Source organism: Larimichthys crocea, chromosome II (assembly GCF_000972845.2).
Source record: "Larimichthys crocea isolate SSNF chromosome II, L_crocea_2.0, whole genome shotgun sequence".
Taxonomy (NCBI): Eukaryota; Metazoa; Chordata; class Actinopteri; family Sciaenidae; genus Larimichthys; species Larimichthys crocea.
Genome location: NC_040012.1, coordinates 13,788,257 through 13,857,198, shown reverse-complemented (window position 1 = coordinate 13,857,198; position 68,942 = coordinate 13,788,257). Strand labels below are relative to the sequence as shown.

At 39.5% G+C, this 68,942-nt stretch overlaps 8 protein-coding genes and 1 pseudogene across 9 annotated transcripts in view; 6 read left to right on the top strand and 3 right to left on the bottom strand.

Annotated features, from left to right (window-relative positions):
- The window catches only part of LOC104929184 (bcl-2-related ovarian killer protein homolog B), an 8,755-nt gene extending 7,784 nt beyond the window's left edge, over window positions 1–971 (bottom strand). The window contains exons 1-2 of the mRNA XM_010743642.3: window positions 505–971; window positions 1–29 (exon numbers count right to left, since the gene is read on the bottom strand). The exon at window positions 1–29 is cut by the window's left edge and continues 312 nt beyond it. The gene's annotated coding sequence lies outside the window, so the exon portion shown is untranslated. The remainder of the gene's footprint in view (window positions 30–504) is intronic.
- Window positions 972–5,053: 4,082 nt separating this feature from the next.
- On the top strand, window positions 5,054–8,196 carry LOC109139250 (elongation of very long chain fatty acids protein 1). The gene is made up of 8 exons (XM_019262046.2): window positions 5,054–5,423; window positions 6,130–6,222; window positions 6,392–6,582; window positions 6,686–6,766; window positions 6,890–6,946; window positions 7,063–7,168; window positions 7,296–7,435; window positions 7,545–8,196. The coding sequence occupies exons 2-8, from the start codon at window positions 6,162–6,164 to the stop codon at window positions 7,851–7,853; spliced, it is 945 nt and encodes a 314-aa protein (XP_019117591.2). The 5' UTR covers window positions 5,054–5,423; window positions 6,130–6,161; the 3' UTR covers window positions 7,854–8,196.
- A 5,378-nt stretch (window positions 8,197–13,574) lies between these two features.
- On the top strand, window positions 13,575–17,990 carry LOC109139251 (elongation of very long chain fatty acids protein 1). The gene is made up of 8 exons (XM_027290933.1): window positions 13,575–13,892; window positions 15,604–15,696; window positions 15,868–16,058; window positions 16,175–16,255; window positions 16,379–16,435; window positions 16,564–16,669; window positions 16,776–16,915; window positions 17,027–17,990. Exons 2-8 carry the CDS (start codon window positions 15,636–15,638, stop codon window positions 17,270–17,272), a joined length of 882 nt encoding a protein of 293 aa, XP_027146734.1. The 5' UTR covers window positions 13,575–13,892; window positions 15,604–15,635; the 3' UTR covers window positions 17,273–17,990.
- An 879-nt stretch (window positions 17,991–18,869) lies between these two features.
- LOC104940183 (elongation of very long chain fatty acids protein 1-like) lies at window positions 18,870–23,664 on the top strand (annotated as a pseudogene).
- On the top strand, window positions 18,914–30,480 carry LOC113748143 (elongation of very long chain fatty acids protein 1-like). 2 transcript variants are annotated; one of them, XM_027290929.1, is made up of 8 exons: window positions 18,914–19,001; window positions 28,235–28,327; window positions 28,499–28,689; window positions 28,792–28,872; window positions 28,996–29,052; window positions 29,164–29,269; window positions 29,365–29,504; window positions 29,614–30,480. In XM_027290929.1, exons 2-8 carry the CDS (start codon window positions 28,267–28,269, stop codon window positions 29,857–29,859), a joined length of 882 nt encoding a protein of 293 aa, XP_027146730.1. In that variant the 5' UTR covers window positions 18,914–19,001; window positions 28,235–28,266; the 3' UTR covers window positions 29,860–30,480. The 2 variants fall into 2 exon arrangements, with proteins under 2 accessions (XP_027146730.1, XP_027146733.1); XM_027290932.1 differs by lacking the exon at window positions 18,914–19,001 and adding an exon at window positions 26,388–26,972.
- A 1,232-nt stretch (window positions 30,481–31,712) lies between these two features.
- On the bottom strand, window positions 31,713–34,979 carry cdc20 (cell division cycle 20 homolog). The gene is made up of 11 exons (XM_010743641.3): window positions 34,844–34,979; window positions 34,316–34,527; window positions 34,060–34,202; window positions 33,873–33,969; window positions 33,663–33,788; window positions 33,305–33,501; window positions 33,123–33,217; window positions 32,800–33,037; window positions 32,556–32,681; window positions 32,348–32,465; window positions 31,713–32,217 (listed from the first exon to the last, which is right to left on the bottom strand). Exons 2-11 carry the CDS (start codon window positions 34,503–34,505, stop codon window positions 32,042–32,044), a joined length of 1,506 nt encoding a protein of 501 aa, XP_010741943.1. The 5' UTR covers window positions 34,506–34,527; window positions 34,844–34,979; the 3' UTR covers window positions 31,713–32,041.
- A 1,594-nt stretch (window positions 34,980–36,573) lies between these two features.
- On the bottom strand, window positions 36,574–40,461 carry si:dkeyp-13a3.10 (uncharacterized). Its single transcript, XM_010743640.3, has 6 exons — window positions 40,069–40,461; window positions 39,128–39,310; window positions 38,786–39,043; window positions 38,102–38,200; window positions 37,741–37,758; window positions 36,574–37,355 (listed from the first exon to the last, which is right to left on the bottom strand). The coding sequence occupies exons 1-6, from the start codon at window positions 40,130–40,132 to the stop codon at window positions 37,270–37,272; spliced, it is 708 nt and encodes a 235-aa protein (XP_010741942.2). The 5' UTR covers window positions 40,133–40,461; the 3' UTR covers window positions 36,574–37,269.
- Window positions 40,462–44,610: 4,149 nt separating this feature from the next.
- On the top strand, window positions 44,611–50,757 carry ppp1r7 (protein phosphatase 1, regulatory (inhibitor) subunit 7). The gene is made up of 10 exons (XM_019262299.2): window positions 44,611–44,762; window positions 45,448–45,543; window positions 45,709–45,764; window positions 46,198–46,263; window positions 46,457–46,587; window positions 46,693–46,855; window positions 46,959–47,075; window positions 47,170–47,274; window positions 47,370–47,456; window positions 48,466–50,757. The coding sequence occupies exons 1-10, from the start codon at window positions 44,723–44,725 to the stop codon at window positions 48,640–48,642; spliced, it is 1,038 nt and encodes a 345-aa protein (XP_019117844.1). The 5' UTR covers window positions 44,611–44,722; the 3' UTR covers window positions 48,643–50,757.
- Window positions 50,758–52,571: 1,814 nt separating this feature from the next.
- On the top strand, window positions 52,572–60,624 carry ubxn7 (UBX domain protein 7). Its single transcript, XM_010743638.3, has 11 exons — window positions 52,572–52,699; window positions 54,536–54,689; window positions 54,913–54,977; window positions 55,098–55,163; window positions 55,303–55,415; window positions 55,826–55,972; window positions 56,328–56,418; window positions 56,831–56,961; window positions 57,284–57,788; window positions 58,546–58,625; window positions 59,533–60,624. Exons 1-11 carry the CDS (start codon window positions 52,594–52,596, stop codon window positions 59,692–59,694), a joined length of 1,620 nt encoding a protein of 539 aa, XP_010741940.3. The 5' UTR covers window positions 52,572–52,593; the 3' UTR covers window positions 59,695–60,624.
- Window positions 60,625–68,942: the final 8,318 nt, after the last annotated feature.

Sequence of the window (68,942 nt, the reverse complement as noted above, 5' to 3'; positions counted from 1 at the left end):
AGAGTTCAACAGTGATGACACGATGGGAGCTGTGGGGAAAGAAAACCCTTATTTAGAGGCAGCTAGAGGTAATTGGATAGTTCTAAAAAGCATTAATAATCTGGAATTGTTAATCAACACAACTCACTGCCAGAAAGTAACACTATCAAATGATTATATCATCACATATTTCTTCTTTTATTCATACTTTTTACAGACATTCATGGTCTAAAACAGACCAGAAACTTACATAAGAATATGATGGAGGCGTTATTGTTATGAGTCACATGGTGGATAGTCAAGATATTGCTACACTTCTTAGATTATGCAACACCAAGCTGATACCACAAGATGTCAAGGGAAGTGTTTTTTTTTTTTTTTTTTTTTTCTAGGGCAGCACAACAGCACTATCTTGATTTGTGATAAGAATTTAAAAAAAAATGCATGAAGCATCCGTTTTTCAGTTTACGTGACCTGGCAGAGATAGTAATAAAGATTACCAGGCAATGAACAAGCCACGCTTACCCTTCAGCAGTGTGTCCACATTGAGATGTCTCCTTTAATTAATTAATCAGACAACCTTTCGGTGTGCGTCTGTGGAGTTTCCCAGCCAAAGGAGCCCGAAAGTCACACACACAAAAAAAAAAATACCTCGAAAGAAGCAGTTTGAGAGCATTAAGAAAGATCTGTCTCAGGTCTCATTTCCAACAGAGCCCATGGTCTGCTCGGTCCACTTGTTTCCCAATAAAGCACCAACTGAGACGAGGGACGCAGCAGCTCCAAGACGCCTACCTGTTGTTCCACCTTCTCATTGGCGCTCAATGGACGCGCTGGTTTTACAGAGAGGAAAAGCCCGGAGGAGGAGTTTAACGCCTGCTTCCGAGCCACTTTTACGAGACAAACCTCACTACGGCGGACAGAGGGAGACAAATCAACTGCATCTATGTATTCATTCACAAATATGGGCGGTTAACCTGATATAAGAGCTGGTTTTCTTGTCTTATTTTGCGTTATTATGTGGATAGAAGCTGATATTTAAAGGGCTCGAGTCAAAGATGTCATCCAGTCACACATGTGACTAATTAAAATGGGGTTTCCCGGTACAGGTGTTCAGGTGTATCACTGATCTCTTGCCAGGTTTATGTAAGTGTTCCTTACTGGGCCAAAGTGTCACACCTTTAATCCCGTTCAGAGCAGATAAATATAGGTGTCCTACTCTGCACTTACTAGCACCGGGACTGAGGTTACTGTGCTTTCTGTTGCTCTTTGCATAAAGCAGTTTAATTGTTTTGTTATTTAAAAAATAATCAAAAAATGAATGAGACTGTTTTAAACAGTGGCGGACTCTGGCTGTCTGAGGAACAGGGGCGAAAAAATGAAAAGGGCACCAGGTGCAGAAAGTTGTGATGCATTTCTAGTGAAACACTTCAAAACTCTGGCTAAAGTTCCCATGAAACAGGAATCCCGGGTGCTACTTGGTTCCACATGTTGACTTGTTGCAGATTTTTACTGTACAACATGGACATTGTATCTGTGATGCCTCTGAAGAGTTGTTGTAAAGCTCAGAGTGTCTGTCGCCCTGTTGGCAGTTCTTCCTCTGGCTAATCTAAAAATGGACAAAGATGTGGAGCATGGGTGGAGCTGAGGCGGGCTGAATGAAGCCTGGTTAGTCAAACAAGCCACATGTACCAGCACCTGAATGTCAATCAAAGCGGCCATGCTGTTAATTATGCACAACTTTAAGCATTAATATAATTTAAGGGTGAAAATCAGTTGTTGTGAATGAGGACATACAGTAAGTGTTTATTTTCTGCTGTGAAGCTGAGCATTTTAATATGGGGGCTTATGGAGATTGTTTCATACACTGGCTGCTGCCTGACCTTAGATCCATATAGCAGCCCTCAGACTTACTCATAGATTGTATAAAAGAGGAATTACTCAGCTCTGGTGGTGTCATAATCAGGAAAGCATTTCATTGGATGTAAAATTAGTATATGATATAAATATGAACACAATACCTGAAAATACCTCAAAGATGACTTTTTTGTCATTGTTGGTTCAGATACTGAAGGGACTGGTGACAAGACATACAATGAAAACACTTGAACTCCAATTTTGATGTGTCTCAGATTCAGGGTATAATTACTACACATCTGTATTAACTAATTAGCCATTTTGAGATATGAGGCCAAAATCATTTCCAGAATGAGGGGAAGCTTACGTGGTGGTCATCACATTTCCATGCACACTGAAACACTGCAGAGGGCACCATAGAGGCATCCAAGACGGCACAAGATGTGAGATTTGTACACCTTTTAACAGGACAAAGTGGGGTTAGAAATAATATACATGGATGATTCAAGTCATGTTTAATGTAATTTAGTTGCACATTGATTGGTATGAAGGCTGCATACACAGGAACACTAAATTTGATAGGAGACAGGTTGTAAATAATATACCTGTTTGAGGACTCTTTCCAGATAGTTTATCAGCTGACATCTATCTCACATATGTGTGAGCAAAACCTCACGTATATTTGATTACAACAGCCTTCCGACCTTTTATCCAAATACAACAAAGCAATGGCAAACTGATCATAGTTTTCACGGTTGTTTATTATAGGCACTTAGTTTTAATTACTTCACTCTATTGTTACATACACCCTCAATTAGGCTAACTGTTCTCTGTTGTAGCAGTTTGGCCTCCCAGTGTCGCTGTTACTCACTTTCTGTTCAGGTCAACAGTGTTTTTAACTTTTCTGAGTTGATGTGATATTTCTTCAAAACCGGGCGCATATTCATCCTAATACAGCGAAATATAAATACAATAACATTTACAAACAGTGTTGATGATTAATACATTTCAGTGTTCACCATAGTCTGATCCCTGTTATTATTATTACAATAATAGGGTTGCCACAGATGTTGGGTTAACAAAACATTTGCCTTCTCATGATTACTATCATTATTAATATCTTCAGTTTGCCTCAAACTCAGACAAATTATCACATCTTATGCTCACATCACTTAGACTAAATCTCAAATATCTATAAATTAACAAGTTGGCCTTTAGGCCAAACTCTCCTTTTTCATTTTGTTTTCGCCTCCGAGACGCTGGTGTTTCAGTAATTAGCATGTTAGTGGGTGAGTTTCTAAAGAACAGTGTGGCTGTAAAAGAAAACCTTGCACCTCTTTTGAGTCAGTATTCATGAGTTCAACTGAGAAAGTGAACTTTCAAAGATGAACACAGATAGACTGATTCTCTTTCTATACTGTCAGATCCAGGCTGTGTGTAACTTTAGCAAACTACAGTGCTTTACGTGTTTTTGGTCAGAAAATGTCATGAAATAAAATGAAACGTAGCTAGGTTGCAAACTCTGCTATATTATGAAACAGATTACTCATCTAATCTGATTAGACTGCATAGCTGGCCGCACAGGAATCTAGTCTTGTCTCGTTACAAGGAGTGATGCAGTGCTACAATCTGATACAAATTCCAAAAATGTCAGCGTCAGTGAGGAAACTGACGTTATGAGTTAAGGTGACCATGTAACTCTTGTATTTGGCAATCCTACACTGAGAAATACATGTTCACGTTTATGTTCATTCATTCATTTTTCAGCAGCATTTCACATCCAGGGCCATCTGTTCATCTAATTCTTCACAATTGGCTAATTGAGGACGACCGGTGTGTCTCGAGGCTAACGTCTATTCTCTGGTTATTCTATCGGGCGGAGAACTACCGTCCACAAACACTGTTGTGTTGTTTCGTTGTTTGTTAGTTTCTATGTGATGAATTATGCTATTGGGCGAAACCTAGACTTAAGTCCATGTTTACTGTCACAAGACCAAGAAGAACAAGGAGTGTGTTGTAGTGTGTAATAATATGGCCGATATGAAAAACAGCTGACTGTGTGGTGAGAGAGACAATGACACCAACTTACATTCAGCCACAAACATGTCAGTGTGCAAAACACTCACACCTTTTAATAACTCTTTGTTCTTTTCTGCACATGATTAGTGGAAACAGTAGCAACATTTAATTTAATTTTAGGCTTTACTTATGGATGGGCTAACCCAGACAATGCAGCTCCTCCTTTACAGAAACACTTGTGTAAGCAGCTGCATCCCTTTCATTAGAGATTAATGAGTGAAACTTAACTGTTGAATATTTTAATGAGCTCAGTTTCTACTCCATTTAAAATTTTGGTGGCCTAAAGCAAGTGAAACTGAGAGCTACGCCTTCAAGTGGACATTTAGTAGCCAGGTTTTAATGAAACAAACCAGAACTTGTGACAAAATATTCTAATGCAAGGATTGTATTTAAGTCTAAATATTTGAAGTGTCACTTCTTCCTTCCTTTAGCTTTTTCAGTGAAAATACACAAGAACTTTGTGCATTAATCAGACCCTTGAAGGATTTTATGTCCATGATTTTCATGCCTGCACTTCTTCAAATAGCCACCATGTGCTAAACTGTCAAATGATATGTAAACAGACCGTAACAATCCCCCCCCGCCCTCTCTTTCTCTTTCTCTCGTGCACAGATTTCTGTCATTCCAGCCAAACCTTTCAGCTTAACCAACATGTGTTGGTGAGTAGAGTTCAAGCTTAGATCCAAGCCTCACGCCCATTGTTGGCAGTGCTAGGGGAACAGGTAAAACCAGAGACACAGGAGAACTCGTCATAGCTGCAAGGGTTGGACATGGACCCAGCCAGGAAGGGATGGGCGACACAAAATGTGACGTTGAGTTCTTGAATTGATGATATCTGATCTCACCTTTAGCCTACATCATGTTTCAAGACCATTTCTTGAACAAGTGACATTTTAGTCAGTAATTGTTTCCTATTAGTCTCATCTTTCACATGAATCAAATTAGTTTTTTTTATCCCCATGCGCTGATGAATTGCTTTTTATTGCAATTAGCCAGTCACTGCTGGGTTTCTTTAATCAGAGCCTGTAACTCTCTAACCCCATCCTTCCTTTCCCTAACACTGATGAGACAGTCCAATCACAAACAGGCTAAGTGAGGCTAGGAAGGTGGGGCTTAGCATTGAAACAGGGTGTGGTTCTGAAACCAGCAAGGTCTGTAGTGCCTTGGGGTTTAAATTGAGTTGAATGATTCCAGTCCCATACTTATCACAGCTGGCCTCACGCTTTTACTCATCTCCTTCTTGCTTGCTCTCTCAGTCTGTCTACATTTGTTACCTGTAGGACTTTCAGCTCTTGTTGGACTCTTAGTAAAACTCATAGACACTTGAGGACAGCTGGAGACTACCACCCACGGACTAGCTTTGCATGTATCCTGTTTTCACCTGATCACCTTCACTAGTGTTTTTTTATTTTTTTATTTGTTGGATCCTCTGATTTGAAGTGCCGCCTGCCCTGGCTGTGTAGTGGCTTTCAAACAAACAAGAGTGAGTGCTGAGGACTTGTGCTCAGCAGGTGAGTCACTGACAACAGAAAAGTATTTTAGCAATTTCAAGGCTCTGAGATCATGTATCATTTGTGCGGGAATGTAAAGATAAGGTTCTTGTTAATGCATTGAGGTAGGACTGGTGTCAGGTTGTGGATTTGAGCCAAAAACATTAATTCAGCTGCTTGAAACAAAGTGTTTTACTTTTGCTTGTTCTGTAGTTTTACTCCCTGGAAACTCTTGATGAGCTCATATCTTTGAGCTCAGTTAGTTGGCTACGCTGGCTCTAAGGGCCAGGTTCTTTGCCTCACCTGTTTGACTTGCTCTGTTAGTCATTGGCAGAGTATTTCATTGTATCTAGACTGACCCTGGGACTCACATCTTTCACAATCCATCATAAAAAAGATTTTCTGTTGATACTGAAGTGCTTTCTTACTAAACTTACTAAAAATAAATAAATAAATAAGCTTGTCCTCTTTTTTTAACATCATTTTTAGCTTCCATGCTACACTTTAGATTAGGCAGTGAAAGGAGCGCCTAGTAGAGATTTCAGTGTATTTTTTTCAAAGGCTGTATACAAGGGCACTGAGGGGTGTTTGATGAGCCTGTGCAGCTGTCTCCTGTTTGTTTAGTCAGTGGGAAAAGCAGGTGGAGAGCTCGCTTTGTCGCTCACCTGCCTAACCAACCTCACTTTCAGCTCGGCTTCTCACTCTTTTGTCTCTTCTTAATTTTCAGGCGTTTATTAAGACAAAACACAAGCAGTCACCATGCTGCAGGACGCTGTATCAAATGTTATAAAACTCCACAATTCTCTACGGTTGAGGACTGGTAAGTGTCTTTATCTCTTTTGCAGATTTACACCTCAACTTTGTTCAAATATAAATGATGTAATGGCATAATAAAATACTGTGTGGAAAGAGAATCAGCCTCAGATATCTGTAAGCATCCATTACCGGCGTGCTGACAATGAGGAGTGTGTGTTTTTGTTTTCTGCCAGATCCTCGAATCAGAGACTTCCCACTGATGCAGAGCCCAGTACCGATGACCTCCATCCTGTTGGCCTATGTCTTCTTCTCAGTGTACGTTGGACCTCGCCTAATGGCAAACCGCAAGCCCTTCCGTCTCAACACAGCCATGATTGTCTACAACCTCAGCATGGTTTCACTGAACGCCTACTTGGTGTATGAGGTAAGCAAAATGACTTTTATTTACTGACCATGTTTCTTCATAAACCAGAGTACCTGTGAAGTTCAAATAGCAGCTGCTGATGTGTTGTTTTTTTTACACCTAGTTCTTGATGTCTGGATGGGGCACCACCTATACGTGGAGATGTGACCTTATTGATACCTCAAATTCCCCGGAGGCTTTAAGAGTAAGCCAGTAAATTTGTTTCAGAGCAGAGGAGCACTAAATACTGTTCTGATGCTTTGGAAAATAAATATTAGTGTCTGAAATTGGATATTTGACAGCGCTATTCTTACTTTCTTTCTCCCAGATGGTTAATGTGGCTTGGTGGTTTTATTTTTCGAAATACATTGAACTCCTTGACACAGTAAGTTCTTTTTTTCTTTTCTTTTTTATCTCTCCAAATATTTCTGATAATTTGACTTTTTTGTTTTTATCTTTTGGCATGTTAAATTAAGCTTGGTCTTATTTTTATTTTTTAAGGTATTCTTTGTCCTGAGGAAGAAACAAAGCCAGATCACGTTTCTCCATGTATTCCATCACTCCTTCATGCCCTGGTGTTGGTGGTGGGGCGTCACCTTGACTCCTGGTAATGTTTACATAATATTCATTCATTCATTCATTCATTCATTCATTCATTCATTCATTCATACATACATACATTGTTTAGTTGTGATGTCTGACAAAACAATCTTGTGTTATTTTCCTTTCTCAAGTTGGAGGAATGGGCTCTTTCCATGCCATGGTGAATTCAACTGTCCATGTTATTATGTACTTCTACTACGGACTCTCTGCTGCAGGACCTCGCTTCCAGAAATACCTATGGTGGAAAAAGTACTTGACTGCCATCCAGCTTGTATGTCCTTCAAAGATTTATTCATAATGAAATGACTGGCACATTTGATGTTACCATGAATCTGGGTTGTAATTCGATTTTCATCTGTCCTTTCCTTGTCATTTTACAGTCACAGTTCATTCTGGTCTCCATTCACATCAGCCAGTACTACTTCATGGAGAAGTGTGACTACCAGGTTCCCCTTTGGATCCATCTCATTTGGATGCATGGTGTCTTTTTCTTCCTCCTCTTCTCCAACTTTTGGATACAGGCCTACATAAAGGGCAAGCGACTCCCTGCCAGAGAGGACAAACCAAAATCGAACGGCTCAGCCAGTCAACATATCACTGTGGAGGCCAATGGGAAGCACCTGGAGAATGGGAATGTGCACCACCACACCAATGGTGAAATCGTCATGGGAAAAGTAAAAGAAATCTAACTTGGTGACTCTGGAACTGAAATGGAGGCTTTTTAGAGCTACCTATGAATATGTCGTTCATATCTCAAAGCATAATGGAAGGGCACAGATTTCAATATGCTGCTTCTACTCTTCATAATTTTGGTATAAGCTGAGTTTTTCTTGTGCACACTTGTTGGGATATGAATGCCATGTTGTGTTTTGCCAGTGATCTCTACTTGTCACATTGTGTTTGTTAGTTGCATTGTAAAAACTATTAACTATGATGAACACTGTATGAAGATTGGTGCTCATTTTCTCACTGATAGTATTTTTCAGCTCAGGCTTGAAAGCTTGACCTACACTACCATTTGTTTTGCTAGCATGACCCTTGTTGACCCTTGGGGAGTTTCCACTGGAGGCTTGCACATATAAATAACTGCTATAAAGTTTATGCCAAAGTTTTCACTGTAAATGTCAAATTTTTATTTTTGTTTTTTGTTTTTATTTATCTTTTGAAAATAAAACTAAAAAATTTTTAGATAAAGGTCTGTGTCATTTGGAAAGCATTTATCGTGTGCAAACATACCACATCTAATTTTTTTTAATTTTCAGAATGTCCATCCATATTAATCCATTTTGAGTTTTGCAACACTGTACAGTCGATTATTTAATCATGAAGTTATTTCTTAATGAAGTTAAGATTTAATAATAAAAGTACACTGTAGATGCCTGTTTCTGAATATCACTGCAGAATGTATATACTGATTGATAAACCTACCAGTATTTTTGCTGTATTTGTTGATTAAATATATGCACTGATGACAGGAGAGATGGTCTTGGTTGGAAGCACTGCCTTTTTAAACTTGATCTGATATTTGCCACAAAAAAGAATTTTAGGATAATTCCAGGATCTGTTTTATGTTACAACTATCCTCATAATGTTCAATAGATTCACTTGTTTCTTACTTAAACGGAAATAAAGTGTTTTGTAATTTCTTTTCCCGTTTCCAAATGATTCACCCAAAAAGCCATTAATCTTTGTTTTCTTTTCTACACCTCTGTTTACTTTTACCCGCAGCAAAACACCTTTACATAAGCTCTTGTCATTCCTGTTAAACATGAAGTTTCCAACATTTTATAGTTACAGCATGGGAGATTCCTGTTCCAACATAACAGCAAATGATTTAATTGAAAATGTGACATTAGGTTCTTGAATGGATGGTATCTGATCTCACTGTAAATGGCAGCAAATTATGTTTGTGATAAAGGAAGCAGTTCTGTCACTTTACGTTTTGTACTTTTATTTTAAAGAGCACCGCTCTGTCTTGTCGTGACGGCATGCTCACATTGCTCCAGAGTTGGTAAAACATGCAAACAAATTATTTACTTGTCATATCCTGCATGGAAACTTGTGAAAGGGTATTTTATTGTGGTTCGCGTTGTGTTTGTGTCGTTTGTATGTCACGTTTAAGAAATTCATTTTATTTAAAACAGAAGGAAACTATTTTTATTTAAATAAGAACTACAACTCATAAAAGGCCGAAAGGGTTAATTTAATGTAAAATTCATTATTTGTTTACTACAATTATTTGTCTTAAGTTTAAAAAAGTAAACAGTTTTCTGTGCATTATTCGTGGAAATAATATGGTACTGTGGCATTTGTATTTTCTGTGTCAGAAAGGTGAAAGAGGAGAGAATTAAAGTTGCACCAGTCGAAGTCTCTGCATCTTGTGTGGTTATTCCAAGTGGGCCGCTACAGTGAAAACAGACCTGCCATCCCTGCAGAGAAGCTGATGCCGTCACATCTGAGATCCATCTACCAACCTGTTCCCAGCCACCTAACTCCGCTCGCACTCACATCCATTGACAGAAAACCACTCCCAGCAAGTGAGAAGATGTTTTATCTCAAAGCTGTAGAAGGTTTCTTTTATTGAGATTCAGAGAATGCATACAATGGAGCATGAAAAGTTTTACAGGACAGATATGGGAACCCATTCATCATACGTACAGAAAGCTTTCCATGATAAGCTCATGAAATGGCCAAAGATCAGCACAAACGACCCGCTAGCACTATGAGAGTTCGCCAACTTCCTCCAAAGCTGCACTGAAGCAATCCCATACCTCAAAGGACTAGCTATCCTTAACGATTGTGAGGAAAACCACAAGTTGCTCAAATAACTGCCAGAATGGATCGTCCTAGGGTGGAGTCGAATTGTTGTGGATGAACTTGACACATCTGACAGCTATCCAGATCTTGCATGTTTCACAGGGTTCCTGAGCAAAGAAGCACAGATAGCTTGTAACCCCATTGCTTCTCCACTGTTGATAAACTTCAAACCTGTAGATCAGGGATGAGCAACTGGCGGCCCGGGGGCCGCACACAAAGTGGCCCATAGATTAATTTTTGAAAATGATAAAAATGTGTCATCTGTGGCACTTAATCAGTTGTAATTACACAGTTGGCCACTAGATGGTGCATCCAATGCAGACACCGCCTTGTGCATGCTTCTTCTAAGGAAAACGAAAACTTGACTGAGAAAATCGTGTGTTTCAGGTGAAATGGGAAGATCTGTTCAAAGAATTCAAAGAAAAACCTAAGTGTTTAGTATGCTTAGACATGCTATCTGCCATGAAAGATTTCAATTTAGGTCGCCACTGCAAAACGTTGCACAAAGCTAAATACGAGAAATACTGGAGCTGCAAGGGCTGCTATAGTAGTAAATCAAAAGTACACAAACAACAGGTACTTTTTACCAGAGCCACAACCACACAGGAGTCTGCACTCAAGGCATCTTTGAGGTATATGGTAATTTGTATTTTTTATTTCATGAGAGCCCTTTGCACTGAAAAAAAATTACAGAAATCACAGCAAGTGGTTGTTTTTTTTTCATTCAAACCTTTTGTATTTCTATTTATCAAAAAAGACTACAACTGTTATACTTTCATGAAATATGTTAAGTTACTGCACTGTATGTTGGGTCAATAAACATGTACACACACACATTTAAAATGGCAATTTTATCATATCTGGTTAAGTGTGTGGTTCTATGTGGACCTCTGGTAATGTCAACGAAAAATGTTGGCACCCTCCATCATTTAAGTTGCCCATCCCTGCTGTAGATAATAAAATTCCAAAGAGAGCCAACGCCTTCAACACAAACACAAACCAAAGAAACAAACACCAGTAAACCAAAATCACCTTGTTCTGTCTGTAAAAGTGAAGCCTATGGCATCACAGTGTCCCACTTTCACAGCAAAGAGTGTTGAAGATAAAAAGGCATTCATCCGTGAAAATTTTCTCTGCTTTGGATGCTTGAGAAAGGATTGTAAGAGGCGACACACGTGCAACATATGCAACTGTCATCACCCAACCTGCTGGCACGAAGACAGGAAGCAAAGACATGTGGAAGCAAATAGGAATAGCTCCACTTCCACAGAAGAACATGCAAGTCAGGAAACACACATGGTCGTGTCCTATACCATGTGTCCCAGTCTTTGTGTCTTCAGTACAAAAACCACAAAGAGAAATACTTACACATGCAATACTGGACATACAGAGTGATTCAACATTTGTCTTAGAAGATGTACTTAGCAAACTGAATGTGAATGTCCAGCCAGTAAAGCTGAAACTTAGTACAATGACACAATCATATTGAGCAAGAGTGTTTATGGTCTACAAGTTCAAGGACTCCATTCAGGGAACTGCATTCAACTACAGCAGGCCTACAGCTGTGACTTCATCCCGGTGGACAAGTCTTCGTTCCAACAGCATTACTGTGGCCTCATCTCAGAAACTTAGCAGATAAGTTACCACCCCTCCAAGACTGTGATGTAGGGCTCCTAATATGATATGACTGTCCAGCAGCACTGGCTGCTCTTAAAGTCATCTTAGGTGACAAAAACCAACCGTTCGCACAGAGATCAGAACTAGGATGGAGTATAATAGGCTCATCAAACCCCCACCTAGACAGACAAGGAAGTCAAAGCTTTGTGCATCGGCTAACAGTAAAATATCTGCCGGTTCCATCGGCGACAGATGTTCTAAAGGGCCCTGGAATCAGACTTCATTGAGAGAACTCATGAGGATAAATATGTGTCCCAAGATGATGTTCATTTCATACAGTTCCTCAGTAACCACATCACACAGAAAGAGGACGGGCATTATGAAATTCCTCTCCCTTTCAAAGGCAACAGTCCGCCCAACCTACCAAACAACAAGAGGCTCGCCACAGTTCGCTTACAGTGTCTTAAGAAAAAAATAAAGGCCAACAAACAATACTATGATCAATACAAAACATTCATGGAAGAAACAATCAACAAGGGTGATGCAGAGCCTGCCCCTACAACACCTGAGAGAGAGACAGAGTGGTACCTTCCGCATCACGGCATCTACCACCCCAGAAAACCGGATAAGTTGAGAGTCATTTCTGACTGTTCGGCCAAATTCCATGGTGTTTCTCTAAACAACACTCTGCTAACTGAGCCTGATCTAATCAATCCTCTGGTAGGAGTACTTAGCAGATTCAGGAAGGAAGCCGTAGCCATTATCTGTGATATCGAAAGAATGTTTTATCAATTCTCTGTCACTCCTGAATCCAGGAATTATCTGAAGTTCCTCTGGTGGAAAGGCGGAGCTTTGGAGAAGGAACCACAAGAGTTCATCTCTTTGGAGCCGCTTTGTCTCCTGGATGTGCCAATGGGCTTAAAGCATCTAGCGTGACAACATAAAGCTAGCTATCCTCTAGCATCAACATATGTTGATGATGGATTAGTCAGCGTCCCATCAGTTGATGAAGCCAAGCAACTGATCTCTGAGTCGCAAGAGTTGTGCAAAAGAGGAGGCCTGCGCCTTCACCAATTCAACTCGAATAAAGAAGCAGCGCTGTCTTGCTTAGACTCTTCTGAAAGAGCAGCAAACATTAAGCCTCTAGGTTTTGTTCCAACCCCATCAGAACGCGCTCTCGGCATTCAGTGGTCGATAAAAGATGACACTTTCAGCTTTAACATCAGCTTGAAAGATCAGCCATCAACTCGTCGTGGTTGTCTGTCATCGTCTCTCTCTACGATCCACTTGGATTCATCACTCCATTCAGCCTGTGGAAGTGTGGGAAACGTATCCTTCAAGACCTTTGTCACCGAGGCATCAGATGGGATGACCCACTCCCAGAAGATATGAAGCCACAGTGGGAGGAATGGATAAATGGTCTTCTCAAATTGAAAGAGGTCTCAATTCCGAGATGTTACCACCCACATGACTTTCATGACATTGTCAGAGTAGAGTTACACCATTTTTCAGATGCCAGCTGCGTGGGATATGGTGCATGTTCTTACCTTGGGTACAAAAATGACAAGGATGAAGTCCATTGCAGTCTCGTGATGGCGAAATCAAGGGTCGCACTGAATTTTGCTGGACTTACACTCACCGTTAGCCTAGATCATGTTTCAAGACCATTTCTGAAACAAGTGACATTTTTGTCAGTAATTGTTTCCTATTGGTCTCATCTTTCACATAAATCAAATTAGTTTTTTTTTTTTATCCCCATGCACTGATGAATTGCTTTTTATTGCAATTAGCCAGTCACTGCTGGGTTTCTTTAATCAGAGCCTGTAACTCTCTGACTTCCTTTCCCTAACACTGATGAGACAGTCCAATCACAAACAGGCTAAGTGAGGCTAGGAAGGTGGGGCTTAGCATTAAAACAGGGTGTGGTTCTGAAACCAGCAAGGTCTGTAGTGCCTTGGAGTTTAAATTGCGTTGAATGATTCCAGTCCCATACTTATCACAGCTGGCCTCACGCTTTTACTCATCTCCTTCTTGCTTGCTCTCTCAGTCTGTCTACATTTGTTACCTGTAGGACTTTCAGCTCTTGTTGGACTCTTAGTAAAAATCATAGACACTTGAGGACAGCTGGAGACTACCACCCACGGACTAGCTTTGCATGTATCCTGTTTTCACCTGATCACCTTCACTAGTGTTTTTTAATTTTTTTTATTTGTTGGATCCTCTGATTTGAAGTGCCGCCTGTGTAGTGGCTTTCAAACAAACAAGAGTGAGTGCTGAGGACTTGTGCTCAGCAGGTGAGTCACTGACAACAGAAAAGTATTTTAGCAATTTCAAGGCTCTGAGATCATTTATCATTTGTGCGAGAATGTAAAGATAAGGTTCTTGTTAATGCATTGAGGTAGGACTGGTGTCAGGTTGTGGATTTGAGCCAAAAACATTAATTCAGCTGCTTGAAACAAAGTTTTATACTTTTGCTTGTTCTGTGGTTTTACTCCCTGGAAATTCTTGATGAGCTCATATCTTTGAGCTCAGTTAGTTGGCTAGGCTGGCTCTAAGGGCCAGGTTCTTTGCCTCACCTGTTTGACTTGCTCTGTTAGTCATTGGCAGAGTATTTATTTATATTTTGGTATGGATTCGATAATTAATTAATTAATTAATTAATTGTTATGACCTTAAGTGTTTTTTTGTGATGGTTCCTTTTTTATTATTATTAAATAGTTAAAACTCAGGACAGAATTAGGACAAAGTTTATAATTAAATAGAAAATGCTTTATCTTCTTTTTTTTCTTCAGAAAAATCTTAAATAAACCAGTAAACAAATTAAAACAAACAAGTACTGTTGAGAAACTGTAATACAAAAATTAAATTAAAATTCTCAACAACAAAAACAACTGGTGAAAATATAAATAATATGTAAACAACTTAACAACCCCAAAGCCTTTAATTAGTCTGTGTTTTGGTTACAGGTTTTTGTTCAAAATAATCAAATTAACATTTTTGCCATTCTTTTGTTGTATTTCTTTTCTAGAAAATAGACACTGTCATTTGGAAAGCATTTATGGTGTGCAAACATACCACATCTCATTTTTTTCTGAGTTTTGAAACACTGTAAAGTCTATATTTAATTATGAAGTTCATTCTTAATTAAGTTAGGATGTTAGGTGTTTTTACTGTATTTGTTGATGAATTACATGCACTCGTGACAGGAGAGATGGTCTTGGTGGGAAGCACTGCCAGCCTTTTTAAACTTGATCTGATATTTGCTACAAAAAAAAATGAGAATACAATTTTAGGATAATTCCAGGATCTGTTTTATGTTACAACTAATCCTCATAATGTTCAATAGATTCACTTGTTTCTTACTTAAAACAGAAGTAGTGTTTTGTAATTTCTTTTCCCGTTTCCAAATGTTTCACCCAAAAAGCCATTAATCAATTTTTTAAATATAATTTCCTACACCTCTGTTTACTTTTACCCCCAGCAAAACACCTTTACATGAGCTTTTCCTGTAAAACAGGTTTCCAACAATTTACAGTCACTGTATGATAGTTTCCTGTTCCAACATAACAGTAAATGATTTAAGTGATATATCCATCCTGTTGTTTGATGGTGGACTGAGAGGCTGCAGTCAACCTCTGCATTAGGTAGAACCTTCCTCCATCTTAAATAAAATGCAAACTGTGTGCGACCTGGTTTGTTTCCTCTTTGCCGAAACCACAGCATTGCAAACAAGAGCAGAACTTAAAGTAAAGAATCGATCTCACCGGGCTAGTATCGATCCGATACAGACTTGGTATCGATACTATTAATATTTCCATCGATCTGCCCACCACTACCTAGTAGTATACAATGACACTGAGGGGTGTTTGATGAGCCTGTGCAGCTGTCTCCTGTTTGTTTAGTCAGTGGGAAAAGCAGGTGGAGAGGTCATTTTGTAGCTCACCTGCCCAACCAACCTTACCTTAAGCTCGGCTTCTCACTCTTTTGTCTCTTCTTAATTTTCAGGCGTTTATTAGGACAAAACACAAGCAGTCACCATGCTGCAGGACGCTGTATCAAACATTATAAAATACCACAATTCTCTACGGTTGAGGACTGGTAAGTGTCTTTATCTCTGTTGCAGATTTACACCTCAACTTTGTTCAAATATAAATGATGTAATGGCATAATAAAATACTGTGTGGAAAGAGAATCAGCCTCAGATATCTGTAAGCATCCATTACCGGCGTGCTGAGACAATGAGGAGTGTGTGTTTTTGTTTTCTGCCAGATCCTCGAATCAGAGACTTCCCACTGATGCAGAGCCCAGTACCGATGACCTCCATCCTGTTGGCCTATGTCTTCTTCTCAGTGTACGTTGGACCTCGCCTAATGGCAAACCGCAAGCCCTTTCGTCTCAACACAGCCATGATTGTCTACAACCTCAGCATGGTTTCACTGAACGCCTACTTGGTGTATGAGGTAAGCAAAATGACTGAGTTATTTGCTGACCATATTTCTTCATAAACCAGAGAGATTGTGAAGTTTAAATAGCAGCTGCTGATGTGTTGTTGTTTTTTTGTTTTTTTTACACCTAGTTCTTGATGTCTGGATGGGGCACCACCTATACGTGGAGATGTGACCTTATTGATACCTCAAATTCCCCGGAGGCTTTAAGAGTAAGCCAGTAAATTTGTTTCAGAGCAGAGGAGCACTAACTACTGTTCTGATGCTTTGGAAAATAAATATTAGTGTCTGAAATTGGATATTTGACAGTGCTATTCTTACTTTCTTTCTCCCAGATGGTTAATGTGGCTTGGGGTGTGTTTTTTACAAAAAACATTGAACTCCTCGACACAGTAAGTTCTTTTTTTTTTTCTTAATCTCTCCAAATATTTCTGATAATTTGACTTCTTTTTTTTCTTTTCTTTTTTTTTGTCTTTTGTGCATGTTAAATTAAGCTTGGTCTTAATTTTTTTTTTTCAAGGTATTCTTTGTCCTGAGGAAGAAACAAAGCCAGATCACGTTTCTCCATGTATTCCATCACTTCTTCACACCCTGGTGTTGGTGGTGGTCCCTCAACTTGACTCCTGGTAATGTTTACATGATATTAATGTAAAACACTCCATACATAACATACATACATTGTTCAGTTGTGATATCTGACAAAACAATCCTGTGTGATTTTCCTCTCTCAAGTTGCCGGAATGGGCTCTTTCCATGCCTTGGCGAATTCAGCTGTCCATGTTATTATGTACTTCTACTACGGACTCTCTGCTGCAGGACCTCGCTTCCAGAAATACCTGTGGTGGAAAAAATACATGACTGCCATCCAGCTTGTATGTCCTTCAAAGATTTATTCACAATGAAATGACTGGCACATTTGATGTTACCATGAATCTGGGTTGGAATTCGTCATTTTCATCTGTCCTTTCCTTGTCATTTTACAGTCACAGTTCATTCTGGTCTCCATTCACATCAGCCAGTACTACTTCATGGAAAAGTGTGACTACCAGGTTCCCCTTTGGATCCATCTCATTTGGATGAGTTGTGCCCTTTACTTCCTCCTCTTCTCCAACTTTTGGATACAGGCCTACGTAAAGGGTAAGCGACTCCCTGCCTCAGAGGACAAACCAAAACTGAACGGCTCAGCCAGTGAACATTTTACTGTGGTGGCCAATTGGAAGCACCTATAGGATGGGAATGCGCACCACCACACCAATGGGAAAAGTGACTCTGGAACTGAGATTGAGGCTCTTTAGAGCTACCTGTTAATATGTATTTCATTGTTCATATCTCAAAGCATAATGGAAGGGCACAGATTTCAATATGCTGCTTCTACTCTTCATAATTTTGGTATAAGCTGAGTTTTTCTTGTGCACACTTGTTGGGATATGAATGCCATGTTGTGTTTTGCCAGTGATCTCTACTTGACACATTGTGTTTGTTAGTTGCATTGTGAAAACTATTAACTATGATGAACACTGTATGAAGATTGGTGTTCATTTTCTCACTGATAGTATTTTTCAGCTCAGGCTTGAAAGCTTGACCTACACTACCATTTGTTTTGCTAACATGACCCTTGTTGACCCTTGAGGAGTTTCCACTGGAGGCTTTTTATTGCAATTAGCCAGTGTTATGTCAGATCTCAAGTCATTTTCAAGAGCATTTACTGGGGAATCTGCACTCCAAACCTGCAGAGTGCAACCACACAAGAGATGTTGGTGCACTCAGCAAGAACTCTTAGAGGGACCATATTTGCCTGCTGGGAAGGCATGGCACTAAATGTTTGGTTGCAGCTAGTCTTTTTCATCTGCACCTGGAAGTAAGGAAGGACCACAATTCCTGATCAATCTGAGAGACGCAACTGGTAGGAAATACAACTACTCTGTGCTCCTTTACACCTTTCTCAGCTTATGTCCTCCTCTGTAAGTCGCTTTGGATAAAAGCGTCTGCTAAATGCAATGTAATGTAATGTAATGTAAATAAACAACTTTAATGTGGATATTTAATGAGGTCATGATTCTCCACAAGTAATTATTATTTATGATTTATGTGAATTTAATTAAGAATAATGATACTTTACGTAGATGGCTTGAGATTCTAAGTTAACTTGAATTACTTTGGTTAAGAATCAAGAAACTTTGAGGGAAAATATTTACTGTTATTTATTTATTTGAGACTAATGAATGTCTTTTCTGTTTCTTGAAGGTTATCAACCTGTTCTATTCTATTCAATTCCATCATTTCTTCATGCATACTGAAATCATCAAACCCATCGTGAAGACAATAAAAATGGAAGAATAAGAAGAATTGAGTTGTCCTTTGCACCCTTCAATGGTTAATCAAGCATTTTTTCAAGTTTGGGCAGAGTTGTGGTTACAAAAACACACAGAACTTGACAGCCAGTCACTGCTGGGTTTCTTTAATCAGAGCCTGTAACTCTCTGACCCCATCCTTCCTTTCCCTAACACTGATGAGACAGTCCAATCACAAACAGGCTAAGTGAGGCTAGGAAGGTGGGGCTTAGCATTGAAACAGGGTGTGGTTCTGAAACTAGCAAGGTCTGTAGTGCCTTGGGGTTTAAATTGAGTTGAATGATTCCAGTCCCATACTTATCACAGCTGGCCTCACGCTTTTACTCATCTCCTTCTTGCTTGCTGTCTCAGTCTGTCTACATTTGTTACCTGTAGGACTTTCAGCTCTTGTTGGACTCTTAGTAAAAATCATAGACACTTGAGGACAGCTGGAGACTACCACCCACGGACTAGCTTTGCATGTATCCTATTTTCACCTGATCACCTTCACTAGTGTTTTTTAATTTTTTTTATTTGTTGGATCCTCTGATTTGAAGTGCCGCCTGCCCTGGCTGTGTAGTGGCTTTCAAACAAACGAGAGTGAGTGCTGAGGACTTGTGCTCAGCAGGTGAGTCACTGACAACAGAAAAGTATTTTAGCAATTTCAAGGCTCTGAGATCATTTATCATTTGTGCGGGAATGTAAAGATAAGGTTCTTGTTAATGCATTGAGGTAGGACTGGTGTCAGGTGCTGGATTTGAGCCAAAAACATTAATTCAGCTGCTTGAAACAAAGTGTTTTACTTTTGCTTGTTCTGTAGTTTTACACCCTGGAAATTCTTGATGAGCTCATATCTTTGAGCTCAGTTGGCTACGCTGGCTCTAAGGGCCAGGTTCTTTGCCTCACCTGTTTGACTTGCTCTGTTAGTCATTGGCAGAGTATTTATTTATTTATTTATATTTTAGTATGGATTCGATAATTAATTAATTAATTTTCATGAACTTAAGTGTTTTTTGTGATGTTTCCTTTTTTATTATTAAATAGTTAAAACCCAGGAAAGAATTAGGACAAAGTATATAATTAAATAGAAAATGCTTTATTATCTTTTTTTTTTCAAAAAAAAATCTTAAATAAAAAGTACTCGCAAACCAGTAAACAAATAAAACAAACAAGTACTGTTGAGAAACAAAGTGTGCCTGCTCTGCACTGACAAAAAAAAAATTCCATATGCTGCTTCTTCTCTTCATAATTTTATTATAAGCTGAGTTTTTCTTGTGCACACTTGTGATATGAATGCCATGTCTTAGGCTTGAAAGCTTGACCTACACTACCAATTTGTTTTGCTAGCATGACCCTTGTTGACCCTTATTAATCCATTCTGAGTTTTGCAACACTGTACCGTCTATTTTTTAATAATGAAGTTAATTCTTAATGAAGTTAGGATTTAATGATAAAAGTACACTGTAGATGCCTGCTTCTGAATATCACTGCAGAATGTACCATATTTTCCGACTACAGAGCACACCTGAATATAAGCAGCACCCAGTAAGTTTCTTAAAAAAAAAAAAAAATTACATATATAGGCCACACCGGACTATAAGCCACTGATATCCAGGTTGAGAAATAAGATATTTACCGGATATACAGAGAGATTTTGTACCGTAAATGTTTATTTATATACCTGAACTGATTGTTGCCGCTGCCATCTCCAACATCTCACCATGGATTCATTAACGCCAAGCTTACGTGCAGCAGCTCTATTTGCTTCCTGGATAGCCAGATTGATGGCCTTCAACTTAAAAGCTGCATCATACGAACTTTTTCGTGTGCTTTTCATGATGAGGGCGTGAGGGTGTGAAAATAATTTGCTGTTAATAATTTGTCGTGCATGTTGTGTTGCATGTGCTAAATAAAAACCAGCGTGTTCTTCTTTGCACTGACTTCCCCTGTCTGTCTCGTTTTTGCACTTCCTGTTAGAGGGCCCCGTGGCGACTGAAGAAAAATCAATAGAAAAGCTGCATCTTTGTATAAGCCGCATGGTTCAAAGCGTGGGACAAAAACAGCGGCGTATAGTCCGGAAAATACGGCATAAACTGATTAATAAACCTACCAGTATTTTTGCTGTATTTGTTGATTAAATATATGCACTGATAACAGGAGAGATGGTCTTGGTTGGAAGCACTGCCAGCCTTTTTAAACTTGATCTGATATTTGCCACAAAAAAGAATTTTAGGATAATTCCAGGATCTGTTTTGTGTTACAACCATCCTCATAATGTTCAATAGATTCACTTGTTTCTTACTTAAACAGAAATAAAGTGTTTTGTAATTTCTTTTCCCGTTTCCAAATGTTTCACTCAAAAAGCCATTAATTATTTTTTTTATAATTTCCTACACCTCTGTTTACTTTTACCCCCAGCAAAACACTTTTACATAAGCTCTTGTCATTCCTGTAAAACAGGTCTCCAACATTTTTACGGTCACAGTATGAGAGTTTCCTGCAAATGAGCTCACAGCTTTGTAACTCACCTGCCCAACCAACCTCGCTTTCAGCTCGGCTTCTCACTCTTTTGTCTCTTCTTAATTTTCAGGCGTTTATTAAGACAAAACATAAGCAGTCACCATGTTGCAGGACGCTGTATCAAACATTATAAAATACCACAATTCTCTACGGTTGAGGACTGGTAAGTGTCTTTATCTCTTTTGCAGATTTACACCTCAACTTTGTTCAAATATAAATGATGTAATGGCATAATAAAATACTGTGTGGAAAGAGAATCAGCCTCAGATATCTGTAAGCATCCATTACCGGCGTGCTGCGACAATGAAGAGTGTGTGTTTTTGTTTTCTGCCAGATCCTCGAATCAGAGACTTCCCACTGATGCAGAGCCCAGTACCGATGACCTCCATCCTGTTGGCCTATGTCTTCTTCTCAGTGTACGTTGGACCTCGCCTAATGGCAAACCGCAAGCCCTTCCATGTCAACAAAGCCATAATTGTCTACGACCTCTGCATGGTTTCACTGAACGCCTACTTGGTGCATGAGGTAGGCAAAATGACTTTTATTTGCTGACCATGTTTCTTCATAAACCAGAGAGCTTGTGAAGTTCAAATAGCAGCTGTTGATGTGTTGTTTTTTCACACCTAGTTCTTGATGTCTGGATGGGGCACCACCTATACGTGGAGATGTGACCTTATTGATACCTCAAATTCCCCGGAGGCTTTAAGAGTAAGCCAGTAAATTTGTTTCAGAGCAGAGGAGCACTAACTACTGTTCTAATGCTTTGGAAAATAAATATTAGTGTCTGAAATTGGATATTTGACAGCCCTATTCTTACTCTCTTTCTCCCAGATGGTTAATGTGGCTTGGTGGTATTATTTTTCAAAATACACTGAACTCCTCGACACAGTAAGTTCTATTTTTTTTTTTTTATCTCTCCAAATATTTCTGATAATTTGACTTTTTTTATTTTTATCTTTTGTGCATGTTAAATTAAGCTTGGTCTTATTTTTGTTTTTTTTAAGGTATTCTATGTCCTTAAGAAGAAACAAAGCCAGATCACGTTTATTTCTGTATTCCATCACTCCTTCATACCCTGGATTTTGTGGTGGGGCGTCACCTTGACCCCTGGTAATGTTTACATAATATTAATACAAACATACATATATACATTGTTTAGTTGTGATGTCTGACAAAACAATCCTGTCTGATTTTCCTCTCTCAAGTTGGAGGAATGGGCTCTTTCCATGCCATGGTGAATTCAGCTGTCCATTTTCTTATGTACATCTACGGTGCACTCTCTGCTGCAGGACCTCGCTTCAAGAAATACCTATGGTGGAAAAAGTACCTGATTGTCATCCCGTTTGTATGTCCTTCAAAGATTTATTCATAATGAAATGACTGGCACATTTGAGGTTACCATGAATCTGGGTTGTAATTCGTCATTTTCATCTGTCCTTTCCTTGTCATTTTACAGTTACAGTTCATTCTGGTCTCCATTCACATCAGCCAGTACTACTTCATGGAGAAGTGTGACTACCAGGTTCCCCTTTGGATCCATCTCATTTGGATGTGTTGTGTCCTTTTCTTCCTTCTCTTCTCCATCTCTTGGATAGAGGTCTATGTAAAGGGTAAGCGGCTCCCTGCCTCAGAGGACAAACAAAACTGAACGGCTCAGCCAGTCAACATATCACTGTGGAGGCCAATGGGAAGCACCTGGAGAATGGGAATGTACACCACCACACCAATGGTAAAATCGTCATAGGAAAAGTAAAAGAAATCTAACTTGGTGACTCTGGAACTGAAATGGAGGCTTTTTAGAGCTACCTATGAATATGTCGTTCATATCTCAAAGCATAATGGAAGGGCACAGATTTCAATATGCTGCTTCTACTCTTCATAATTTTGGTATAAGCTGAGTTTTTCTTGTGCACACTTGTTGGGATATGAATGCCATGTTGTGTTTTGCCAGTGATCTCTACTTGTCACATTGTGTTTGTTAGTTGCGTTGTGAAAACTATTAACTATGATAAACACTGTATGAAGATTGGTGCTCATTTTCTCACTGATAGTATTTTTCAGCTCAGGCTTGAAAGCTTGACCTACACTACCATTTGTTTTGCTAACATGACCCTTGTTGACTCTTGGGGAGTTTCCGCTGGAGGCTTTTTATTGCAATTAGCCAGTGTTATGTCAGATCAGGTCATTTTCAAGAGCATTTACTGGGGAATCTGCACTCCAAACCTGCAGAGTGCAACCACACAAGAGATGTTGGTGCACTCAGCAGGAACTCTTAGAGGGACCATATTTGCCTGCTGGGAAGGCATGGCACTAAATGTTTGGTTGCAGCTAGTCTTTTTCATCTGCACCTGGAAGTAAGGAAGGACCACAATTCCTGATCAATCTGAGAGACGCAACTGGTAGGAAATAAACAACTTTAATGTTGATATTAAATGAGGTCATGCTTCTACACAAGTGGCGTTAATTATTAAGTAAATTACAGTTTAAGTTGAATGACTGGTATGCTAATTATTCTTGATTCTTGATTTAGGTCAATTTAATTATGTATAATGATACTTTACATAGATGGTTTGAGATTCTAAGTTAACTTGAATTGCTTTGGTTAAGAATCAAGAAACTTTAAAGGGAAAATATTTACTGTTATTTATTTATTTGAGACTAATGAATGTCTGTTCTGTTTCTAGAAGGTTATCAACCTGTTCTATTCTATTCAATTTCATCATTTATTCATGCATACTGAAATCATCATACCCATTGTTAAAACAATAAAAATGCAAAGTGCTTTACAGCAGATAATAAATAAAGAGAACAATAAGGTAAACAAACAAATTAAAAACAATAAAGGAATAGTAAAAACAATAAAATACAACAAAATCGAATAAGATAAGATAAAAGTGTCATCATACTACTGGGTGTTAAAAGCCATCCTAAATAGGTGGGTTTTTAGCCTGGATTTTAAAAGGCCCAGGTCAGAAACAAGACGCATCTCGACGAGGAGCTGATTCCAGAGCCTGGGGGCAGCAACGGAAAAGGCTCGGTCACCCCAGTGTTTATATTTTGACCTGGGCACTTCAAGTAAAAGTTGATTTGTAGACCTCAGAGCTCTACCAGGATTGTGGACAGTTAAAAGCTCAGATAAATACGATGAGGCGAGGCCGTTAAGAACTTTAAAAACAAACATTAAAAGTTTAAAATCAATTCTATAAAGGACAGGAAGCCAATGAAGGGAGTTAAGAACAGGAGTGATATGCGCACGTCTGTTGGTGTTGGTTAAAAGACGGGCAGCAGCGTTTTGCCCAAGTTGAAGGCGACTGAGAGAAGACTGGGAGACACCGACATGAAGTGCATTGCACCTTGAGCTTATTATGGCATGGATGGCTTTCTCAAGGTCGTAATCAGTAGTTGAGTTGTAAAATGAAACCAGGGGGGATGGTGACATTTTTCATTTATGTGACATATTTTCCAGCAGGGGGGTCTGGGGTTCCTCCCCCAGAAAATTTTGTATTTCTTAGATGCAATTTCCTGCATTCTAGTCAATTTTAGGGTGACTTGCTAGACATGGCAAATCCTAAATCCCATCTGATTCATAGCTTGCATTCTCAGTTGCATGGCCTGCACAAGACAATACTATTTATCGGAAAGAAACAATAACCACTTAACTATGGACAACATGTCATTCACATCTTTTTTAAACATATTTGTAAAAACATTATTTGTGAATGTGCTCAAATATTTTTTAAACACAACTTTGTGTATGTTTTTAACATCTTTGTGTGTTTTTAAACATATTTAAATACATTTATACACATTTTTGTTAAAAAAACATCGTCACTTAAAAAAACACAATTTAAGGAGGAGGAAAGAAGACTTCGAGTTTTAAGACGACGCGATGTTTGAAACAAGCGGTATTAAAAGAATATGAAGCAGCAGGTAGCAGCTAGCGGTGCTGCTAAGGCCAACACAACACAGTGTGTGGATGATTGACGCCTGTCACCTGTCGACCAATCAGAGTCAGGAGAATCTATTAGTACCGCCCACATTCACCTTTGACCCACCAATGACGATCCAGAATGAAGTAAACCCAAAGTTAGTATATCGCAGCAAGAGGTCACACTTCACTGTCAAAGCCTCTTTGTCTTTATGTAACAACCAGGAGTGATTGATTGACTGATTCAAACTAAAGCAGAGACATTAGCAGCGTTTCTTCGCTGAAATAGAACTTTTGGCACAAAACAACAAAGATAAGACATACTGTGTCATTTTTTTTTCTACTCTTTGGGGCTAGCTCGCCGAGTTTTCATCGCACAGTGATGAGACACATATCTTTGTAAGATATATTTTTATTTTTTCCCCCGCCGTGCCTCCCCTGAAGTCCTCTGGCGCCCCCCAAGGGAGGCGCGCCTCACACTTTGAAAACCGCTGTCATAGGTAATAGACTGATTATCATAAAGCCCCCCTAAATGTCGAATGGTAATTCTATTTCCAGTGTTAAATATAAGTAATTTTCACATGCATTGATAAAATGCCATAAGGGATGGAAGAAGGGATGACCATTTTAGAAGAGGGATGACTTTGACCATTTTTCCCCCAGGGGGGATGCCATCCCCCCCCTCAACTCGAGTACTGGTCGTAATGGCTTAAAAACATTTTAACTTTGGCCAGGAGACGCAACTGGAAAAACCTAGTCCTGACAACATTGTTGATGTGTTTGTCAAACCTGAGATAACTGTCAAAGGTCACTCCCAGGTTTCTGATGGTTGAACTCAGCTTAGAAGACAGGGTGCCAAGGCCAGCCGTCACAGTATCCCCAAACACAATACATTCAGTCTAAATGAAGAAAATTTTGACCCAACCACTGCTTAATATCATTAAGACAATCAAACAACAAACATTGTCCATTACTGTTTGGCTTCACTGGCAGATAGATTTGTAAATCGTCTGCATAACAGTAAAAAGAAAGGTTGTGCCTGGCTATAATTGACCCAAGTGGTAACATGTACAATGAGAAGAGTATAGGGCCAAGAATAGATCCTTGTGGAACTCCACAGGAAAGAGGGGCAATCGAAGAGGACAGGTCACCAACCATAACAGAGAAGGTTCTACTGGATAAGTATGACATAAACCACTTTAATACAGTGCCATGGATGCCAACATAATTACTTAGACATGACAGGAGGACTGCGTGGTCCACCGTGTCAAAGGCTTCTGTGAGGTGAAGAAGCACTAGTACAACAGGGCACTTGGCATCCACGGAAAGAGCAATATCATTGTGCACGTTTAACAGTGCAGACTCTGTGCTGTGAAGAGACCTAAACCCAGATTGGAACTTCTCAAGAACAGAGTTATCCTCAAGAAAGGACTGTAATTGAATAAAAACAACTTTTTATAAAACCTTAGAAAGAAAGGGCAGATTAGAGACAGGTCTAAAATGAGATAACACTGAGGGGTCAAGATTAGGCTTTTTAAGAAGAGGCCTGACCACAGCATGTGATGGAAGAATAAGAAGAATTGAGTTGTCCTTTGCACCCTTCAATCGTTGATCAAGCATTTTTTCAAGTTTGGGCAGAGTTGTGGTTACAAAAACACACAGAACTTGACAGCCAGTCACTGCTGGGTTTCTTTAATCAGAGCCTGTAACTCTCTAACCCCATCCTTCCTTTCCCTAACACTGATGAGACAGTCCAATCACAAACAGGCTAAGTGAGGCTAGGAAGGTGGGGCTTAGCATTTAAACAGGGTGTGGTTCTGAAACTAGCAAGGTCTGTAGTGCCTTGGAGTTTAAATTGCGTTGAATGATTCCAGTCCCATACTTATCATAGTTGGCCTCACGCTTTTACTCATCTCCTTCTTGCTTGCTCTCTCAGTCTGTCTACATTTGTTACCTGTAGGACTTTCAGCTCTTGTTGGACTCTTAGTAAAAATCATAGACACTGGAGACTACCATCCACGGACTAGCTTTGCATGTATCCTGTTTTCACCTGATCACCTTCACAAGTGTTTTTTTATTTTTTTAATCTGTCCAATCCTCTGATTTGAAGTGCGCCTGCCCTGGCTGTGTAGTGGCTTTCCCCACAACCGAGTGAGTGCTGAGGACTTGCTATTCAAAGTGTTTTACTTTTGCTTGTTCTGTAGTTTTACTCCCTGGAAATTCTTGATGAGCGAATATCTTTGAGCTCAGTTAGTTGGCTAGGCTGGCTCTAAGGGCCAAGTTCTTTGCCTTACCTGTTTGACTTGCTCTGTTAGTCATTGGCAGAGTATTTATTTATATTTTGGTATAAATTCGATACCAAGTAAATATGGGCCAGTATCGACGATATCGATACTTTTCAATAAATATGGTGGATGCATCATTGAATTGCTAAATCTCAATTAATTTTCATGATCTTAAGTGTTTTTTGTGATGTTTCCTTTTTTATTATTAAATAGTTAAAACCAGGGAAAGAATTAGGACAAAGTTCATAATAGAAAATGCTTTATTATCTTTTTTTTTCAGAAAATTCTTAAATAAAAAGAACCAGTAAACAAATTAAAACAAACAAGTATTTTTTTGGTATAAGCTGAGTTTTTCTTGTGCACACTTGTTGGGATATGAAATGGCATGTTGTGTTTTGCCAGTGATCTCTACTTGTCACATTGTGTTTGTTAGTTGCGTTGTGAAAACTATTAACTATGATGAACACTGCACTACCATTTGTTTCGCTAGCATGACTCTTATTAATCCATTAAGTTTTGCAACACTGTACAGTCTATTATTTAATCATGAAGTTAATTCTTAATGAAGTTAGGATTTAATAATAAAAGTTCACTGTAGATGCCTGCTTCTGAATATTCTGAATATCACTGCAGAATGTATATACTGATTGATAAACCTACCATTATTTTTGCTGTATTTGCTGATTAAATATATGCACTGATGACAGGAGAGATGGTCTTGGTGGGAAGCACTGCCAGCCTTTTTAAACCTGATCTGATATTTGCCACAAAAAAGAATTTTAGGATAATTCCAGGATCTGTTTTATGTTACAACTATCCTCATCATGTTCAATAGATTCACTTGTTTCTTACTTAAACAGAAATAAAGTGTTCTGTAATTTCTTTTTTCCGTTTCCAAATGTTTCACCCAAAAAGCCATTAATCAATTTTTTATCTCTGTTTACTTTTACCCGCAGCAAAACACTTTTACATGAGCTCTTGTCATTCCTGTAAAACAGGTCTCCAACATTTTTACGGTCACAGTATGAGAGTTTCCTGCAAATGAGCTCACAGCTTTGTAACTCACCTGCCCAACCAACCTCACTTTCAGCTCGGCTTCTCACTCTTTTGTCTCTTCTTAATTTTCAGGCGTTTATTAGGACAAAACACAAGCAGTCACCATGCTGCAGGACGCTGTATCAAACATTATAAAATACCACAATTCTCTACGGTTGAGGACTGGTAAGTGTCTTTATCTCTGTTGCAGATTTACACCTCAACTTTGTTCAAATATAAATGATGTAATGGCATAATAAAATACTGTGTGGAAAGAGAATCAGCCTCAGATATCTGTAAGCATCCATTACCGGCGTGCTGAGACAATGAAGAGTGTGTGTTTTTGTTTTCTGCCAGATGCTCGAATCAGAGACTTCCCACTGATGCAGAGCCCAATACCGATGACCTCCATCCTGTTGGCCTATGTCTTCTTCTCAGTGTACGCTGGACCTCGCCTAATGGCAAACCGCAAGCCCTTCCGTCTCAAGACAGCCATGATTGTCTACAACCTCAGCATGATTTTACTGAACGCCTACTTGGTGTATGAGGTAGGCAAAATGACTTTTATTTGCTGACCATGTTTCTTCATAAACCAGAGAGCTTGTGAAGTTCAAATAGCAGCTGCTGATGTGTTGTTTTTTCACACCTAGTTCTTGATGTCTGGATGGGGCACCACCTATACGTGGAGATGTGACCTTATTGATACCTCAAATTCCCCGGAGGCTTTAAGAGTAAGCCAGTAAATTTGTTTCAGAGCAGAGGAGCACTAACTACTGTTCTAATGCTTTGGAAAATAAATATTAGTGTCTGAAATTGGATATTTGACAGCGCTATTCTTACTTTCTTTCTCCCAGATGGTTAATGTGACTTGGTGGTTTTACTTTTCAAAATTCACTGAACTCCTCGACACAGTAAGTTCTATTTTTTTTTATCTCTCCAAATATTTCTGATAATTTGACTTTTTTCTTTTTATCTTTTGTGCATGTTAAATTAAGCTTGGTCTTTTTTTCTTTTTTTTTAAGGTATTCTTTGTCTTGAGGAAGAAACCAGATCAGATCACATTTCTCCATGTATTCCATCACTCCTTCACGCCCTGGTGCTGGTGGTGGGGCATCACCTTGACCCCTGGTAATGTTTACATAATATTAATACAAACATATGTACATACATTGTTTAGTTGTGATATCTAACAAAACAATCCTGTGTGATTTTCCTCTCTCAAGTTGCCGGAATGGGCTCTTTCCATGCCTTGGTGAATTCAGCTGTCCATGTTATTATGTACTTCTACTACGGACTCTCTGCTGCAGGACCTCGCTTCAAGAAATACCTGTGGTGGAAAAAGTACTTGACTGCCATCCAGCTTGTATGTCCTTCAAAGATTTATTCATAATGAAATGACTGGCACATTTGATGTTACCATGAATCTGGGTTGGAATTCGATTTTCATCTGTCCTTTCCTTGTCATTTTACAGTCACAGTTCATTCTGGTCTCCATTCACATCAGCCAGTACTACTTCATGGAGAAGTGTGACTACCAGGTTCCCCTTTGGATCCCTCTCATTTGGCTGGGTTGTGTCCTTTTCTTCTTCCTCTTCTCCAACTTTTACATAGAGGCCTACATAAAGGGTAAGCGGCTCCCTGCCTCAGAGGACAAACCAAAACTGAACGGCTCAGCCAGTGAACATTTCACTGTGGTGGCCAATTGGAAGCACCTATAGGATGGGAATGTACACCACCACACCAATGGTAAAATCGTCATGGGAAAAGTAAAAGAAATCTAACTTGGTAATTCTGGAACCGAGATGGCTCTTTAGAGCTACCTATGAATATGTTGTTCATATCTCAAAGCATAATGTGAAGGGCACAGATTTCAATATGCTGCTTCTACTCTTCATAATTTCGGTATAAACTGAGTTTTCCTTGTGCACACTTGTTGGGATATGAATGCCATGTTATGTTTTTCCAGTGATCTCTACTTGTCACATTGTGTTTGTTAGTTGCGTTGCGAAAACTATTAACTATGATGAACACTGTATGAAGATTGGTGCTCTGAATATCACTGCAGAATGTACTGATTGATAAACCTACCAGTGTTTTTACTGTATTTGTTGATTAAATATATGCACCGATGACAGGAGAGATGGTCTTGGTTGGAAGCACTGCCAGCCTTTTTAAACTTGATCTGATATTTGCCAGGATAATTCCAGGATCTGTTTTATGTTACAACTAATCCTCATAATGTTCAATGGATTCACTTGATTCTTACTTAAACAGAAGTAGTGTTTTGTAATTTCTTTTCCCGTTTCCAAATGTTTCAACCAAAAAGCCATTAATCAATTTTTTAAATAATTTCCTACACCTCTGTTTACTTTTACCCCCAGCAAAACACCTTTACATGACCTCTTGTCATTCCTGTAAAACAGGTCTCCAACATTTTACAGTCTGAGAGGTTGCAGTGAAACCCTGCATTAGGTAGAACCTTCCTCCATCTTAAATAAAATGCAAACTGTCTGCATTCATTGCATAATACAGTACATGCCAGCCATCAAACAGCTGTTTGAACCACCCTCGCAGGCGGGTACGTCGGGAAGCTTTCATATCTGAGAGTATAATTAGATGTGTGTAATTGCTTCCAGGCAGTAAGACACCTGGGTGCCTATCATTGTTATCATTTATCTGTACTGCTGCGCTGTTGCAATCAGACCATGAGTGATCCTATATCCACGATTATTGAGTTTTGGTCTTTTGACAGTGGTTGATTTAAATTAATGTTGGTGATTTTAATTATTAATTCCATTTAAGGGGACAAAACCAAGTTTCTACAACAGACACCGCCAATCCCAATCTCACTGTTTACAGTCTACTTGTCCCTGATAGGGACGAGTATCAGAATCAGAATCACTTATTGCCAGGTATGTGTACACATGAGGACTTTGACTCCGGTTACATTTTGCTCTTGACATTACATTTAGCAGACGCTTTTATCCAAAGCGACTTACAGAGGAGGACATAAGCTGAGAAAGATGTAAAGGATGTACATATACAGACTAAAGTACAGCTAAAAAAAGGAGCTTGACAGGTAAACAAACTATGTACATGCAATACAATTAAGCAGCATATTTAATGTTTTCGTCATAAGGAACCTCAACTCACTCTCACAATTCAAGTCTACACTTAAAACCCACCTGTTTAAAAGCCTTTTTCATCTGATTCAATTGCATTGTCCTATTTTAACCTGTTTTTAATGTTGTATTCTTGTAATTTGATATACTTATGGTTCTTTAAATTTGTTTCTGTTATTTGGGTGACATGAAGGCACCTATGAAATAAAAATTATATAAAATCCAGCACATTAACCCTGTGTGTTGCTTTTGGTTAATCTGTCAAGTATACACTATACTATGATACACTAAAGTTGTGGTGGGAATTGGTCTGATGATGCATTAATTTATTTCTGTAACTTATTACTGGCAACACCATCACACAGGGACTGGACTTGACAATACTAATTCATTTTTGATTTGCTCCTATTTTAGCACTAATGTACAGAACTAAAACCCATGAACTGACACGTACGGTAAACAAACTATTTATTTGTAATCCAGTCTACTGTATACAATGCATCTTGATTATGCAATAAAAGCCAAGTGAAGGTCTTAAATACACTTCTTTAAAATAAAAATATAATACAGCTTAAAAGCCAACATTCAACACTTGTACTTTACCACATTAGACCAGTATAATGATTAAGACTAACGACCCATTACACGACCATGCAATCAGTGCAGTAAGTTTCCATTTAAGGCTAAAACACTGGGTGGAAATCTTTATTGTGGATTAAATAAAACATTTGCACATAACTCATTTAGCATAGATTTTAACCTCAAAAGTCAAGACAGATTATCTGATTGACTGTTGAATGACACCGCTAGTTGATTTGATCATCTTCTGTTTGGCCTTCTTAAGAGGATCCACTTCGAAGCCCTTCCATAGACGAATAGTCTCGTCTCCAGCAACAGTTGCAATGGAAGAGCAGTCTGGACTCATGGTCAAACTGAGAACTCTGTCCTCGTGGCCTAAATATAAAATCATGATGTTTAGACCAGCAGAAAGCATGAAGTACAACAAGTCCAGTTCACTGAATAGATATTTAAAAAGCAAATTACATGTGAAGTACAGAGACCATCGAGTCAAAATGTGACTTACCATTGAGCTCTGCAACCCTGGTGAGAGAGGGGTACTTCCAGATAACAACATTGTTGTGGACATAGCCATGGGCAGAGACCAGCTCCTTGTAGTTGGGTGCAAACACCATTGATGAGATCTGAAAAGCAAAGTGTGTCATTTAAGAAAAAATAAAGCTATATCATAAAAATGTGCATTCAAACTCAAGGGTCCAAAAGTGTGTAGTTACCTGGGACTGAGTGTCAAGGGAGCTGATGCAGGAGCCACTGTTTACATTCCAGATGCGGATGTGACGGTCACTGGTACCACCTCCAGATGCCAGGATATTTGGCTGCCATGGACACCAGGCCAAAGCCTAGAATAGCAACAACAGTGAGTTGAAACTTTAGTTGCATTTTATTCCAGTTCTGAAAATGTTTCACCAAGAAAAATGTTCAAGTTCTGTTTGCTAGTTAAAGTATGAATCTGCTCACCTTGACAGCTCCTTGATGTTCACTCCAGCAGCGGACCGCCTGGCTGTTGTTGCTGACGCTGCCCTCCTGCACACGGGGCCATACACACACCAAGTTGTCATTGCCTCCACTGGCCAGGTATCGCCCATCGGGAGACCACTTTAGCCCGCACACCTCCTGCGAGTGACCAGTGAGTGTGGCAATGTGATGTTCTGCCACCCTCACATCATGATGGTGGATGTGCCCTGATCGTGAGCCACTAAGAGGGAGTGAAACATCACATTAAGTAAAAAAACAAACACATCATTGTGAGTGTAAATTTGTATCAGGAGAAGTAACTGTACCTGGACAGGACATGGTCATTCCAGCTCAGGCTACCAACCCTGGCTGTATGGCTGGCCATGCTGCGCAGACGCTTCTGGTTTTCAACATCCCACAACTAAAAACAAACACAAGTACCAATATGAGATAATTTTTTGAGTGCCATGTGTCTTTATGAACCACAGTGCTGTGTTCAGTCACTGACCTGAACTTTGCAGTCACGAGTGCCGATAGCAAGGTAGCTCCCCTCTTTGGTCCAGGACACTGAGCAGATGTAGTCCTCCTCACGCTCCAACTTCATGAGGAGAGTAACGTCTCCTTGAGTGGCATCCCACAAGTAAACACTGTTATGAAGCGCTACAGCAAGAACATTTCGACTGCTCCAGTCAAGAAGATTCAAATCTGTGGAGGGGGAAGAAAAAAAAAATAAAAACAAACACACAATGAATGTTTGCTTAATAAAGAGCAATATACATGTAGGTATAAAGACTAAGATAAAATGTGCACTGAAGTTGTGTGTAGAAGTTAGGGGAAAAAACAAAACTCTGAAATGCCAAACATACAAAAATCATTTCGAATCTCAGGAGCATCCAAGATTCTGTCGGGAGCTGAGGAAATGTATCTTGTCTTTTTGACAGAGGCAGGAGTTGTTGCCTGACTGTAGAGGACTTTCAAGTTGTTCTGGTAGCCTGTAAATTAGACAAAAATATAATAAATAATCCATACATGTGATATTATTGCACCTTACCAGGTCGGCACATAATTGTTCTTACCTTCTGGGGCATTCAGTGGCTTCCCTCCAAGGTGCAGGATCTTGGCATCTTCTATGTTGTATCCATTTAGTGACAAAGACCAGGCTTTTTGGTTTTCCTTCAAAAAAAAACAAAGAGGCACAGATGTCAGTGTAAGTCAATAAATGCCTTCATTTTATAAAGGCTTGTAGGTATCAGTATAACTTACAGATGTTCCTGCTGCGTTGTTTGTGTCCACAGGCTCATTCTCCTTTGTGAGCAGGAAATTTGCCACATCCATTTGTTTGCTGTTTCTGGTGGGAATGAAGCGGTCGGCCCCTGTCTTAGAGGGAGTTTGTTTTTTATTTTTGCCTATGAGGAGAAAAAAAAAAAAAAAAAAGGAAAATATGCCACACTGGTTAACATTTGGACACACCACTGCACTTCTTTAAGTCGTAAAGTTGCATAAACACAAAAAAGGGTACCTGGTGTTTTGCTCGGCGTTTTTGACGAGCTCAGCGACACATTGGCAGACTTGCCAGGCGACAGGCCGCTCACGGACGAGGTGTTTGATGAACTGGCCTTTCTCTGCCACCTCGCCATGGGAGCGTTTGTGATGGGCATGTCCAGCTTCAAGATACTGTGGACGTCGTTCTCAAACCCGAACTGCGCCATTTTGTCCAGGTTTTCACACGATCTGCACACAAAAAGTGAAGTTTAAGTGGCTAATATTATCATGATAATATGATCATAATATTATTCATGCTGCTGTGAGCAAGAAAACTTAAGTTAGATTAAAATTAAACAAGGTTTCGTTTAACATGAGCTCGAACTATTTTAGCAACCACACATTATTGTGTGTAGGTACAGCTATTACCTAAACCTAGTCACGCGCAAGCCATCATTGACCAAAAACAAGCGATTCACTTCAGTAGCATTAGCCGCCACGTTAGCAGTTTCATTAAATGACTAATTGAACTGAATTATAAATGTAGCACTTTAAATAATCTCACCTCGTCAAGAAAACCGTGTATCACTCTGTAGCACCACTGGCCGTTTCTCTCTCTCTCTTTTTGAATTTCGTGACGTAGACGCCACACGGTTTAAATGCCTGAAGCGCCCCTGTGATTGGTTCGTTCAAGGAGCTGCGGTTATCTCCCTGGCGTCGCTATGGCAACGTTTACGAATGCGTTCATGTGATTGGTGGAGAGAACTTCCGGCGAGATCGACGTTCTCTTCCCATCAAATTTTTACTGCCATCTACTGGTCAAGAGGTGGTACTACCCCTGTGTGAAACGTAAAATACCCAAAACAGTGAGTATCCCACTGAGGGAATGATCGTGTTTCCCCTTTTTTCTTTTGGAGCAGTCATTATGGAAATCAGCTGAAAATGTATAAACTCCTAAATCATTATACAAACTTGAGAGTCTGCCATTTTCAAATCAGAATCAGAAATACTTTATTAATCCCCCACAGGAAAATTGTGTTCGTTACAGCAGCTCCCAAACAGTAAGTTAGATAGTAGTAATGAACACTATAGAGGTTGGATAGTAAAATCCCAAGAAAAAGAAAAAAAACTTTAACACTATACACTTATAAGATATCCATTTTAACACTATATACACAGGTATAAATAACAGTTAAATAAAACCAGTAACAGTAACATAAAAGCCAAGTAACAGTGAACTATACAATATGTAAATCTAAAACCTTATAAAGAATTTAGTCTTTGAGAGACTCTACAAAGAATAGACTGATTGTTTAAAGTGCAGTGTGGAAGATTGCACTTATATATTGCACAAGTAAGTTCGATAACTCGTCTGATATTTTGAGGGAGGAGTTGTAGAGACTGATCCTCACAGGTAAGAAAGACTTCTTGTGTCTCTCTGTGGAGCATCTTCGTGCCAGCAGTCTCTGACTGAAGGTGCTCTATAATCACTAATGAGGTGCACATGTCCTACTCTTTTCTTGATCGATAAAAGCCATCTCATCAGCATTTTATGAGGCAGCGTACAACACTAACAACAAAAACCTAGAAAGTCAATAGAAGTCTGAATAATATTCTGAATAAAGATTACATGAATCACACAGGTTCAGTAGATGAAAATCTTACCTAAAGCTAATTAAATGAAAGTGTGCTCCAACATCATCATAGCCCAAAAAGATACAACTAGAGTTGTTTTGGAGATTTTTATTCAGTACACTCTAATATATACATACAGTGACATGAACTGACATCTGAACAAACAACAGTTATCTTTTGAGCACCACAAAAAGACAAATGAGATTTTGGCTTCACACAGGGCCACTCTGATCAGTTTAAAACATCACATCTGGACCTTAATGTGTGTGTGTCATGATGTGTTTTAAGAAAGCAGAAGGATAATCTGAGACTGCAGCTGATACAGCTCTTTGTGCTGGTGTTAAAAAGCAAGAGAATTACCATATTTTCCTATTATTATGGAAATGAGCTGCACATGTTCAAACTTCTAAACCATCACACCAACATGCCATTTTGAAAACTCTATAATCATTAACATGGCACAAATGTCCTACTCTTTCTGTTGAATATAAGCTGTCTCATCAATAGTTGTTAAGGCAGAGTACAACAGTGAATGTAAAAAGTCAAACTGTTTATATCAAGTGCTTCATTTTGGATATTCCTTAGAGGATGACCAACAAAAGTATCAATTGATTATTTTATTTTTTAATTCAAAAAAAAAAAAAAATCTGACAAAATAAATTAAATGTACAATAAAAGTATCTTTATTTGAATATTTACAAATGATCCAGGAAAACAGACTTTCACAAAAATTTACAGAAATATATAATATGATTTAACCAAAAACAACACGGTGCTATCTGACTCTTTGGATAACTTAACACACTTTGTCCATCCAGTGTTTAGCAGAGTTTTACTGGAATCGGTCAAACAGTGGCAAAACAAAACACGTGTTTCAGCAGAGCTTTATCTACGGACTGTAAGACAGTTTGTAACATTGTGCATTGTATTAAATATGCCTGAAATTGAACATTCATATATTTCCACAGAAATTGTTTATTCGAATATCTTAGTCCATAAATCAAAGTCTGCTCTTACCGTTAGGATTTGTGCAAAAAGAAGCTTATTCCTGCAGCCAGTGAACATATCATTTATTGTACTCTGTGTATATACTCTTTTAAGTTTTAAAATCATATGCAATAAAAACACCAGTGTACAGTGTGACACACATGCATTAAAGTGCATAAAATTATGTGGTTTGAAATACAGACCACATGCGTTTCATACAGGCTGTTGGTTCTGTAGCAAAGCTTCTTTGGTTACATTCATGGAGCAACACTATCCATACACAGAAGGAAAAGTGTTAAATCAGCAAGAGGACATGCAGCAATAGAAAGTGTAAGCTCAAATGTGAACCTGATCAGCTGGACCTTAGCATTACAAGGTACGGTAACCATTGCCCTTTATTTCTTGGGGCATATCAGTCATATCCTTTGGGTAATGTATGACAGAGCCAATAACACCTGCAAGGCAATCAAAAAACACAAGGAAGAAATAAGCCACAATGAACTGTGCAGTCACTGTTTAGGATTATTGCATATCATTAACAATAAAACTGTGTATGTGGACTCAGTTATATTTGAGAGACTGTCATCTCTGTCATCTGACCTGGCAAATGTAGTCATAGAGTAATAAAAGCAAGGCCATACTGTACATATTGTATTGCAAATGTGACTCAGGATGAACAAAACACACATGAAAATTAAAAAGCACGAAGAAAAGGAATGAGGAGTTCGTTAAGTTCATTTAATATTTAACTCTCTAGCAAGCTTTCCCCATGACTATTAACTGAGAAGCCTACAGTCTACAGTGACCTGAGAGAAAACATAGAGATTGTTGTTGTCTTACCTCCAGGGTGCCTCAAACCTAGGCAGAGAGTGTGAGAAAGACAAAACACATGACTACGCTTTAGATTTCCCCATGAGTATGAGACTCCATACCAAAAGTCATGTGACAGGACACATTTGAAAAAAATACCCAAGTTCTGCTGCATTTCATCAGGGTGAATGAGATATTAAACTAAAGCAGACGTAAAGATTACAAAGTTCATGCTGTTTTCTGACGATATTCAACACAAGATTGCATTCCATCCACGGGAATAAATCATTTTACTGCTTCATGAAGGCTGTTTTTAACTATGCGGTGATAAATGGCTGTAAAGCTTCTTTTATTGTTATCCAAACAGAAAGTTAAAATCTTATTTACTCACCATAGCCTTTGGAGAGGACAAGGCTGATCAAGACTAGTCCGATGAATGCCACAAGTGCCATGACAGGAATCAGAAACTGAGGCAAAGGAATGCCTTGAGCTATGAAAAGAATTCAAAAATTGTAACTCAACTGCACGTAAACAAAACTGAAATCACCATCAGATTTATGGGTACTGAATGTAGAGGTGGACTGTTGAAATCACAAGAACAAAGTGGGGTCTTACTTTCATATAACCCTTTCATTTTTAGCACCCATTGTATCATATGACTCTGAAATGCCATCAGCTGCCGCTACAATCCACAACCACCAGCAGTATTCAAGCTCCTGCACCCTGATTTTTAACCCTAAAAATAATCTAAACAACTAGAAAAGGTAAAGATACCCAGAACAGATGCTCTAATAATGCGATTAATTTTATCTGTTATCACTAGTGTGAATGAACAAGCTAGAATGTGTCCTGCCTTACAATAAAACTCCTAATCACTCATGACGAATGCAGACAAGTCAGTACAGCACGTAAGAACATCAAGTTAGGGCTAAAATCAAAATGCCATGAGGGAGGGAATTGCTGTAAATAATTCTTATTGATATGATTAATGATTCATCGCGTTTGCTACTATTATAGTTACTGTTAAAGCTTGATGATGTTCGAAATATTATCAAAAGCAAGAAAGAATATATACCTGACTGCACCTCAGACAATCTCAATTCTCTCATAAGTTTGACACATCCCTCCTCCAGGCGGATCCTCTCAGTCTTTGTGCGTTGCACTTCTTGGTCCCACAGGGCTTTGATGGCCAGTGCCTGTGGTACGTGGGCTGTCCACATATCGCTGTGGTCTAGAGTCAGATAAACCTCCCCATCACAGAACACACGGTCGGTCCAGTGCAGCTGAGACCCCTCCAGGATGCATTCACGTGAACGAAGAACAGTGTGGTTTTCTTGGGAGTAAGATAAAGTCTATTAACAAACAACTTGTCAACTTTCACATTACAATCATTCCAAGAAAATGGTGATTTTCTTACTGGGAAGTAAACTCTGGTTCACACTGATAAGAGTTGGAAGGAGTGCGTCAGCTGATATTGCTTGCACAATGTTGTCAACTTCCTGGCTTGCATCGGTCAGAGAAACTCCATTGAGGAGGACCTGGTCCACGACCCTCTGAGCACCCACCACTCCCCACTGCTGGACCTGCACTATTATGGTGTCTAAAAGGGAGACAGACCAAAACACATGCCTTAACATGTATAAAAGGAGACTCAAACATTCCTGTAGGAATGTTTTCATGTAACAGGAGATGCAAAATAATCTAGAATGAAACAGAAAATACTCAAATCTTGAAACAGCTCTGCCGCAATGTTTAAAAATCTGAATAAATTATAGCTGTTAAACCAAAAGTAAAAGCATCTATTCAAAAGGTATGGTCCCTTTAAGTGTGCACTGGTCATGGTGATTTTTTTTTTTAAATCTGTAAAGTAACTAGTCATTGCATTTTAAAGCAGAATAAAAAGGAACCTACACTGTGTGACCAGTTTTATTGGTACAAGACACAAGATATGTTTTTATTTTATTTTTTTATTTCCAGTTTTTGTTGACACTGTCACAGAAGGACTAATTATTACTGTTTCTGTTATGTTGAGTCGTGTCAATCTGTTGCCAAATAGGATGGGAGGATAGCACAGATGAACACATTATCTGTCACACTAAATGTCACATAGGCAGGGTTTACTCAGTTGCAGGCTTTTGACATCCAGCAGGCGTGGCTGCACGATACTTTTGTAAGTCAGTTGTGCAATTACCTGGTAGAAACGTAAAGTATAAAAACTAGCAGCACGGATCTTAATAAACTGCATTACTGAACATCAATGTGCAGTCGCTAACGCGTACATGAGCCAGTGTTATCCAGTTTCTTCTCTGTATTTCTCGGTTACTAGCAAAGCAATGCAAAAAGAGGCAAGCTTCTTACCCACTGGAGCAGTGAAAGCCAGAGACAGGTCCCACAACATGACAAGAATGCCGAGACAATGCATTTCTCACGTTTTCTTGTTGTCGACTTCAATCAAGGCAAGCGATCGTCAAAACTCGGAACCGGAGTGTTATAAATAGCAGGGATTGTTTTAAGCCATTTAAGCGTAACCAGTGCTGGAGCTACTAATAACACATCCAGCTGAGAAGCGTTGACAAAGCCTAACGTACCCCTGTCACCATTTAAACACACCAACTTTCCTCCGCTCGCTGTGCATCTTCCTTCAGTTTCAGTATGCTTTGTTTTCTGATTGGCTTAAATACTCTGGATGGGCGGTTCTCCGACAACTTGTGTTTATCAGACATGTAGACACACACACATACACACACACACACACACACACACACACACACACACACACACACACACACACACACACACACAATGGACAGACAGTACAGATAGTTTCACTAACAGGTCAAACCCGGCTTGAAAAACCCGTTTCCTAGCCAACCGGATAGTAGGTTACCATGGCAACAGGTGAGGGGAGGAAGAGAGGGGGGCAATGATCATGTTCAGGGAAGTATCACACTAACAACATCATGTAAACAAAACTCTGCTGTACACTAAAACTTGTTAACATGTGGCATCAGATAATTAATTTTTATTATTTTTATTTTTTAAACCTAGTTAGTTCAGGTGGAGCTGCAATCAATGACATGAAATGGTAGGCAAACACAGGTGTTAGCAATTATCCTAATTAAGCTTACATTTATTGCATCAGAGCTTTTCCAATGAGCCAACATGCACGGCACAGCAGCATCCCCCATACACTGTGTTTGACCTGAATGGAACAGATCCCTAATTAGTATCATTGGAAACACCTGTGTCTACGCTACTGTTTCATGTCAAAATGTGAGAAAAGTTCCAATATGAGTGATTTATTTTGAGATGAATAAATTTGATTATTTGGTTTGTAAAAAAAAGAAAATTCCTCAAGTATTGAGAAATGACCATCATAAGGTCTCATGGCCACCAAGAGACACCTTCACAGTGGACGTTTTGTCCTACCAAAATCTATTAAAGTTATTTTTTAAAAATCAGTTAAAATGATTAAATATTAAATCTGATTAGATTAGATTCAACTTTATGTTCATTGCACAAAGTACAAGTACTGAGACAACAAAATGTAATTGAGCATCTAGTGCAAAGAACATATAAATAGATATTGAAATAGATATACAAAGCTTGTGTAGGAGCATCAACAGTCGAAACATTGCAGTCAAAAGGAAAAATAAAAGGGAAAATCTCACATTTGAAGTTGAAGCCAATAAATGTTTGGCATCTTTGCATTAAAATTGCTTAAATAGTTATAAAAACTGTGATTAAATGACTTACTTGTACATATTGTACTTTAGTATTTCCATTTTGTTACTTTAGCTGACTTTCAAAGTTTAAAGTCGCCCATACGTTTATCTGACACAACAATGTGTGTCATTTTTCTCAAGGAGATTTAAAATTTAGTTTCAGTCTAAGAGTTCACTGGATACTTGGTATGATTTTGTTTTATTTTGGTGAATAGCTCAGATCATATCTCTTTATACAGGCTCCATTGTATAGCAGGAAAAGGTTGTTTTCTAAAGCTTTGTTGTTTGATTTGTTTGTGCTGGAAAGGAATTGTAGTCACTTGGCCCAGTTACAGTATATCACCTCAATGGGTTCACAGTCATGACTCATCAGAGTTGTCGGGGAACCACATTCAGGGGGAACAAAAAATCCTGTGGTTAGTTGAAGTAGATCTTCACATAAAATCAGAGTTTCTGGGAAACACACTGTGGAATGGGCCCCTGCACTCCGTATCTCAGTTGTTGCTCATCTGACTTTACCTGTTTAGTATTTCCTCAGGAATAAATACAGATATCAAAGAATTTTATGGTATGTTTGAAGTCTCTGTACCATCATCAATTATCATCCTTTATAAATCGATTTTTTAAATTGATCAATACATTAGTCGTTCTATCTACTCCCATACAACTGTTAATATTTAATATTTAAAATTTAAATTTAACTCGTCTTGTCAATGATTCTGTGACATGCAGCTTTCATGCTTTGAGCATGATCCTGCATGGTGTCAATCATTGTTCATTGGTGAGAAAGTAGAACTTTCAAGCTTTCTCTCATCGTTATCCTGACTGACACAGTCTGTTTTTAAAAGTCTGATAATGAGGAACATTTTGTTGATCTTTCTCTCTAAGTCTGCTTATCCAAATATAACAGTACACCATGTATGTCCCTTTTTTTTAATCATATCTGATGCTTCATGCAAAGAGTTTATATTTATCAGAAACACATGACCTAGTAATGATTAGATACTTTGAGTTAGTATCTCTCTGTTGCATATGTGTGTGTAAAATGTTACATACTACGCTATGCATAGCTATGTAATGTTATGCTATGCTCAGCCTTTTGTAGGCATATTCTTAAAAAGGGAAGTAAGCAAGACAGATGACTGTATAAACAATCTGCAGTGAGTGCAGCAAGCTTCACAGAGAGAGGGGATTTTAAGAGTCCAGCTTTTTTATGCGTCCTGGCTTGCTTCACAGTTATATATACTAATACCACTGCATGTACCACACTTTTGTAGACTATGTTTTCCCAAGTTTGTATTCTTGCTCTCTTTAAATTATGTGTTTCTTATGTTTGTTTTCTTTTTTAGATTTCTTAAATGTACATGTCTTTCTGATAGAGCTCTTGTAATCATAGTCGGCTGTGACACTGAATAACCTACATCAGGAAGCCAAACTGGTTCTCTGTGTCTTTCCCGGGTGTTTGTGTTGGAAAGTTCAGTGGTCGGTGGTCCAATTAAGTACTAAAAATGTGAAAAAGTCTACTAACCTTGAGTTTTACCTAGAAAATACTATACAATATAGATGGTGGATGGTGGTGATGAGGGATTTTAATCAGTTCAATATACAAAAGTGAAATTACTCATAATGCAGAATGGACCCTTGCAGAATATAGTTCGATAATGTTATGTATGATGTTATATGTTATGTATGTATGTCTGTATATTGCAGAAAACCTTAATAAAAATAAATTAATAAATAAAACAGATAATTAAATAAAATAAAAATATATAGTATATATCAGTCACAGGGGTCTTTTTCTGCACTGAGTACTTTTACTTTCAGTACTTGTAATACTTTGCTGTATACACAGTTTTCAGTTTCAGATTTCAGTTTTAAGTTAACACAGTGTCAGCAGTACAATAAAATGTGTTGGATGAGAAGAATTGGTCAGCTCAGCATTAACAGCACTAGCTGTGGTGACAGCACTAGATGAAGAAGATAAAAAAATATAATGTGAAAAGGTTGTGTCAAGTATATAACAGTATTGGAGAGGTATCACTGTATGAATAGATATGAACATACTATATAAGTAGGATGTACTACACTGTTTAAAATATTAAGAGTAAGAGTAAAGTGACAAGTGCATACAGGGGTACTGTGCAGTGTGAGTATCAGTCATGGTAGTATGGCAGCAGTCCTGGTTGTCTACATTTCTGCAGACAGAGTGAAGTGACAGGTGTTTTATAAAAGAATTACACACAAAAAAAATCAAGTCCTAGCACTGTAGCAACAGTCATGGTTACAGACAGCAATCCTATTAAAGGTCCAGTATGTAGAATTTAGTGGCATCTAGTGGTGAAGTTTGATTTCTCTCCCTCTCTGGTTCAAGAAGTACGTGGCCAAAACTTAAAAAGTAAAAAGTGAAAGGTCCAGTGAAGAGCCAGTGTTTGATTTGTTAATTCTGGGCTTCTGTAGAAACAAAGTGGTTCAAAAGGGCGGACTGCGTAGAAGAGGAATGTGTAGATATAAAAGCTTCATTCATGAAAACATAGTTATAAATATGATATTTAATTTCTGTCAATAGATATCCTTAAATGTTACACACTGGGCCTTTAATAAATCTGATGGCCTGGTAGTAAAAGCTGCCAGGAGGTAACAAGCAGAACAGTGTTCGAGCTGGGTGCCTATACTTGTAACAGAGCATTGTTATAGTGTAGTAGTAGTACTTTTAATAAAGTAAATGATCTAAATACTTCCTTCACCCCTGAATGGTACATTAACCCTAGAACACTAGGGTGACTTTCACCCACACAATTCTTGTCATGTAATTTTCATTGTGTTGTCTGAGTTGCATGGGTCCTTGGGTAGCTTCAGGCTGCTCACTGATGTCATTAATGGTATGTTTGTTTCCCTCCTCCCATCTGTTTTTTTTTTTTTTCAAAAAGGCATGATTTTCACCCAACATTAGTGATAGTGAGTGGCATTTTTTGTCTATCTACAAGTTGATGCAGAAAGACTGTGCCCAGTACTATTATTATTTTTTATTAGGAAATTACCTGATTTTTCAAGAATTTTGCTGCCTTTTTACATTTTATGTGATATTGTATATTGGGAAATTAAAGTACTAGAGTACTACAATTACTGGTTAGTGATGGTGTTACTAATTTGAACGTTGGTGTTTTAGGGTTAAATACACAATGTGTACAAGCTTTTAGCGCGAGGCTGCAGCGCCCCCTGGTGTCCGCGCGCAGCAACGAGCCTGCAGCGGATTGGCTGAGCGGTTGTCAGGACTGTTTACAGGAAACATGGCTTCCCGGTCTGTTGGAGAGCTCCAAGAAATGGAAGGTGAGTAAATGTGTGAAGACGAAGCCGAGCTGGGATTGTATTAGCTGGGAGAACTGGCGTTAACCCAGAGAAACGTGTCTGTTTTGTTTTTTCCATGAGCACATCCGGTTTGTTTGTCCTCCTGACCAGACCTTCATCTGTGCTAACAGGCTAACAACAATCCTCGTTAGCTGACCTTATTCAGTCAACTCATGCTGCCCCGCTCAGCCACAGCTCGTTTCAGCCTCTCTAGCCGCCTAAAGGACTGACACTGGGTTTTATGTTCAATATAAATGATGTGCCCGTATAACGCGACACCAAATGTAGCTCGTAAACGCGCCTGCTGTGCTCCAATGAGCTAGGCAGCGTTAGCCTGTGTGTTAATGTCAGAAAGCTAACCTTAGCTCATGAGCTGGCTGCCACCTGGTAAGATGAGAAATACAACAACGGTGTTGAAAGCTGCGGTGTGTGTAGTGTAGTGTCACAGTTCACAGTCGTGTGCAGGATGCTCCACATGACATCCACCCTGACTCCTCATGAACATGAACATGAAGGTGGAGCTGGGCCTGCTGTAGTCCCGTCGCATCATATTACACGTGCATCAGCTAAATGTGCCACTGACAACAACTCTGCAGCCTCATGGTGAAATTAAGCATCTCCTCTTCTTCTTCTTCTTCTTCTCTCTTTTGTCTGCTGCTGACTGCAGTGGACCGAAGGGGTGAGTCTGAGGAGTCTGGTGATGATGAGACCAGGAGGAGGAGTATCAATGGCGACGTGGACCCCAATCAGCCCACAAGCACAAGTAAATCATCATCATCGATTCAACATGAATTAATTAATCAGCAGTGTGACACAGAGCAATTCGTCTGTCTGCACGACAACCTGGAGGCATTTTTTTAAAATCGTGTTATAATTCCTCAACCTCTGTGTCATGGTCGTATCTGATTTACTCTCGCTTTCATTAAAGGTAAAGAAGAGTCTCCTGTTGACATGGACACCATAACCTTGGACCCAGAGGAAGAGGTTAGAGGACGGCCTAGAAACTTAACCTCTGTTTGTCTTTGGCTACTGTCACAAAATTTTTAATGCTTTTTTAGCATTTATTCGTGTTTAATCACTGCTTTCTTAACTTTTATGTGGTAGATTTTGGAGTGGAAGGTGACACAAAGTTCTTTATTTGTTTAAAAAATTAATGTCAAGTTCTTCGTGTGAAGGCTGAGTCCTCGCTGTGGAAGCCCAGGGTTCGAATCCGACCTGTGGCTCTTTCCAGCATGTCATTCCCTGTCAAAAAAATAATCTTTAAAAAAATATATATATATTCTTCAGTGTTGTCTGGTGTGTATTAAGTCAATGTGTGGGCTGGGCACTTGTGTGTACATGACACAATAAAGCCTAATGACGATTTCTGTTACTTGTAGACAGTATGTCATCCTAAGCTGCCTGTTTTTCTTTCTAGGATGTTGATCTTGTTCATTGTCGTATTGGAAAAATTGAAGGATTGGAGGTGCTACAGAAGGCTAAAGTAAGTTACCAGTAGTAGCAGCCTGTTATGCTCAATCTGGGGTCATTCCTTTTAAACTTTTACAAGAAAAGTAAACACAATTTGTTATATATTTTTTTAGATAACCATATCTGAAATGTGAAGGATTTATGGTCAGTATTAAAATACAGCTTTTGACGATATCTGTTCATTTTGTTTTCATCTCTCTCTACAGACACTCTCCTTACGACAGAATCTCATTAAAAAGATAGAAAACCTTGACAGCTTGACCTCACTGCGGGAACTTGATCTCTACGACAATCAGATCCGCAAACTGGAGAACCTGCACCACCTCACAGAGCTGGAGTAAGTCTGAAGAAAACCCTGGGCTTTGTCTCTCATTATTATCAATAAATCCAACTTCCGTACACGACTATCAAGTGATTGTTGGTTTCTTTGACTGGTCCACAGGCAGCTCGACGTGTCCTTCAACATTCTGAGGAGGGTGGAGGGCTTGGAGCAGTTGACTCAAGTGAAGAAACTTTTTCTGCTTCACAACAAAATTAGCAGCATTGCCAACCTGGAGCACTTGACGGGCGTGGAGATGCTGGAGCTGGGCTCCAATCGCATCCGGGTATGACTTAGACAATTAAAAATATAGAAACACGGTTTGTCAAAATGAATGGAACATTGGTGAAATCATCCTGTCATGCTCATGTCTTTTGGTTTCTTCCTAGGTCATAGAGAACCTGGATACACTTTCTTCTTTGCAAAGTTTGTTTCTTGGCACCAATAAAATAACAAAGCTTCAGAATCTGGAAGGTTTACACAACCTGACTGTTTTAAGCATTCAGGTAGCCTCACACACATTCTCTTCAAGATCTGCATGAGTATTAGTGTGTATTCTTGAAACGGCAGGTCGATAACATTGTGAACATTTATTTGCAGAGTAACCGGATTACTAAAATTGAGGGTCTACAGAACCTTCTCAGCCTGAGAGAGCTCTACCTGAGCCACAATGGCATTGAGGTCATCGAGGGATTGGAAAACAATGTGAGTTATTTCTGAAAGAACTGAATGCCAAACTGTTCAGACGACAACAACAAAGTTTTTGCTATGCATTCAAACACTTTATTTTTCTCTCACAGAAAAAGCTCACAACGCTGGACATCGCAGCCAATCGAATAAAGAAAATTGAAAACATCAGCCATCTGACAGACCTGCAGGAGTTCTGGGTACGGATCATTTGTGATGTTAAATCAGAATATGAATAATATCATGGTATTTTATTAAATGTTTTGTTACAGACCACCTAGAGCTGAAATAATGCATCTTTTCATATCCGATGTTTTGACTTAGCTTTGACGTAGCAGGAAAAGCACGTCTCAGTGAGCCAAAAGCCAGCATGCACAATAACAGAGCTCTGGATCTGGTCCAACCATTATTAAATTATTAATTATGCCTGTGCTTGTCCTGCAGTGACATATGACTAATTAAGGATATCTTATTGGTTGATGAATGAAATACTAAATAGTCAAAAATAAATGTAATTTGATATCTAAACAATCATGTCATGAAGAACAGGTCTAAGTGAGAGTGCTGATTTTAAAAAGAAATCCAGTTTCCTGTTGACAGTCCTATTTATGAACTCTGTTGCTGTTTACACAGCGCTCTGGAGCCCTGTTTTGGCAGAAATTACAATTTTCTGCCTTTTTGAAAGCCCATAGTGCATCAGCAAAGACTCCAGAGGCACAGGTCATAACAACAGTCAAGAAATGGAAAAGAAAAGGACTACATTACTGCAAACAACTACATTATAGTGTGTCATAAACCATTTAATGAAATGATTATATACTCCTAATGAATGCTCAGTGACTTAAAGTTCGGTATTATGTTTATTATTATGTAGAATTATTACTGATCTCTTGATTGTTTTCTTATTGACCAAGTAAACAACAATTACTGTTTGAATGGTCTCCACATCTTCCATAATGTATGTCACAAGTATCGTATCAGCTGTGTTGTTTTTCAATTCAAATCAGAGAAGCTTTATTGGCATGGGAAACAAACTAAAACTAAAGCGTGTATCAAATAATAACAAAAGAAGATGAACATAAGCAAGTAGAATTGTAATTTTGGTGTTAGAAATATCATTAAAAAATAACTATATAAATATAACAGAAAAAATGTAGAGAGATGTAACAACTTTTTAAACACTGCGACATTTTTTCTATCTCTTCCCAGATGAACGATAATCAGATAGATAACTGGTCAGATCTCGATGAGTTGAAGAATGCCAAGTCTCTGGAGACGGTCTATCTCGAAAGAAACCCTCTACAGAAGGACCCGCAGTACCGGCGAAAGATCATGCTGGCTCTGCCCAGTGTACGCCAGATCGACGCAACCTTCATCCGCTTCTAAGCTGCAGTCCTGCAGTTCACCTGCCAACTTCAGTGTTCGCCCTCACCGCCCTGCCTGCCCTACCTACAGAACAAACTTCATTTCAAAACACGCTGGCCTCATATAGTCACTCCATACACAGATATACATTCCAACATTAAATTCACCCATGGCTCACTCGACATACATGTATGCATGTATGCACTCATTCACACTTTGATCTATGCTATTGTACGGGAAGCTTATTTATTTATGACGCTGGATCTGAACTGTGAAAATGAATTCCCCTAAAAGTACCCTGCACCCATTTCTTCACCTCTCCTCTGCACTTCTTTTATTGTTTTGCATGAGGGATACAGTATGGAGACCTTCTTCTTTCCTCCATCATGCCGTACCCCATCAGGAAAATGATTATTTATCACGCTGTTGAAGTTGCACTGCTATCACACACGAGGAAAGGCTGGCATTCGTACTATTTGAAGGATTTTGGTATGAGTTTATTCCTTTTGGTTGGACAAGATGAGACTGTTCTTTCAAGACACACTACTCAGTGGCTAAAATAACAGCAATTTTAAAGGGAAGGTCCATAATAAAATATAATTTACATATTTTAATTATCAGAATACTTCTTATCGTCTCCTTTGGTTCCAACACGCTACAAAACCGTCCAGGCTCTACAGTCACAGAAACATCTCAAATTAATGTGCCATAGTGATGCCGTGCAGATTTAGATAGTCCAGTAAAGTGGCAGATTTGAACTCTTTTTAAGGAAAACCTCAGAAACTCATGACTCGTGTTAATAAACTGGTATCATTACTGATGAAGGGCACGTTTTGATGTCAAGCAGCCTTGTGTATTCCTTGTCTAGATATTTTAGATCTCATAGACCCATTTTCGGATTAATAAGAGTGACCTCTGCGGTAAAATAAAGCTCACGTGTCCATAAATATGATTTATAAACATCAATCCCCTCTCCTTTCTTTTCTGTTTGTATCTTGAACACATCACTAATCACAGCCTTTTAGTTCTCCCTTGACTTGTTCAGTAAAATGTAAAACAGTAAAATGTAGATTGTTTTTTTTTTTTTTAAAGTAAATTTACTTAATAATGGCAGGACTGGTCTCACAAGTGTTGTTAACTAATGTAAGATAAATTACTTTACGCAGTTTTTTTTAAAAACATTTTGAGGTTCAAAATTGATAAGGATTATGTAAAGACACCACAGTGACACATTTTGCAATATTCTCATTTGGCCTTTAGTATTGCTTAAAAATAAATATTCATGATGACCACCTTCAACCAAAACTAAGTGACCTATTCTTATAGTTCCCTGTATATAATGCTTGAGTGCACTTGATTTACTCCCTGTTACAATCAAAAAGTGATATGTCTTTTATATGAAAATAATTCCCCACCTCAGGGCTGAAAGGTCACGTGTGGACATGGTACAGATGCATCCGATTTCAGCACTTCGCTGGGTTTACATGGAGAAAGCTAAACTTTAAGTGCTTTCTGTGCAACATAAGAGACATTATCGCCTAATTCCTTTCATCTGGGTCTATAGTTAACTGTTAAAGCAGTCTAGTTAGTACTGAATCTCCCTTTGTAGGCAACAAAACAACAGCTTAATATGCTGATTTGTATTATAGATGTCTATCAATTTTTTTTCAAATGAACCTTTTAAATCAAATTCTTTATGGTTAGTGATCTTGACCAAATCACTGCTGTCAAACATTTAGGAGCCCAAATCGACTATCAACAAAACTTGATTATAATCTTATTTTATATGAAGTTGGCCAGTGGGATTAGAAGTGCCACTTTGTGCATTTGTAAATATAGTTTGGACATATCACAATGTAGAAAGTCAGTGCCATCATCACCTTCCCTTTGTAAAGTGAAATACCTTTTCTTTTTCTTTTCTTTTTTTCCCTTGTTTATGTCAGGCAGCACAACAGATTTGTGTGAGATATTGTAATTAAGAGCTTGATTTGGCCTTAAATGGTCACTGGATGAGCAATTATTCAAATTGCTTGTAGCTTGTTGTTGTTAGAACTGATTCTTCAGGTTTCAGGCTTGGTTGAAGCTGTTTTCAAACTGAATGTATTATGCAAATAATAAAATGACACTACTTACACAGCAAGTCTATGTAGTCTTAATTCATTAGATATAATATTTGTCATAACTGATCCAGTACAATTTTGGAACAGAATAGCCAAACTGTAATCTGATCTTGTAATGTAATCTTTTATTTTAACTTTCTTTATTTACAACAAAGATGTACAACAACAGTGACTCAAAAATAGTAGAAGACTTTATAAAGGCCAGAGGAGTGAATAGTAATTTCAATATAATTTCAAATTCTTTCAAATTATTTAAAGTCTTCTTAGCCTTTTTGTTCTTTATGTTGTTAATTAAGGCGCCACTTCATGAATGAATGTGACATTTTTCTAGAATGATCAACAACTAAATTCAATCTTAAACTCTTAAAGTATTTATTTGTATTGTAACCTGCATTCAAACATGCAGCCCAAAGTGCTTTACAGAGCAAAAAAAAAAAAAAAAAAAAAAAAACAGAACTAGACAACGCTGAATTGAATCTTGTAAAACAGATATTATATAAATAAAATGTGGCCATACAATTATAAAATGTTATGATACATACAAGCCAATAAGAAGAAAAAAGACAAAGTTTTAAAATGTTTGCAGAACAATTTTAGAACAATTGGCAATTCAGCATGACATAAAAACTGCACCTATAAAATCTATAAGATGTTGAAAGTAAATTAAAATCTATTTGGTGAATAAACACGAAAATGTATATGAGAGGTTGATCAAGACTTAAAAGCTTGGCAGTAAATGATGAGGCATTTTATATAAAAGCCAGGTTTTATTTAAATGTAATTATTTTTTTACTACATAGGAACTAATTTAAACCCACTGTTTACAAGATTCAACATCACATCAAATATGTCACCCATTTTCGTACTGATAAAACACTGCATGTGAAAAAAACAAAAAAACTTATATGAATTTATCTATCTGAATTAATGACACGTGACACATAGAGTCTGAATTTCCCCTTTCATAGGCAAATTTAATGTGAAATCTTAAAGGAACCTAAATGCTGTTTTATTATTGAATTACACTGCACAGACACCAATAGCAATAAAATGGTTTATATAAAAAATAACGTTTAGTGTAAAATTATTTAAAAACTGAAGGAATAATCAGACTTAACAGCACCTGCACCACCTGATCATGTTGTAGTCTCCTGTTTATGCCTCATTGCATTTTTTTCGATTTTATTTCATTCATACCTTGCAGTTATTATTTATATCATGGTCACTTACTTTTGTAATATTATTTATATTATGGTCACTACTCTTGCAATAATATTATTATTTGTATCATGGTCACTTTTTTTGCAATATTTCTTACACACTTTACATTAAAATACTCTTTTTATATATCATGCCACTTTTATCCTCAGTACTGTTTTGAAGGTTGATTGTTTTTCGTGTTTATTGTGTAGGTTATAGAAATTTCTGTCTGTTTATTGTGTTGTTTTTTTGCCTTTTCTATTTTTTTCTACTTCTGTAGTGTATGCTACACTTTCCTCTGCTGCTGTAACAAGTAAATTTCCCCGTGGTGGGATGAATAAAGTATATGTAATCTAATCTAATCTAATCTAATGAAACCTACAGGCGTTGTGTCTGTTTTTATTTCACTCTTATCAGCTTTTCAGTTATCTATGAAGCACTTTGAACTAAACTAACTGTATGAAATGTGCTATACAAAAAGGTTTGATTTTTGTCTGAAACTGCATTAAAAACTATGAAATACTCACATTCTTGAATGAATTATAATATTTGTGTTTACTGTACTACATAACCCACAATGCAACACGATTCATTTGGTGACGCATGGGGCTCGCGCCGCGCCAGGGAAGGGGGGAAAAGGACGGCGCTGCGCATGCGCCACATTTATGTTGTTGTTTGTGGCGGTAAGATGGCGGCGCTCGGAGACACCTCAGCTCCGGGGGTGAATGGGTTAATACAACAATTCACAGCAATAACAGGTAAAAATAGCATTTTAATTCACGTTTGATCTATTAAGTATGTTTGGGTTATCCAACAGGAATAGCTCCCTTCTCCAACAAAACACGAAATGAGTGCGCAGACAAGAAAACGGATGTTAAGTGCTGCTCTGGCCCCTACGCTGTCAATGCTTTGCAGAGGGAAAAACCACAGCCAGTTATCTGATAAACTCAAGTGAAAGACTCCGAAAAGGGACAATAAAAACCGCCAGCTTCGGATATAATCTGTCACAACTACTTAAAAAATATCTGATTTTCTTTGCGGTGCTCGTTGCAAACACCACCTCGCTTGCCGAGAGCTGATTTTCTGCTCCCTCTCTGCCCTGCATGTTGTCTGATAATGAGGAATGGACGTACAACATTTCCCTTCTTCATCACCAGCCAGGCTCCGTGTGTGCTACTGTCATCTCCACTCTCGCTGTGATGTTAACAACACCGAGAGGAGCACTGTCTGTCGCCGACGAGTCCTCGGTAGTTTGTGTGTGTGCTTTTGGAAACGACGGGCAGTGTTTTTTAAGGTTTTAAGTTATTTAACGGGTTCAAAAAAAAAACAAAAAAACAGGAGACTCAGTTCGGGGGCTGCTGCTAGACTTGGAAAGTGAAACGGACATGCGCAGTACGCACGGAAAGATCGTTGTAGCCAAACGACGCTGCTACACTTTAAAAAAAAAAGAGCAAAGTTAACCCTCGGTTTGTCTTTTTTCACATTTAAAACATCTTTATACTTTAACGCATCGCTGCGAGTTATAACCTTAACACGTTTAAGAACAACTCTGGTGTTTTTGTTTTGCATGTTTCAACTACAAATCACGTAGCATACGTGAGCTACTACCTACTATGTTCCCAAATGCAAACAATTATTACATAAAACCGCATGTATTTATTTCCTAAAGTAACTTTGAGGCAGTTTCATTCATTTCAGCTCAACTTGCACACTTTTTTTTTTTTTTAGAATAAGTGCCAACCCATATTTGTGAATGATTTTAAGTTACATTGTTCATAGGATCACATGTTTTAGAAACTTACACAAAAATGAGGATATAATTCTGATCAAACACTAAGTTCACATGGACTTATGTATCTGACAAGTCTGCTTTAATTGGGTGCAAATGAATGAAAAGTAGTGAGAAATGAATCAAACAATAAAAGCAGGTTTAAGTGTGTATACATGATGTGTAGTAAACGGGTTGCAACATGTGTAAAGTTGTATGGTACTTTAAAAGAATACACGTGTACTATGTTACAGATGTTGGCATGATGCAGCGTCATTGCTGTACATGTTGGCACATGTAATGCACAAGTAACAACAAAAAATGACAAAGATACACTGTGGTTATTTAAAAAAACAAAAAAACACTGTCCCCCATTTACAGAGTTTATTCCCCAGAGAGCACCGACAAGTGAGTTTTTATATCCAAATATAGCTCGGTCACAATTCTTGGTCACAAACCAGTTCATAGGATCTTTATTGAATATTTCTTGAAACAAATATGGCCCAATGCATCACTTTTTAAACCCTCAAGTGTCTATTCACCCCATAAATCCAGTATTTTGTCACAACACAACAACATAGTAAGATTAATTAAACTCAGGGGCACTCTCGTGCAAAAAAGAAAGTAACATCATGGATGCATGATGTGTAGTAAATGAGCTACAACATGCAGAAATCATTCTGGTTTTTTAAAAATGTTTTATGTGACTGATGAGAGACAGCTTTCCATCATAGATTTGTTTTTCTGTGAATTACAAGGAAGCTTTGTGTTTTCACACATGTGCATTACAGTTGTTTAATCACGCTTCTGTGTAACACTCTTGTAGGGGCCACGGAGAGTGTAGGAAAACATATGTTGGAAGCATGCAACAACAACCTGGAGATGGCAGTGACCATGTTTCTGGACGGAGGCGGGATCGCAGAGGAGCCCAGCACCAGCTCCAGTTCAGCAGCTTCAAGCAGCAGAGCTCCCCCTTCAGAGTAAGATGATATTTTTCTTCACAAACTTGTTCACAAAAACTGTTCTGTCATGTTTTAGCATCTCAAACATTCACTTTTTTTAATACTGCTCCTAAATTTCTTTCCTAGTTTAGAGTTGTGGTTAACAGCGAGCTGCGAGGAAAGTTTGGGGTTTAGGGCAGCGCTGTGATTTGGACTGCTGTGCATGTTAGAATAATACTGAACATGTTGTCTTATGTCTCAGTGAGGTACGAGCACCCATTCCCCAGAAGCAGGATATATTGGTGGAACCAGAACCATTGTTTGGAGGTATGATGGTGCTTCTTTTCTTATACAACCTCACAGATGTTGCAGTAAAGTTTTGATTCAGGCGGTGCTTTTTCACTCATCTGCTAAACGTGACTTCTGATGTGTCTGTTACACGTGCAGTGCCAAAGCGAAGAAGACCTGCTCGATCTATATTCGATGGTTTCCGAGACTTCCAAACAGAAACAAGTGAGTGAAGTCAAGCTTTCCACACTTAAAGCTTACAGCTTAATCCTGCGTAATTGCAACAAACAAGATAATCTGTCGCTTTTCTCTCCGTCTTAACCGTCTTCACCTCTTATAACGACTATGAATGTTCTTTTCCTAGTTCGCCAGGAACAGGAGCTGCGCAATGGTGGCACAGTGGATAAGAAACTGAGCACCCTGGCAGACCTTTTCCGTCCTCCCATTGAGCTCATGCACAAAGGCAGCTTTGAGACGGTGAGTCACTCACCGGACACTTTACACCTCACGTCTTTATTCAATTTGTGTGAGCTTTCAGTGAAATTTCAGATGGCGACAGTGTCGATCACAGGTGGGAAACCAGGTTTGTCATGTATGAAAGCACAGGGGCATACAGGTTTTCGTTCGTGATGATGAATTTTCCCACTCGGGTTGAGTGTACACTCACAGCATCTACAAAATTAACTGGTGCAGTGTTTAAAATGAAAACCTGCACACCTACCAGGATGTGCAATCACATGTGATGTAGATGCTTATTATTGTTTTCATAAAGATACACGTGTTTACTTCTCTTCTTCATCCAGATGTACCAAACAATCTTATCGTTTACCCTTAATGCAGATTGGTTTCCTGTGTTTTTCTCTTATTTCCTCTTATTTTACTTTTAGGCAAAAGACTGTGGACAACTGGAGAACAAGTGGCTAATGATCAACATTCAAAATGTTCAGGACTTTGCCTGCCAGTGCCTGAACAGGGATGTTTGGAGTAATGACGCGGTGAAGACCATCATCAGAGAACATTTTATATTCTGGCAGGTACGCAGTTTCAAATCCCAGAGTCACACGTGATCGTGGTGCTTTCACGTTCCTGCAAACTGAGTCCAGCTGCTAAACTGATTCGATGGGAAGAGAGATTCATTTAGTCAGTGATGCAAAAATAGAAACCACAGATGGTACGGCAACAAAAATTGGAGGTAAAGCAGTTGTTTCAAACAATGATGTTGCTGTACCCACTCCTACTCCTACTTCTACTGTCTTGCAATCAGCACAATAAATCCCACTTTGTCCTGAAGTCTCATAATGCTAATATCCACATGCATGTCACTCAATTCAGGCGTATCTAGTGTGCGTTAAATTTCTGTATTGTATCATGCATTTTCTTCCATTACAGGTATATCATGACAGTGAAGAGGGACAAAGATACATCCAGTTTTATAAGCTGAACAAGTTCCCCTATATTTCTATCCTCGATCCCCGCACAGGTGAGTGGAAAGTTAGTCACAACATTATCCACAGCTTGATCACCAGTCACATGTTGAAAGATACAGTGAAATGTTTTTTTAGTTACTTTTAAGAGGGGACAACATATCCCTTCTATGTGCGTACCATGTAGAAGGACAGGACAGCAGCATGGGATGTAAAAAATTTGAGGAATTTTAAAGCCAGCCCTCCTTGAATTAAGAGATATATCACATGATTAAGTGATGAGATCAATAGAGGCCGACAATAGGCTTTTCACTAAATAAATAATGAAGATAAACGCGAACTGCTTTGTCGTCTGTGTAACCATGTTAACAGTGTTGTTGATGTCAGAGTGAGCCGATGTCTCACTGCAGCTGTTGACATCGATGTATCTGTTGTTGACCCGTATCATTCAAAACTTGTTCACTTCAGGTCAAAAGATGGTGGAGTGGAACCAGCTGGACGTGGCATCGTTCCTGGAGCAGGCGACCGGCTTCCTGGCAGAGCACGGGCAGCTCGATGGGCCGTCCTGCCATGCGCCCCCTGCCAAACGAGCTCGCTCTGTGGGTCTCTCATCTCATGTGTCATCTCTAATTCTCGCTCTCTGTGTGACTCTGTTGGAATTTCCACTGTCACTATTTATGAATTGTAGGGCTATTATCTGATATTCTGGTTATTGTATATGGCGATACAACTTCATTGTTGCCTCTTCCTGGTTGTAAAGGCTTAATTACAGGCTTGCTAATGATCATTTCTCAAAATCTAGTTGATTTTTGTTATTTTTGTTGGTATCACACAGCGGCCGCTAGCATTTGAAGTTTTACCACATTTTTCCCGACTCTTTGATCTGTTGTCTACAGCTGCACACTCTGTTTTTTGTTCTAGGAGAGTCTGATTGATGCCAGCGAAGACAGTCAGCTGGAGGCGGCTATCCGAGCCTCCCTGCAGGAGACCCACTACGAGTCTTCAAATGCGCCCGAAGCCCCCGACTCCCCCCGGTCAGACGACGAATCAGACGCGGAGCCTTTTTCTGACAGCGAGGGTCCAATCTCCGTCGATGGCTCAGACAGCGAAACGCCCGTACCCCACGAAGAGAAAACTCCTACCGTCAAACACACCCAGCTCCCCCCGGCCACTGCGGCTCAGCAGCGTCTGCATCCCGATAGTTCAACTTCTTCCCACAGAAAGTCTCCGTACAAAGAAAACAACCACAGTCACAAGAAAGAGGAGAGCAAAAAGAACCACCTGGAGCCCTCAGCTGCTGCCCCTCGTCATCTTCACCCAGAAGCAGATTCTGGAGGGAACCACTGTACCCCAGCAGCGGAAAGCGCAGGACCTTCCAAGACCAGCACTGCCCAACCCTGTGACGTGGACTGTCCTGATGACAATGGTACGTCAGAGGGTAATTTGAATCCTGAAACGCGTATAATGAGGGAATGTCCTTGAGGTTATCTCCAGCCTGCAAAAAGACCCTCAAAATGTTTGTTAACCATCAGTTAATGAGCACTTGAAGTGTACAGATCAGCCTCCGCTAAAGCATTCAGTAGTACTCTGAGAGCTCGAGCATGCCCACGTGTTGTTGTGATACAACAACAGAGCGTCAAACCGGGACATCTATTGAGCTTGAACACAAATTTGTAGATTTGAGAGGTCACAGAGATGCTATTCAAAAACAGAACTAGACATCGGTGCTATAGCTGCCTTCCACTCACCATGACTGCATGTTTATAATCACATTCACTACTACTACTCTAGCTACATACTGCTGAATTTATACTGTATTCCCCAGAGCATAACCATGAATGGTATCTATCTGGTATTAGGTGTGAATAGTTATCAGTAAACCCCTCTGCAGGATGTGGACTGTCAAGAATCAGTCTGCACACACACAATCAATTTTCAGAGAAGAATGTGGGCGATGGCTCAGTTATTAAATTAATCATTAATTTATGCTCTTTGTTTTGCGTCACTTCTCTTGCACTAAAATTCCCCTGCATTCTTTCCAGAATTATATTGATTGACCAAAGGTGACAGAGTCATAAAACATAGCAAGTTTGGTTGGTTAACTTTTTGGCTAAAACAGCAGCTGCATCATTTCTGAAAAAAATAAAAATAAATTTATCACCATGTTTTCTTTTTCCGCAAAGGTCCCAAAGCCAGGTTGATGCTCCGTTATCCAGATGGACAAAGAGAGCAGATTTCCTTGTCTTCTAAAGCAAGACTTATGGTGAGACCACACAACAACAACAACAACAACAGCAATAAAAGGAGTAGTTAAACATTTTAGGAAATTTACTTTGCTTTGTTGCTGAGAGTCAGATGAGAAGATCGAGGTCACTCTCACGTTTTACAATAAGTATGGAGCTCAGTTTAGCTTAGCTGGAAGCAAACAACTAGCCTTAATCTGTCCAAAGTTGAAAAAAAATATGCCTTTAAGTACCTCTAAAGCTCACTGATGTTGTTTCATCAGTGTAAAATGATAATTCACTAGTTTAAGTGCGGTTATGTGTCTGACTGTTTGTTGCCCTGCACCAGTCGAGGTCAGACTCAAAGTTACTGCTGCTGGCCAAGAAATAGTTCACTCCAGAACTCCCCACAAAGCATCAAATTGTTATTTTAAACCCGAATCAAACAAACTAGAATGAACTCAAGAGGTGCTGGTAGGTGTTTGTTTGTTGTTTTTTTACTTTGGACAGAGCTCTAAATTTGCCATACAAGTGTTGTCTCAGGAGGTCGTCCACTATGATCCGATGCTTCTCCAGACCTTGTGAGGAGGGCAAGATACTGAACCCCAGATTGCTCCTGAAGGCTGTCTGCATCTCTGTGTGAATGCGTTTGAATGGTTAGCTCCCAAAAACTGATGAGCAGTTGGCATCTTGCATGGCAGCCAATGGCAACAGTGAATGTGTGGGTGAGTGGGTGAATGAGATATTTAGTGTTAAAGTGCTCCGAGTGGTCAGAGGACTAGAAAGGGGCTATATAAGTACAGTCTGCAACAAAGCCAATGAGTATATTTCTAGAAAATATCAAACTATTGTTAAGTTAGTAAATAAAATCAATCTTTACATTCTCACATGAACGATGTTTGTTCTTTAAAATGTCTCATCTCTGTTGTATTACTCTCTCATTTCAAGGCCCTGGTTAGACACGTCCAGTCCAAAGGTTACCCCAATGAACGCTTCGAACTCGTCACCAATTTTCCCAGAAGGAAGCTTGCCCACTTGGACTATGACATCACACTGCAGGAGGCGGGGCTTTGTCCACAGGAGACTGTATTTGTGCAGGAGAGGAACTAGCCTTGTCAGACACACTCACTTTTGCTTGTCTGTATCTCTCTAATAGACCTCACCCTTTCACCAATGATCTGGGACGATGTTACTGGCCTTGATCACATAACCTTCTGTTCTCCTGGAATTAGGCCCCCGTTTTTTGCCAAGACAACTCTTTAGTGGATGGACCACTTTTACCCGCCACTCCACTAGTCTGAATACTGACGTCTCTACTGACAGCCTAATCCCCTTGTAGTGCTCTACAATTGGCCAGTAAGGTGTTACGGATGCCAGTACTCTTTAATTTTTTTAAGTGATTTATTCTTTTCTGATGCAGGCTTCATTTTGTTCTGAACACTGAGGCACATCAGGATAGAATATAAAAGATATAATTCACATTCAAAGAAAAGAAAAACCCAAATAATGGATCGGTAGTTGATGATGAGGCACCAGGGACTTGTACAAAAGACCTTTACCTCCCAGAAAGGTTGTTAAATGTCAGAGTTTATTTTCTAGCTCTTGTTATTTTCTGTACCTGAGGACAGGTAAAGGGAGGTTCATCTCTGTTTATTTGGACCCCAATTTGGTCTCTCACACCGTTATTGTTTGAACAATTGTAATTCTTTGGAAGCAGCGGTTACTGAGAGGAAAAAAAAAAATCAACAAAATGTGTCGGACATCTGTGACACTTGGTGTAGATCTGAGAGGATTCGAGTTAATCTGCACATTTTTACTCAAGTTTCTATTGGCTGGTTAGAGACTAGGAGATTGTTTTTGCATTTCAACTTTTGATACAGAAGGGAATGAATGAAGGGTGGTACATCTCAACAGTCGGACCTACACTGTACAGAGATGGTTAGAGAGACTGATATTTAGCTGTAGTCATTGTTTCCTTTCCTTTTTTTTATATGCTGCCAAGAAAATATGCTGATGTTGAAATATAACCACCAAAACCAAGAGAGGTTCTGCTTGATCTTTTGTTACATGTTTGCAATGAACTGGATTGTCCTTTTAAATTAACTTCGCAGTCATGATGTGTTGAGAGAAATGTCAGAGGTCACAACCCAAACCGATATCAAAATAGATACCACGGATTTTAATAAGACACCACATGGACAGGTGGTGGCAGTAATGTGCCTTAAATGGCAACAAATAACAAATCTTCAATTGATAGTGAAGAAGATAAAGACCACTAGTGTGAATAATTATGGGTTAAATGAGCTTTACGAGTATTTTATGAAATAGGAAATTAACACAAAATTATAAGAAGACAACTGTGCAGTCATGTTGCTTGCCTTTTCCTTTCAACTTTTATGTGTTTTTAAAAGTCCTGGAAGAATGGAGGTGATTTGTGCTGCCATGTCAGTTTATTAAAATCAGAATAAGCGACACAGTTAAAGTTCACAGGTCTTTCAAGGATTTGTTTCAATGTTGCAGAGGTATAACTTCATAACTAAGTTATTAGATAAAGATACGTCTGTAAGGAATATGGGATTGAACCTTGAGCGATTATTATTCTTCATTTTCTTTTTCATGTCCACGTCTGGTAGAACAGATGTGAAGCTCTACAAGGACAAAAAATATATCAAGATGTGTCTCACTATTTAGAAAAACAAAATTCCTATCTGTGTTTTTAGTGTTGAGCTTGGATTAAAGCAACATAATAGGTCAGATCACATTCATTTTTTTTTTATATATATATATATATATATATATTTCCCTTTGAATGAGGGCCCCAACTGATAATATTAACAGTGTCTGTGCAGGGCAATGGTCAGAGTTGAAGGAAAAGGACTTGCAGCTGTACAAACAGATGAGGACACTGACTGTTTCACTGTCCTCGTGTGGGTGCTGCCGTGCAGGGGCGGCGTTCCTTCATCCCCTGTTTTTTTTTTTTTTTTTTGCTTTCATGAAAAACATGAGGGGCAGGGGTGGTGATGGGGTTAGGACTAGCTGAATAAGTAGTAGTAGAGTAGTAAATCATCTCCCCCTACAAATAAAATCAGAAATGCTGTATTTGCTCAGATCAGCTGCCTTAAAAAAAAAAAAACAAACACACACACACACACCAGGTAATTCTTGGAAATAAGGCAGATGTATGAGATATCTATTATTTATAAGATACAGTCTGGACTTTCCAAAAAAAAACACAGGTCAAAATGTCACTATATCATCATATACATAACTATGGAGAGTTTACACAAACTGTATTCTATGTTGGAGCTCTGGGGTTACAAAATCTTTCAGACCCAGCTGTTAAAATATCAAGATTGCAGGTTGATGTTGCAGAGGTCAAATCGTTTCCTCAAACCTAAATGTATTCATCACTGCTTAATGGCTAATGAGCTAACTAGGACAGCAGTCAGATCTGGCTACTCTGGGATCTTTGTCTGTTGCATAAGAAGGATGTTGACCCCAGTCATCCATGGACCTTTCAGCTATTTCGCAGAATGAAGTCAATGGAAGTTAATGTGTGATCAGTAAGCCGTGTGGCAGCTGAGTTCCCTTTGTGTAATGTCTTCTGTGGCTTAGGAGTAGGAGTATTTTAAAGGGTGACAAAAAAATGATTTATTTGTTTTGGTAACAAACTGCAGTTGTAGAGCTCAAAAGAAAAACAAGGCAAGGAAGATCTGATGAAAGCTGCTGTCGAGTTGCATTTTGGGAAATGTAGGATCCAGTGTTTGAGGCTAAAATTCATTGTATCTCTGTCTGTCTCTTGTTTGTTTAAGCATTATGACAGCAATACTATATCACTGGATTACCTGTAATGTACACAGGTGACAGGATCCTGCCGTTTAGAGTAGCACGTTTGTGGATGGAAGATGTGAATCACTAGAGAGAGGCCGGTGAAATCTGTCTGTGCGCCTTCCCATCCTGCAAAAACACACAGCTGGGTGTATAAAGTATAAATAAATAATCATTTTTTGTATCCAAAGTCAATACTGTGCTCAAAACAAAGTCAAACACCTAATAAACACAATTTTAAGACATTGTTAATGAGTTTATTAAGGAGTTGGACCTGATATATAAAAGAGAAGGATGTTCAGCCCTCCTCAAGCTTCAACTCACGTAGGTGCATTGGTGAAAAGTAACAAAGTACTATACTGAAGTACAGATTTACTTTTCACACTATCACAGTGCTACTAGTTACTTTTCAGATTAAGATTTTGCATTAAATAACGTTATGTTAACGTTTGAGCACCCTTATTATCTCAATCCTTTACAAAAGAGCAATGTCTATGAGTTGATAGCTGCAAAAGTGAACACAGATTTAACAGATTTAAAACCTCCCAGATTGCCTTATAATAATTGGAAAATAGTAATTGTCAAAATATGAATACAAATTTATTTGGCAGAATTGAAGTTGTTTTTTTTTTTTACCTTTATTGATCTCACAAATCAGATTTCTTGTGATTCTTTGGACCAAACCACTGAACTGTAAATAAAGAACTTAAAACTAGCTCCACTTCCACCAGCTACAAGTAAATGCTACATATACATGAATTGTTCGTTCGTTCGTTTGTTCGTCTTCTACCGCTTTTCCGGTACGGGTCGCGGGGGCAGCAGCTTCAGCAGGGAAGCCCAGACTTCCCTCTCCCCAGCCACTTCTTCTAGCTCTCCCAGGGGGACCCCAAGGCGTTCCCAGGCCGCCTCCCGGAGGGACGTGCCCGGAACATCTCACCAGGGAAACGTCCAGGAGGCATCCTCACAAGTTGCCCGAGCCACCTTAACTGGTTCCTCTCATTTCGGCCGCTTGTATTCGCAATCTCATTCTTTCGGTCACTACCCAAAGTACGTGACCATAGGTGAGGCTCAGCTCCTTCTTCACCACAACGGACCGGTGCAGAGTCCGCATCACTGCAGAAGCCGCACCGATCCGCTGGTCGATCTCCCGTTCCATCCTTCCCTCACTCGTGAACAAGACCCTGAGATACTTGAACTCCTCCACTTGAGGCAGGATCTCGTCCCCGACCCGGAGACTGAACTCTGCCCATTCCGGCTGAGAACCATGGCTTCGGATTTGGTGGTGCTGATTCTCATCCCAGCCGCTTCTCACTCGGCTGCAAACCGCTCCAGAGAGAGCTGAAGGGCACCCTCCGATGAAGCCAACAGGACCAGATCATCTGCAAAAAGCAGCGGCCTGATCCTGAGGCCACCGAATCGCAGTCTTTCAACGCCCTGGCTGTGCCTAGAAATTCTGTCCATAAAGGTTATGAAGAGAACTGGTGACAAAGGGCAGCCCTGGCGGAGTCCAACGGAGTTCATGGGAGTATAGCTAAGGGTATAGAGCTGGTCCACAGTTCCACGGCCAGGACGAAAACCACACTGCTCCTCCTGAATCCGAGGTTCGACAATCTTGCGGACCCTCCTCTCCAGGACCCCCGAAAAGACCTTCCTGGGGAGGCTGAGGAGTGTGATCCCCCTATAGTTGGAGCACATCCTCCGGTCCCCCTTTTTGAAGAGGGGAACCACCACCCCGGTCTGCCAGTCCAGAGGCACTGCCCCCAATGTCGCAGAGACGTGTCAACCAAGACAGCCCCACAACATCCAGAGCCTTGAGGAACTCCAGGCGGACCTCATCCACCCCCGGGGCCCTGCCACCGAGGAGCTTTTTGACTACCTCAGCGACCTCAGCCCCAGAAATGGGCGAGACCACCACAGGGTCCTCTGACTCTGCCTCCTCAAAGGAAGACGTGCTGGTGGGATTGAGGAGGTCTTCGAAGTATTCCCTCCACCGACCCAAGACGTCCCCAGTCGAGGTCAGCAGCACCCCGTCCCCACTGAACACAGTGTTGTCAGTGCACTGCTTCCCCCGCCCGAGCCGCCGGATGGTGGTCCAGAACCTCCTCGAAGCCGTTCGAAAGTCGCTCTCCATGGCCTCACCGAACTCTTCCTATGCCCGAGTTTTTGCCTCCGCAACTGCCAAGGCCGCATTCCGCTTGGCGCGTCGATACCCGTCAGCTGCTTCAGGAGTCCCACAGGCCAAAAAGGTTCTGTAGGACTCCTTCTTCAGCTTGGCGGCATCCCTCACCGCCGGTGTCCACCAGCGGGTTTGGGGGCCGCTGCCGCGACAGGCACCGACCACCTTACGGCCACAGCTCCGGTCAGCCGCCTTGACAATGGAGGAACGGAACAAGGTCCACTCGGACTCAATGTCCCCTGCCTCCCCCAGGACATGAGCGAAGTTCTCCCGGAGGTGGGAGTTGAATCTCTTTCTGACAGGAGATTCCGCCAGACGTTCCCAACAAACCCGCACAGAACGTTTGGGCCTGCCAGGTCTGACCGCCATCCTCCCCCACCATCGGAGCCAACTCACCACCAGGTGGTGATCAGTTGACAGCTCAGCCCCTCTCTTCACCCAGGTGTCCAAAATATGTGGCCGCAAGTCCGACGACACGACCACAAAGTCGATCATCGAACTGCAGTGCCAAGTGCACATATGGACACCCCTATCCTTGAACATGGTGTTTGTTATGGACAATCCATGACGAGCACAGAAGTCCAATAACACCACTCGGGTTTAGATCAGGGGGGCCGTTCCTCCCAATCACGCCCCTCCAGGTCTCACTTTCGCTGCCCACGTGAGCATTGAAGTCCCCCAGGAGGACGAGGGAGTCCCCCGAGGAAGCGCTCTCCAGCACCCCCTTTAAAGACTCCAAAAAGGGTGGGTACTCTGAACTGCCATTCGGTGCATCCCCCATTCCTTCCCCGCCAGAGAGGTGACGTTCCACGTCCCCAGAGCCAGCTTCTGCAACTGGGGGTCGGACCACCAGGGTCCCTGCCTCCGACTGCCGCCCATCTCTCTTTGCACCTGCCCCCTGAGACCCCTCCCATGGGTGGTGGGCCCATGGGAAGTGGGGCCCATGTCACCTTTTCGGGCTATGCCCGGCCGGGCCCCATGGGTAAGGACCCGACCACCAGGCGCTAGCTAACGAGCCCCACCCCCAGGCCTGGCTCCAGGGGGGGGCCCCGGTGGCCCGTGTCCGGGCAAGGGAAACTTGGCTCCTTTCGCTGTCATTTTATCAAGGGATATTGAGCTGCGCTTTGTCTGGACCCTCACCTAGGACCTGATTGCCTTGGGTGACCCTACCAGGGGCATGAAGCCCCCGACAACATAGCTCCTAGGATCATTGGAACATGCAAACCCCTCCACCACGGTAAGGTGGCAGCTCCAGGAGGGACATTAATTTGTCGGTATTAAAGTATTGTAATATAATAAAATATCATACACAGGACATTTTTTCCACAGAACCATTACTTTTAATATTTTAGGTACATTTTTCTGACAGTACTTAGTGATGGTACACCTGCACATTTACTTGTACTTGTAAGTGCACTTGTATATATATATATTTTAACCAATTTTACAATTGGTATTTGTACTAAAGTATCTGAGTACTTCCTCCACCACTGCAGAGGTGAGAAAAAACACCAACCAGCAGTGTCCGTATTTCCTGATTAACAAGCCAGATGTGTTTTTATAAAAGCTGCCCCTGTTCTAAGAGTTATAATTTCATACATAATACATCCTATGATGTATTTAAAGGGAAATGTATCAAGATGAATCATCACTGGTGGATCATTATGTCACTCCTGCAGTTACTCTACTTTTATATCTTAGTCAAGTGTAAAATAGACAACCTTCTCTCTCAGCAACACTTATCTTTTATCTAGTTGCACATTTCACATTTCTGAAAAGGAAGTTGCTTAAAATGTTTATCACAAAACAGATTTTTCCCTCATACGTGAGGCTCAACACACCACACAGAGCCCCGAGTCCCAGACTAAAAGTGTGCTTGTGTGTAATGTCCAACCGATAATGCCTTGTTAACCCTTTGCTCTGCAGGTTTCAGAAGAACGATCAATGATGATAAGCTTATCCACTCTGAGTACGGCACAGTGATGTTATTGGCTTGCCCGCTGTGTTATCAAGAGGTGTCATTACAGTAATGCTGCTGACTGAAGTGTCAGCAGAGATTGACAAAGACATAGTAATTGTGAGGGTTCAGGAAACTGGCACAGGGATAAAGACTCAAATCCACTCACACAAGCCAGATAATTAGAGTCAAACCATCTTTAATCGGCCAGAGAGCAATAATACATCAGCAGGCTAAAGCAAGAAGGCAGGGAATCACAAGAAAGGAAGGAAAGGATAAAAACTGGGCTGGAAATTTAAAGGAACACAGATAATCTGGAAAAGTAGTACTGTACTTAGACTTAGTGTAAACATATGAGGTGGTATGGTGGAAAACACACTGAGGTCAAATTGTGAACAGATAAGGAATGTTAAAAACTGTTAGAACACCCTGTGACACTTTTATTCAGTTTTATTATAAGTAGTAAATAAAATTCATTGAACATGAGATCAAGCTACTGAAAGTAACTGCAGTCACTCCCTTCATGGTCTCCTCTAACAGTTAGTCTGTATACTCTCTATTGACAGTCTTTGTCACTAAAATTACCCATGCGCTGCAACACTGGAAAGACCGTTATGTACAACACTCAGTGTCTGGGTTTATCTCAGTGTGCGGGTGGGGAAGCGGGGGATAAAGTTTTAGTCGTGCAGGGTGAGGCTAAGGTCAGGGTTATATGATTCCACAAAAAGGTCATTTTCTTTCGTGTGGGGCACTTTATGTGCACCAGATCAAATACAGTGTTGCATAATGTGCTGATTTGCTTTTTTTAAAGCTTTTCACTCGGCTGCAGGAGAAATTTAGCTGCGTTGACACTTTGACACATGTTTTCTTTTTTCTACTTGAATATTTTATATACAAATCTGTTTTTATCACATGCAGCTTGACTAGAGGGTGCTTGGTGGTGCCACAGCTTTCCTCTTATTTGATTTATTTTGGAGTCAAACGTAGGTTTTAATGTGTTATTTGACTATTTAGCTGTATACGCACTGATTTAAGTCTATGTAGCAAATCATCTGAATATTAGCATCACCGGTTCAGTTCTATGCCATTCGATACTCCTAATAAAGCTGCAAGTCTGACATATTTTAACCTCTAACTGAATGTATTTTCCTTATGTTGGCAGGTATGTTTAACCTCAGCATCAGAATAATCAGCTGACAGTAAAACTCACATTCATAAACCGTTAATCCAGAGGCTGGGATAATAATGGGGTCATCTTTAGTGTCTTCTTATTTCTTTATCACTTTCACTAAAAAACATGCACAGAATAAATAAAAAGTTCTGGTTCAGTTTTGTTCACTTGTTCTGATAATTGGCTCAATTTTTGTTGTTGGGAAACTCCACTCAAGGTTTATGTGCAAATATTTGCATTACAGGGCAAAAAGTAATAATTGCAGGCAGATTTCATATTCTCTGATATCTCCATCTGCAAAGATGAATCTCATTTATACTTTTATTTAATACTGGTTTACAAATATTCGCAAACTGCAAGTTACTGTAGTGTCAGACACAATAGCACATAAGAAAATATAAAGAAGTGCAAAGAAACAGGGTACAGGGTAAAAGAAAGACATGGGAATTCTCAGGAAAAGCCTCTTTTATTAACTGTGGTTTTGTTATGTCAAGAGTTTGGCTTTGGATGCTGCAGTCATCTGGTTACAAAACAAGGAAGCTTGAATTGTCTATTGAAAACTAAAAATATAAAAGGATTTGGGAGATAACAAATTCAAAAATAATAATAGCAAGTCAAATACAGTGCCAATATTCTCAATGAAGAATGTAACCGATCCATCATTCAGTGGTGAAACATGAATATTCTGTGAAATTGATTGCAGTTGAAACTGATTGGGTGAGGTCTTAATATTTGACAGCTGAGAACAAATAATGACGTGTTACCAGTCCAATTTTAAATCAGAAGCAGATCAGAAACCTTTGCTCTTGTGTTGGGTAACAATAGGTAAACACGACTCTTATGTGGGTCAAAGCGCAGCCTAGTAAACTTTTTTTTATCCAGTTAAAATAATCGTACAAAACTTCTCCTTGTCTTCTTACAGCAGCACTCCCTCCCAGGTCATGTCTGGGTTCAGCAGGTCTTGTTGTCAAATCATGTAATTTTAGGAGAAGGACATGAAACAGCAGAAAATTACAGGCAGTACTTTTACTCAAGTAGCACTGAGGGGAAATATTGTACTCAGATTCCATTCATTTAGCAGCTATAATTCAAACAATATATAAAATACTGAAGATTAGCTCCATCAACTAACAGTAAAATTTTATTTAACACATTAATAAAATATTAAAATGAATACAATAATATGACATATAATCATATAATACTGATGGGAGCCATTCAGCTCT

Bases quoted from the DNA above. Each gene is read 5' to 3' on its own strand.
- LOC109139250 (XM_019262046.2), top strand. From the start codon at position 6,162: ATGCTGCAGGACGCTGTATCAAATGTTATAAAACTCCACAATTCTCTA. The intron at 6,223-6,391 runs GTAAGTGTCTTT...GTTTTCTGCCAG, and splicing joins TTCTCTACGGTTGAGGACTG to ATCCTCGAATCAGAGACTTC. The intron at 7,436-7,544 runs GTATGTCCTTCA...GTCATTTTACAG, and splicing joins ACTTGACTGCCATCCAGCTT to TCACAGTTCATTCTGGTCTC.
- LOC109139251 (XM_027290933.1), top strand. From the start codon at position 15,636: ATGCTGCAGGACGCTGTATCAAACATTATAAAATACCACAATTCTCTA. The intron at 16,059-16,174 runs GTAAGCAAAATG...TTTTACACCTAG, and splicing joins ACGCCTACTTGGTGTATGAG to TTCTTGATGTCTGGATGGGG. The intron at 16,670-16,775 runs GTAATGTTTACA...TCCTCTCTCAAG, and splicing joins GTCCCTCAACTTGACTCCTG to TTGCCGGAATGGGCTCTTTC.
- LOC113748143 (XM_027290929.1), top strand. From the start codon at position 28,267: ATGCTGCAGGACGCTGTATCAAACATTATAAAATACCACAATTCTCTA. The intron at 28,328-28,498 runs GTAAGTGTCTTT...GTTTTCTGCCAG, and splicing joins TTCTCTACGGTTGAGGACTG to ATGCTCGAATCAGAGACTTC. The intron at 29,505-29,613 runs GTATGTCCTTCA...GTCATTTTACAG, and splicing joins ACTTGACTGCCATCCAGCTT to TCACAGTTCATTCTGGTCTC.
- cdc20 (XM_010743641.3), bottom strand. From the start codon at position 34,505: ATGGCGCAGTTCGGGTTTGAGAACGACGTCCACAGTATCTTGAAGCTG. The intron at 33,789-33,872 runs GTAAGAACAATT...TCTAATTTACAG, and splicing joins GCCACTGAATGCCCCAGAAG to GCTACCAGAACAACTTGAAA. The intron at 32,466-32,555 runs GTAACTACACAC...TTTGCTTTTCAG, and splicing joins CCCTTGACACTCAGTCCCAG to ATCTCATCAATGGTGTTTGC.
- si:dkeyp-13a3.10 (XM_010743640.3), bottom strand. From the start codon at position 40,132: ATGCATTGTCTCGGCATTCTTGTCATGTTGTGGGACCTGTCTCTGGCT. The intron at 39,044-39,127 runs GTAAGAAAATCA...CTTACTCCCAAG, and splicing joins GAACCAGAGTTTACTTCCCA to AAAACCACACTGTTCTTCGT. The intron at 38,201-38,785 runs GTATATATTCTT...TTCTTTTCATAG, and splicing joins ATTGTCTGAGGTGCAGTCAG to CTCAAGGCATTCCTTTGCCT.
- ppp1r7 (XM_019262299.2), top strand. From the start codon at position 44,723: ATGGCTTCCCGGTCTGTTGGAGAGCTCCAAGAAATGGAAG. The intron at 44,763-45,447 runs GTGAGTAAATGT...TGCTGACTGCAG, and splicing joins AGAGCTCCAAGAAATGGAAG to TGGACCGAAGGGGTGAGTCT. The intron at 45,544-45,708 runs GTAAATCATCAT...CTTTCATTAAAG, and splicing joins CAATCAGCCCACAAGCACAA to GTAAAGAAGAGTCTCCTGTT.
- ubxn7 (XM_010743638.3), top strand. From the start codon at position 52,594: ATGCGCCACATTTATGTTGTTGTTTGTGGCGGTAAGATGGCGGCGCTC. The intron at 55,416-55,825 runs GTGAGTCACTCA...TTTTACTTTTAG, and splicing joins ACAAAGGCAGCTTTGAGACG to GCAAAAGACTGTGGACAACT. The intron at 56,419-56,830 runs GTGAGTGGAAAG...TGTTCACTTCAG, and splicing joins TATCCTCGATCCCCGCACAG to GTCAAAAGATGGTGGAGTGG.